The sequence below is a fragment of the Cricetulus griseus genome, assembly GCF_003668045.3.
Source record: "Cricetulus griseus strain 17A/GY chromosome 1 unlocalized genomic scaffold, alternate assembly CriGri-PICRH-1.0 chr1_0, whole genome shotgun sequence".
In the NCBI taxonomy this organism is placed as follows: domain Eukaryota; kingdom Metazoa; phylum Chordata; class Mammalia; order Rodentia; family Cricetidae; genus Cricetulus; species Cricetulus griseus.
This window is the reverse complement of record NW_023276806.1, coordinates 118,834,844-118,906,932: the sequence shown is the minus strand read 5'-3', so window position 1 is coordinate 118,906,932 and position 72,089 is coordinate 118,834,844.

Sequence of the window (72,089 nt, the reverse complement as noted above, 5' to 3'; positions counted from 1 at the left end):
TAATTTTCTGTTAAAGTCTAGAATGTAGAGTTATATTTGCATTTGGCATGTACCTACATAGAGGATCTTTCCTTTCACACTATCTATGAAGGCAGCAATATTATTCATTGGAGCTGTTTTTAATTGTCTTAAACCTTTAAACTCCTGTCCAAGATTGTTTCCAAAGATGATTTTCCTGTGTAATATGCATAATTAAAATCAATATGGCAATCAGGATGGTGGTGGCACACACATTTAATCTCAACACTCAGGAGGCAGAGACAGGTAGATAGATCTCTGTGAGTTTGAGGCCAGCCTGGTCTACAGAGTGAGTTCCAGGACAGCCACGACTGTTACACAGAGAAACCCTGTCTTCAAAAATAATCAATATGGCATAAACTTTTTCCTTTTTTTGAGACAGGGCCTCATGTAGCTCCGGTTGGCCTCAAATTCATTATATAGCCAAGGATACCTTGAACTTCTGATCTCTCTACTTCCATATTTTGAATACTGGAGTTACAAGTGTTTATTCTGTCCTGGGAATTGAACCCAGGGTGTATGTACATTACTGCGCTATGTACTCAGGTCCAATTTTTTGTCTTTATTTTTTTTCCCATCGAACTCAGTAAGGAAGTGAACTGAGTTGGATCTGCTTTATGAACTGAAGAAACAGATCTGGAGCATTTCTCATGTGCCAGGCAATGTATCGCTGAAGACAGGATGACGAGAAGCTCTTAGTCTCGAACTCTGGGCCTTGTTCCCCCCACCTCCTGATGGCTGGTAGACCAAAGCAGGAGGTGGCTCTAAGCAGACATCTGGCTGCTGACAGGAAGCCCGTCATTCAGCAGGGGTGCAGCTTGCTCATCAACAGCTTAGTGTTTTGGCATACGAACTAAATGATTTCTGCACTGAGCTCAAAGCCGCATGTTAGCTATTACCTGTTGATTGAAGACTCTCCCTGGTGCCACTGGTCACCTCCACTGGCTGGGGGATTTAGCTGTGGGTGAAATATGTCTCTCACTGAGTCTTCAGATTCATGGCAAATCCACTCAGATGTGTCAGAGACCTACTTTTTGGAAGGCCATCGTGGCCTGGAGATTGACAGCTCACTCATGTGCTTTGGTAGGGAATTCGTAGAGGAAAATTTCACAGAAGAGAGTAAGGGGTCACACATGTGACCACAGATGAGGGCAAAAGGCCCCGCATACACCAGTTCACCTTGGTTGCCATTGCTGCCGTTGTTTTGGACGGCATTTGGAATTAAGTGTCACCTCTGGTTTTTCACAGAAAAGCTTAAACACTGCCTTCCCTTATGAACTGAAGAAATGCCTCATCGGGAGTGAAGTTTTAGAGTGATAACTTTTGTATCAACAGGCAGCTGCCATTGGATTATTCATTTATATACCCTTGCTCACTTTCTGTAATTCCATCTCTTCAAAATATAGACCATTTTGTTCTTCTGAGGTGCATTTTTGGAGATGCATAAAAACTGCAAGGTCCCAGAATTCTTAAAAGAAAATAAACAACAAACAAAAACACCAGCTAGCTAAAGATGCCAGCTTCCCCCATGTAATGCTATGGTGTGTTTCCTGGTACCCTTTTATATCATTTGTAGCTTAGTTGATCAGTCAGAGGAGACTAGCGCTTGTGAGTCAGAAGTGACTCATTTTAGGGCTGGGGAGATACTCAGCAGGTGATAGCAAGACTGACAACCTGAGTGTGAGTCCCAGATCCACAGGTATCTATAATACTAAGTGCCCTTACCAGAAGATGAGAGATGGAGACAGTTTCCAGAAGCTCTTGGGCTGGCTTACCTGGTTGACACAATGGTAAAGAGACTTTTAAAACAAGGCTTAAAAAAAAAAGCAAGGAAGAAAGATGGTTCTCTGACCTCCACATGCACACCACTGTATCATGATATGTATATGCACGCATACCCTCCTCACTCCCACCCCTACCCCCTCATCACCACACTCATTATATTGTCTTTAACAACTGTCTATGGTAGTTGAAATAGGAAAATATTGTAATGGGGACAGATAGAAGTTTGCATCCCAGCAGAGTCTAGCAGTTCTGCAGCATTTGGAATCAACATGGCAGATTCTCGGGAGAAGGTCTTGTGGTCTAATTCCCTGTGTGTTTTAGAAAAGCAGCCTTTCCCAGGGGGTTGCTCTCAAGGCTGTGGGTTTGCAGCTGAGAAGGAACAGGAAGGCAAGGAAGGCATCGGGTGAAGGATAAGGATTGTTTTCCAGCCAGGCCTTGGCCAGCTGATACCTGGCCTGCAACAGGACTCTGCATATCTCACACTTTCCTGAAGGTTATCAATCCGTGTGGGGCCACATTTTTTTCTATTGCAACAGTCCTTTCCGTGTCCTTGTCCAGCTGCTGGCAAGACCTAGGACTGTGCAGTGGGCCATTGTCTGGCTCTGTGGGGAGTTGTCCAAATCTCCAACTCTTGGACATGGCTGAAACCATCACTTGCTTTGTGAAATGATAAATGTGATTTGGATAACATGTTCATGTACCAGCTTTCTAGAATAATTGGAACCTTCATGTAAATAGATTGTCTCATAATTTATCTAATTGCCTCTGTTATAAAGTACTTGAAAACACGAACAGGCCAGCTAATCCTTCAAATTCTGCTTTATAAGTTGATGATGTTGAACTCTGTGATGGCAAAGGCATTTTCCAATGTTCACTATGACCTGATGTGTGTTTAGAAGAAAGGTCTGCTCTGAAGGGGTCTGTAAGTTAGGCAGCAGTCCAGACTGACATATTATGAGTTCACATCAGGAAAAAAAATTCTCACGTGAAGTTCTATAGGGTGAAGAGAGGGTTCATTGGCCATTTGTTTTCACTCTGTGGGAAAGCTATTCATTTTTTTCCCTCTTTGAACAATATAAGGAAGCAACTTATCTTTTACAATTTTTGGATCTAGTTCATGGAGGGTGTCAGTATTGTCTGGAACCCTCTAAGGGGATGTGGGAGTCACAGATCCCACGGCTGGTTCCCAGCTTTTTAGTCCCTTATATGACCTTCAGAAATGCCACGGCCTCTTCTAAGGCTCAGTTTATCTGCCTGAGAAATCAGGCCCCTATTTCTTTATCTCTTGGAAAAAATGGATCCTTAGAGCCTGGAGGAAAGGGTTGCTGCAGCCAAAATGGCTAACCCAATGAGCCAGTTTGGGTGTAGGTTTGCAGGCTGAACCCAGTCACAGGGGTATCTCTTTTGCTTAGCTTCAGGTTACACATGAATAGCAAAGGACTTATCACAGACTTAACTCAGGGACTATGAAAATTCAACCCAAATAAGGTTGGCTTCCTATACCTAAGAACAGATTTTTCTGTCAGGTTTTAATAAATAAAATTTCTCGTGAGGCAAGTAATGGAGTGGAGGAAAATAAGCTACAGTTTGTCAGGCATGCCCAATTCTACATTTTTTGAGAGATGGAGGTGGATAACAAGGTTTCATGTAACCCAGGCTGGCCTTTGGATTCAAGCGGTTTATACACTGATGGGGAATGAACCCAGGGCCCTGAGTATTCCAGGCCATCCTAGGCAAAGACTCTAACCAAGTCCTCAGCCAATAGTTACTGACTTAAAGGTTGTCTTGAGGAATTGTAAAAGCAGACATGCCAAAGTTAACATGATTTTTTACTGGTGGCTCCCATAACACGAACTGGCAAAGTTCTATTATTGTGACACACTGAAACAACCCCCGTGTCCCTGAAAGACTCTCAAGTACAAAGCAGGTACACACTATTGCTACAGAGTCGGAAATAGCCAGTTGTCAGGCTCAGATCAAGCTCTGGAACCACACTCCACCAAACAGCATGTGAGAAAATAGTAATGAACCAGCCCGGTTTACATACCTGGAACACAGGATGGGCTCCCCTGCACGAGAGGTCTGTTTGGCTGGGATTACACCAGCAAACACCGATCTGAGTACGTGGATTTCCCAAGCAAACATGGAAATGAGAAATACTATGAAAAGCAACCTTCTCCATCTGGGTAGAAATGGCCGTTTTGGAGGTAGACTATGTGAGGAAATCAAGCCATCATTCAGGCATGTTAAAACGCCACTTGAGCTGCCTTTTTGTGAGGCGCAGGCGTGCTAAAGCCACGCGATTCATCATATTCAACTTCATTTGGTGGAAACATTACAAGGGAATAGGTTCTCCATCTCCCAGGAAGTGCCTCTGATCTTCATTTCCTCCTCCTCATCCAATCCCGCTGCTGCTTTATGTCTTTGTAGCCTGTACCCTCCATGCAGTGCATGGCTACATTTGGACTGGAGGCCCCCATCCTCTGAAAAATTTAGATGGCTATAGCAGTAATCAAAAATACCAATAAAGTGTCACCGGCCCTTGCTGGTGATGTGGGTGGCAGGTGAGTGAGATATAAAAATGAATCATGAGGCAAGGTGTGATTGCCGCTCAGGCGACCATTTCCAAATGTGAGCACACCCAGGTTGCATAAATGATTCGGAATATTCTCCGTTGAGGCCAAAAGGTTTGAAGATAACGGCGTCAACTCATCAAGCTCCAAGACCCCTGGGACCTGGGAGGTAGAAGAGTTGTTACTCAAGTGGTTTGTGTCCAAAACATTTATATCTGGGCACTGTGGGGTAAGCGGCACCTGCCGACAGGAAGTGCTTGGAGGAAAGTTGCTTTTCACACATATGCATCTCCAGGAGCCTGTATGTTTAGTACAGAACCCCACAGCCCTCTATCCTTAAAACCAGGCACTGTTGGAGGTGTAAAGAATGGGTAAGTGAATGAGTGTGACACCATTAATCTTGGTTTGTTTCAGCATTATATCTTAGGCAGTTGAAGGCAGAGAAGAAAAGAAAAAACCTTGCTCCTGGCTCATAACCTGGGTGTTAAAACTGATGTCTTTCCCATTAGGGCCTGTAAATTCATTAGCACATGGCAATTTATCCTCTTTTATTTATTCTCAATTATCCTATCATCCATTGGATCTGGATCTGATTACCCTTTTCCAGAGTCAAACATTATCTTGTAAATCATTTGCTTTAAGCCCTGAGCCTGCTATAGTGCAGGCAGGGATTTGCTTAGACAGGTAATAAATCAATTAGCATTAAACTTGTGGTGTCATCTGTTTCCTTCTGCTGCTTGGAAAAAGGAACACCTGAAAGATCCTGCTTAGGGTACATCCTGCTTCTGTGTCAAGTGTGAACAAAGCAGAGACATTTGCTCCTTTCCAAGGAAGAGAAAACTAAGGAAGCAAGCCACCAGGTCCCTGCGTGCCTCCCAGAGCTGGTGGCATTTAAGGCAAGTGGTCCTCCTCTGTCAGAGGAGACACTTTTAGTCATGATCAGGAACCATTTATTACTCAAGCAAGGATATCAGAGATTCTGTTCAAGGGGACAGTGTCATTTTATGTCCTCGTCATAATGACAGCACGGGGAGAGAACACAGGCCTTGGTTTTGTCTCCTGGTCTTTCATGAATATTCTCCCTCTAACACACATACCAACTGGCCTGAGGGGATCCGATAAGAGGAACTGAGTAGCCTTTAAGCTGTTCTCTCCTCCCCTTTACATTCCAAAGGGCAGCTCTTCTCCAGTAAGCCCTGGGCTAATTTACTTGAACATTTTATCTTTGTGTCCTGGATCTAGTTCTTAATCCTTTGGTTGAGCTTCTACACAGAGAGTGCAACCAAGCAATTGTGGTTAATAGCTACACCTGGGGAGTTGCTAGATGAAGGGAGAAGGGATCCTCTCTAGTATCTCAGCAACCAGTAGTGTCTTCTGGTGGATGCCCTATGTCTGCACTATAAACCCATAGAGGTCTTTGCCCTTCTGGTGGTGGATGAAAGTACCAGAAGTGACTTGAAAAGCACATGTCAGGCCGGGTCAGTGTTGCTGCTTTGGCTGTGGAGATTAGCCTGAGGAGACTAGGGGAATTGAAATGTAATAAGTGCTGACTAGTCCTGGCCTGGGTTGCTGGGACAGAATGCACTCTCAGGCCTTGGATGTACTTTCCAACAATCTCTGGGGGTGGTCTGCTCACATCAAACTCCTGCCTGCTTCAGTGTTTCTCCTGGTTTTACCCTTAGCTTTTCATATTGAAAATGTACTCCCAATGAGAAATGCAGATAGAGACCATGCTTCTAAGGGTTGGAGACTACTTTGTCTAATTTGCTGATATTGGTTAATTTTTCAATGACTTATGGTACATGGGATTTAACATGTAGCCTTGTGGTTCACAGAAGGGCTGGTGGGAAGCACTTCAAGCTTGGTGAAGCTCATTCCCCAGCAGGGATTTGAATCTTGGGTTGGGACTTATTAAAATGTAGGTACCACTCAGTCCTCTCTGGATGCAGCAATGTATCAACCTTGCTTTCTGAGCAGCTCCTTCGTGAAAAGGATTCTGGGAGTTCATGGCACTTTGATATTTTCTGTTCTCATGGAAAGATGGACTTCTCATCTATTTTCCTATTATAGCCATTTACAAATGCATCCTCTCAGTCAGGTACCAAACCCCTTAAAACCAGGCTGTGCCCAACTTGGTGTATATGTAATGATGAATTGCCTTGGTCTGTAACCAGGAGGTCTGGAATTTAAACCCTTTCCTGATGCATTGGGTGATATTGATGCATTCCACTGCAATCCTCCAGACCTCTCTGTCCTTCATGGTGGGACTTTGGTTTAGTATTGGCTTAAAAGCAAGAACATAAACCAGGTGAGAATGTGGACAAGGGAGAAAGCTCATGGGGCGTCTGAGTGCTTGTAGTCCCTTCAGAGTCCTAGCAGGTTTTTGTTTTTAAACTTTCCAGAGACTGAACTGATTTGATCTGATCTTATATGTTTGCAAGAAAAAACAAAGCAAAACAAAAACTTGTGTGTGTAAAACTGTCTCACTTTTAATTGATGAATGAAATGATAAATGCATTTCAAAGGAGAAGATACATGTTAATCATGAAATAAAAGATGTTGGCAGGCTAAAGACTACTCATGATCTGAGCAGTTATAGTCTGGGGCCTGGATAGGGCTGACAGGCTTCCTTCTGCACATGCACAGAAACTGTATCTACAAGTGGTCAAGCCAGTGGCGGGAATAGGCACAAGAGAAAGAACAAGCAGCTGTGGAAGTAGCTGTTGCCTCAGAGCTTGGTCAGTCCTGAGCGTCACACATAAAATGGTTGGTGGAAAGGGCTGTGTCTCCAGTTAGGACTGGTGACCTAAGGTCTCCAGACATTTGTTACTGGGTTTGTTCACATGTTCACTGTTCTTGAAAGTTGGCAGACACTCCTCTAGTTTTTGAGGTGGCAGTACTCACCTGTGAAGTGCTTGGGACCTATCAGACTGGTTCACTGAGAGATGTAATGGCTTGTAGGACAGTCAAAGGGGGTGATGGTTTACAAGCCACAAAGTAATTATCTTTGTTTTTAATTCTCTCTAAATTCCTTTGATGGGAGCCATTGGTTCAATTATTGAAGTCTTCTACTGCCTTAAGTGGCCTTCACAGCCCCTGGTAGAGGCTATTACATTTCCCCAGATGTGCTTCAGTACAAATGAGATACATACAGTTTTAGCAAGGGTATGGATTCTTTTTGTGGGGGATGGGTGGGACAGCATCTTTGTATAACTTTTATTTGGTTGTAGAAGGAAACTCAAGGCCATACAAGACTATTTTAAGAGCTGTATCTTCAGCAATTGTTCACAATAGCTCCAAACCTTTCCATTGTTTCCTCATATTCAGCTGTTGTTTTCCCTCTTGGGTTCTCTGGAACTAACCTTAAAATGACAGTTAACTCATGAATTTTTTCCCCTCATCATTCTTCAGTGGTACAATTGTTCTATTCACATCAGGACCATGTGTCATGTCCTGGATTTTATGTCCTGGAAAACGTGTAACAAGTCAAACTTGGTCAGACATGATCATGCCACATGGATATGGCTGACTATAAAAAAGGACAAATGGCTGAGGCTTTGATGTGAGGGCAAAACTGGGGTTCCTGGCAAGCATTAAATATGTATAAAGCACCTTTGGTACTCACTGGGGACTGCATCTGCATCAGTCATGCCAGGCCTTATAATTAGTTATGGGGACTTACTATTATTTGAGTTTTTGCCATGCTATTTTTGCCTAAGAGGGTCCATTATTTTAAATGTGTAATAAGAAGGAAAAAATATTGTGTGGAAAAGTAGTAGCTTTTCCAAGCCCTAAATTTCAGAATAATAATTTATGTGACAGACACAGTCTCGAAGGGTTTCTGAATTTCTCAACTGATCACATTTTAAAGGAATGTGTTATGCTGAGATAATGACAATGAACTTTACTTTGAGATAGTAAAAACATTCTGAGTTGAGGTAGTATCTTAAAGATTCTGCCTACATCAGCAATAACAACACAAAAACACAAACAAAATGAGGGTCTTCTGGCTTTGGGTGAAACCACTAACTTTTGCTTATTAGCAGAAATGGTCTTGTTAGCACTCAGGTCTTTGAAAAAAATATAATTAAGGGCTTCCTTTTCTGAAAGTTCCTGCTCCATAACAACCCCAAGTTTCTATGAACTCTAAAGGGTGAGGAAAAGGAGAAGAAAAAACGCCCCCAAAGCTTAATAAAAGTTCCCAGAAAAACCATTAGGGATTTCAATTATGAGGTTGTTCTCAAGGCTCTTGTAAAGGTTATTTGTTGAACAATTTCTCTCTAGCAGTATATGACAGATTACTTGCTTGGCACCAGAAATGATGCACAAGCTCTTTAATTAGAATATAGCACTCGATATCTTAAAGACCTTCTAACATTTTTTTAGTTAATATTATTCCTCATGATCCTTCCCAAGGAAATGAGGGCTTGTTTGCAGAGTTGAAGTGGCTGGTGGAACATAGCGGGCAGGGACTCCAGGCCGGGTGGGGATATCCAGAAGCTATACAAAGAAAGGAAAGCCCTGACCCCAGCAAGTTTTGCCTGTGAAGGCGACTCTGATAACAGACTTTTTTTTTTTTATTATCCATTGCTTTTAGCCTTATTTACCATCAGGCTCTCTTGCCACAAGCATGCTTTTTAGTCCTGACAGTCCTGAATTATGGCCAGTGAGGGATCCTATCTCATTAACTGAAATGGGAGAATAAAACATCAAACAATCATAAAAATAATTTGGCACTGTGAAACCACTTAGGAGCAGCTGTCAAACAGGTTGGAAGATAAACTTCTAAATAAAAAGAATAGAGAGAGCTGCAGTGTCCTGCCATATGTTTCCATGGGTTAGAGACTCCTTAATAATATGAAGTGCTCGTGATTATGCAGAATAGGGCAGTCACTCCATATATGATATTGATTATGCCTTAACCCCAATTTAGTAAAGACTCACTCCTCCTTTTCCTAATCAGATATTGCAGAAGCAGTTTTCTGAAAGAAAAAAAAAGTCCCTAATGCCAAGCCATATTTTATCTGGAAGCTGTGGCAGGAGATAGGGCTTTGTCTTGCCTGTCATCGTGGCATGGAGCCCAGTTTTAGGACAGAGAGGCCCCTCTGGGGCTCTTCTCCAGCAGTTTCCATCCAGTGATTCAAAAACATACATCTTTATCAAGCTGCTGATGTCAGACAACATTAGATAATTAATAGGCCATTTGTCAGCCTGCACAAAACATGTTAAAATCCCAAATACAATCAGGATAAATATAGTTGCTTGCTCTCTGAAGGCTTTTTGTTCTGTCATGTAGCCATTGCAGGCAGATATTTGCTATTAAATGAGACTCATTATTAATCACATCTAATGTTAATTAATTAACCGCCTCTGTGTATTGAGGGCTCTCCGTGACTTTCAATTGCTTTCAGAAGCTAATTGGTAACTTAGCAGTTACATCTTAGTTACTATTTCTCATTCTCCTTGTGTCAGGATATTATAGTGAAATGTGTGTGTTTGCATTTGAGAAAAGCCCATGGAAAAGCCAGCTTAGTTAGGCAGCATAACTATGTAAGAAATGATTAGGACAATGAGAACCACGTAATCATACACGTGCTTTTGCTTGTCTGGCTTATTAAAAATAATTTTATATTTAAACATTCCTTTCCAATCTTACAGGAGTGAAATATTTAACCATAATTATCATTATATATTTATTTATTTGTGCTATTTGTGTTGGTGACTGCATGATGCCACAGTGTGTGTGTGTGTGTGTGTGTGTGTGTGTGTGTGTGTGTGTGTGTGTGTGTGTGCGCGTGTGTAGATCAAGGGACAACTTTCAGGAGTCAGTCCTCTTTCCCTTGTGGGTGTTGGGGGATCCAACTCAGGTGACCAGGTTTGGTGGTAGGGCCGGTACCGACTGAGCCATCTTGCTGGCCCTCAAATCCAGCTTTTAGAAAGTTATTAGAATAAGGATCCTGCTCAAACTTAGGCAAACAAAATCCTTGATTATGCACTCTTACGTTGCTCAGATTTGTGGAAAGAATGTGTCATCAGTTAGTGGCCAGTTCTAGGTCCCGGAGGGAACCTGTCCATACTGAATTTTGCTTGATACCAACTGTGAGCTGCCAGGACACAGGGACTAGACACTCAAAAAAATATCTGTTTTGCATCAAGCACCAGATCTCTTACATGGTAGACATGCAAAATATAAATGTCTTCTACATCCTGCACTGTTCATTAAGTGACACTATCAAAGAGAAATAATAACTACAACACTGGTCCACTGTGGTTCTATAAGGCATGTTCGCCAATACCTTTCTCATATGCTATTTTTTAAATTGGTGGAATGTCTGTTCCTGCATGTGAGGAGAAGGTCTGTGTTTCTTGGGTCAGTGAAAGCTTGTCTTTAGAAACTGAAACTCTCCTCTCTTTGGAGGAGAGAAGTGTTCTTCTGGTGATTTAAGGATGTGGGTGACATGTGGCCACCAAAGCATCTGGCATTGATCTGCTATTATTGGAAGGTTTGGTTTATTCCATGATTTTATTGAGGAAGAATATATGTATATAACATATTTGCATTCATGTATAATACACTATTATATACATTGTTGAAGACTTAGAAGGAGTTACATTAAAGTTTTGTCATATTAACAGAGAGGCAGATGGCAGATATAGGGAAAAAATAATCCTCCCTGATCATTCTTCAGATTGCAATGTCAGTTTTCTTCCGCATCGACTGTGAAAACGTATCAATAGTTGGAATTTTTCATTGCATTTAGTTATTAATATTTCAACCATATTTTGCACTCACTATTTAATGTAGAAGCAAAAACCACAGTAGCAGTCAGTGATAGCACACACTGATGCCATCTCATATCCAGTGCATGGAATATGTTTGATGATAACTGTTCACAGAGATCTAGATGTTCTCCTTCACTGTTGCGAACCGTGTAGATGGAGGAGGAGGAGGAACTAGGAAACATGTCACAGTTGACAGCATACGTGGCAGAGAACCGTGGGGAAACTGTGTGGTGATAGATAAGCAAGCATGAAGCAGTCACTAAATATTTTTGCCTATGTCCTTCCACCTCTGTGGAATCCCTCGAAGTCTACCCAAAGTTAAAATGATTAGGATTTTGCCGCTGTCTACCTATTCATGTTTACATGTTTACAAGTACAGTTCCTTTTATGTGCATTTAAGACAATGTTTTCATTTGGGGTTGTGTGTGTGTGTGTGTGTGTGTGTGTGTGTGTGTGTGTGTGTGAGAGAGAGAGAGAGAGAGAGAGAGAGAGAGAGAGAGAGAGAGAGAGAGAGAGAGAGAGAGAGAGAGAAACAGGTGAGGGGAGGGAGTCTACTGTGTAGCCCTGGATGGTCTTCCATTTTCTCCTACCTCAGGCTCCTTTGGTGAGATGACTGTGCTACAGAGAATCATTTTAGGAACTCAGAGGTTTTGTATTTGTGAGATGCCTCAGTATGTCAATGGGGGAGGAGAGGAAGAGGGGTGAGGGAGAGGTAGGGGGAATCTTATCTTACAAAAGACCTGCAGGGCTAGGTAGGTTGTTTCATCCACACTGAAGGGCAATGTAGGTGGAGGAGGATAACACGTTTTAGAATGTCCTTCGGTTAACAGAAATCTAGATTAGAACGGAGCCTTGCCTAACCCAAGTGCTGGAACCACTGTGGAATGGAAACCAGAGTAAGTAGAAATATCCTGCATCTCAGGTGCCAAACTGAATGCATGCAGGTCAGTTTGCCTTTCACAGTCAGTCCCCACTGTGAGCTTGTGAAGGATCAATCCCCTTACACACACACACACACACACACACACACACACACACACACACACACACACACACACACACACTTGCCTATTATGTGATGATCCCAGCTCAGAACCTTGTTCCAGGCCTTTTCCTCCTTTCAGACAATCTCTAAAGTACCTGAGTGAGCAAGTGGGTTGGAGGCCATGGGGAAGGAAGGCAGACCATCACAGGGTCTGTGCCTGCCACACTTCCTCTAAAATGAGCAAAGGAAGCTCTTTCAAGGGAACGCGGTGTGACTATTCCAACTGTTTCTCCACTGACTCCTTTTTTTTTGTCATCCCCCCCTCCTGTTTTGTCCTGAAGATGTAAGCTGCTGTTGTCTAGAGGGGGAGGAAAAGCTTTCCCCTCGAGATGCTAATTTCAAGGCTGAGTAGTTTCCAGTCACCAGCCTTGCTGGAAGGATCTTTCAAGATTTGCCTGGAGGCAGCCAGGGCCCATTTGTCTCACCTGCGAGGAACACAGTTTTAGGAGACTGGATTTGCTTAGCACCTTAGGTTTTGGGCTTCTGAAGGTCATTTGTTAATTGCTGTGGTAATTGCCTTTCTACGGTAAGTATTTAAAGCATTTAATTATGAACATCTCAAGTTTTTTATTCAAGTGGTCAAATAACTTTATGTTAGTGTTGTGAGCATAATACACTATTAAGGCATAGTGTCTGCTCTGGAGTACCTGATAACTATAAAAATCAAGATACGTAACAGAAAAAAAATGGAGACTATAATACTGTTTTAGTGGGAAATATTCTTTATTCCCAAGACACAGCAAGAAGCTGCTCTCATCCAAATTATGAGCTGTGAAACCCTGCTTCAGACATAAAAGAAAGCAAAATTGTTGAAATGTTATTGGGACATAACTTTCCTCCCCAGAGTAAGTTCTTTGTTGTGGAGAATAGGGGGAAAGCAGTAGCAATATTTTTATAGAGAAATGAGAAAATTGGAGAGAAAACACTGCTCCTGTCTATACCCTCTCGGCAAACTCTTTGGTCTCCAGTTTATCTGCCACCATTAAGGAAAGCAGGGATTTCAGGGTACTACAGCTGGGGGTTTGCTCTATTCTGGCTTTGTCTGGTGGCATCACACCCAATATTTATTTCTATACTCTCTCAGACATGTGTGCGTGCTGTTCAATAATTAGATATTCAGTGTGGCTTAAAGCTCCCTCCCTCCCAAATTATGAAGCTATTTCAAAACAAGAAATAATGCTGAGAGAAAATTTGTATTAGGTTGATTGATTATCTTATTTTAATCCATATTAAAGCTTTAAGTCTCTAGGCGTGGCCCTTTACTTCTAACACCTCATAAATTATAGCTATAATGAAGCAGTCATTTATCGTGGGCTGATGATAAATGGCTTGCCCTAGGAGGAACTAAAGAATAGGCAAGTAGATCATTTTCATATTTGGTGAAAACAATATTAAGTACCCAGACCTCAGTGATTGCCCTAATAAATGAATAATCTGAGGTGAGGGGCTTGGCAGTCAGTGTAAAAAATAACCTGAGCTTTCCCTGTCATTTGTCAGGCTTTGCTATGACAGCATGCATTATGGGTAAATGAGCAATCAGCAAGAACTATGTTATGGCTGGGATGTTTTTGAGAAATTTATCATATGCATTGCTTGGTACCTTAAGACCTTAAGGCTTAATGGCTATAGTGCATGACTGCGAGTGAGCACAGTTCCTATTTACCATGGTATGCTTCATTTATGCTCCATCTCTCACCTTAAAGAAAGTAAGGACCACTCTTGAATGAGCCGTGTTAGCCTTTGCTTTAAAAACTTAGGCTCATGATGCTCTGTCTGGTTGCTGATGGACACTCTTCCTGGTAGATTGGTTGAGGGATATTTTAATGATCTTAATGCAAATGAAATTCAGGGCAGAGGTGTATCAGCATGTAGGTTGCTGGAGCCCAGTTCCAGCATACTTGGAGGAAAATATATTATGGAAAGTGGCATTGCCTCCTTATAATACTCTTCAATATTTGATGGTATTTAAGAGTTGAATGAGTATTTCACCCTCTGCAATTCACCCAAACAGTTGATCTTTTTGATTTATGGCTGAGTGGGAAATGAGCAGGAGTAGCTGAGCTGTGTGTGCCTAGTTGGAATTATGCAATATGTTATGATAGTATCTGACTCATTATGGTTGTCTGCCATATGTAGTTAAAAATGAAATGAGGATCCCAAACTCTCTTTCTTGGCCAGAGATCTCTCTTCTACACTCTTGCCGCATCTCTGAAAACCCTATTCGAAGAGACATTTGATCAAGGACCATGTGGCTTTTGCAGTGACTTCTGTTTCCATTATACCCAAAATTTGTGGACCACTTTCAAGTTAAATAAACGTCAGATTCACATTCTGGCATGACACCTAGTTGGATGAATTTCCACATGAATTACTCTGAGCATCATTTTCCTCACATAAAATACTACCCGGAAGGGTTGCTGTAATGATGGATTAAATGAGATAATGTGTGGGAGATACTTAGCATGTGATAGATGGTTTAGTAACACAAAGTTTAGATTTTCATTGTGGTCAGGGACCTCAAAGGCATTCTCAAATGCTCACAACATTGGTGGCATTTTAAGCACTAGAGTACCAGGCCCATTTGCTAGGCATATTAGATCAAGGTACTAGGAAGCTAATATAATAAAATAAAAGCACTTGCTACATTTGTTCTGGAGGTCAGGTTCTGAGGATGACCTAAGAATCTTCTTATCATCAGTCACTGTTATTATTGCAACATCTCCTGAATTCTTCTCTTTCATAACTCTCATCCATAGTACTTCTTCATTTTTCCAAATGTGTGACTTATAGTTGCCCTTCACTATACAGAGCTCGCCACCAGTCCTTCAGTATGTGAGATGTAGACAAATTTTTTTCTTTGCCTAGAATGAACTTCCCACTTAGATATCTTTGTTTGACCAAATCCTGTTAGAAGATTTGTAGCCTACTCTGCATTCTAGATAGGTTCTATTTCTGTACTCTACTTTTTTTCAGAGTACATTGTGTGTTTTTACTCACATGTTGTATTGTGCCGAATAGGAAATAACCAACCAGGAGTTACCATCTGTCTGTGTGCTGTTTCCAATGGTAGGTTTCTTGATGATGGCTCCATAATCTATTCCATGCTTTAATCTGGAAATTAGCAGAGTAATAACTTCATAAAGATGCTGTATGAAGAGACAATCAAGAATGCATATACATTCAGGGGTGTGCATGTTGGAACTGTGAAAGGAAGGACAGGTTGAGAGATGACACATGGGACAAAGGTCTCACACATAGGATTAGCAAATGAGGAAGATAAGATCAAGATTTTTGAAAGCGTCCGAGGATTTGAAATAAACTGGGTGTTGGCAAATGACAAGCACAGGTGTGGTCTGCTTATCTTCAAATACTTGGATCTTGAAGTCAGAGAAGTTCTCAGTGGGGAGCTTGTCTGTGAGGGGCTGCAGGGCAGCAGGGGCTGCAGCAACCAACTACTTCCAGTGATCTTTATGTGCAGATTGTCCCAACTACACAATATTCATCTAGTCTCCTCCCAGATTAATCAGAAATTCCTTTTTAGGATTAGCTTGTGTTGCTTATTTGTTTTGATTCTTTACACTTCTTTCTTTTTTTGCCCAGCCCCAGTAACCACTGCCTCTATAATCCTTTCATACAAGATTCCTTAATGTGAAACTCATGAAGTTCCCTTGTTGGTTGGGAAGAGGTTGTTGGGGATCAGGCATGTAGTTCAGTTGAGAATGTGCTTGCTTAGCATGCCTGAAATCCTGGGCTCAATTTCTATCACCAAATTGGGTGTAGTAGTGCATGTAATCTCAGCACACTGAACACCGTTCCATCTCCCATAGGTCTTTCTATTTGCTTAAGGCAGAGCTCTTTGGTTTGGTGACATAGGCAGTCCCTTATCAGTATATGTCAGTGAATGTGTAGCAGGCTTGCATTGGTTCAGTGTACTTTAAATGAGAACAAACTGAAATATTTGCCACAAATACCAAAGTATTGTTCTGAGGTAGAGTTCATTGTTGTGCGAGTTTTCATTGACTATGAAATTTTATTGCAGTGAGCTTGCTGGTCAGGTGACAGTACATCAGAGATGAAGGCTCTGCTTAAGGTATGCCTCTCCTGGACAGCTAGCTTACTTCGAGGCCAGGCTATTCCAGCACCTGGCTGGAAAATGGCTGAACACATGTCTGCTTGGCCCCTCAGAGCTCTCACAGTCATACTAGCTCCCATTTCAGTATAACTTCCAGCCTTCTAGGTTCCTGGAAATCACTTCAACACCTAGAACATAGCAGTTCCCCTGTAAGGCCCACTTGCCCATGCCCCTTTAATAGGATGAACATTTCTCAATAGTCCTGGCATTTGGTCTCAGTAGACCATCAGCATGAACTTTTTTTTGTACATGTGCAGAAGTGACTCCTTGAACTTTACATCTGCAGTGAGCTGTAGAGCTGACAGGGAAGGGTAGGTATGTTTCATTGCTTCTCCACTGGTCCCCAGGACCACTCTGTATGAGGAAGTTCCCAACAGAAGTTACCAAGGTTAGGTGGTTTCTCCCCTAAATCATGATCAGCCCTAGCAGATCCCTTTACAAGTATGAGAACTAAACAGTGACAGAATACTCCAAACACAACCAGTGTTTTCAACAGCAAATGATCTGGGGAGTTGCTAATGAGCTTTGGTCTCTCTGCCATGCTTTATACCCTCTGGTTCTCTGCTGGGAACCAGTTCACAAGTCTGCATTAACAAATCAAGGCATCCTCCATGAAACCTTCCTGAGCCTGCCTGGGACCAGCTTCTTCTTTCTTGATTCCCTGCTTACTGCATCAGTCATCATTTTAGCAAGATGGCTTCTTAGCAGGGTGTGAGCTATGGAGGGTCTAGGATAATCTGAAAATGGTTATTCTTTTATTACATAATACCTGTTATATTGAAAGGAATGTATAAGATGTTTATTTCACATACATGCCACCAATGAGCCCCCTACCTGAATTGAGAAATGGAATATAAACCAATTGTTATCCTCTCCCATGTGTATTTTTCTTGTGTCATTCCTCTAGGGGAACCTCTCCTGCAAAATTTTATTTTTACTGCTTCACTGCTTTAAAAAAAGGCTTAATTATTAATCTAATGATTTTTAAAATAATATGTTATTTATTTTTCTCATTTTTCAATTAAGAATTTCCTGGATCTTTCATGTCTTGGTGCAACATTTTGCACTTTGAATTATACATTCTCACTGTTCTATAATATTTCATTCTGTGATTATACCCATTTTCTTACTCATCCTGTTGTGAATAGGCCTGAGGGTTTGTAGTTTTTCATATAAGGAACTGTCTAAATGATGTCTTCTAGAATGTATGTACAAACGTCTCTAAAGTATGTATTTAGGAGTAGAATGAGTAGAATTGCTATGCCAGGGATATAGCACAAGATAATAGAATAGTATGCTAAGTAATTGTTAATTCCTGTGTGTATCAGCAATGTGCATGAGCTTCTGCAGTATTTACAGGTTTACTCCCCTTCTATCTGTAGTATTAGAAGGTACAAGTACAGGTACAGGTCATATCTCATTAGACCTGTGCATTAGTCAGCTCCATATCACTGCAATAAAATACCTATGAGTGTTAACTTTGTACAAGGAAAGTCTTATCTAGCCCACAGTTTGGAGGTAAAATCTAAGATCAGTTGCCCCCACTGGTTGGTCTCTGATGAGGGTATCAGATGGTGGAGGTAGAAGCATCTGTCTGATGAAGGGGTTACATTATGAGTCAGGAGAGAGAAAGAGAGAGAGAGAAAGAGAGAGACAGAATACTATTGTTCTAGATTGTTCCACATGCCTCAGGGGGCTCCCCTCAATAACCTAAGGACCCTGCACAGCCAACAGATCTGATCACTACTCAGCTCCTGTACATTGGGAGCTGAGCCTTCAATGTGTGGCTGTTAGGAGACACAAGATTTCACTAGTGTTTCACTCCCGACTGAAGGGCCTAGACTTCCTGTTACTTGGGTATTTCCTAGTTGGTGAAATCCTGTTCCTGTCTATGACTGTTTTCATGTCTTTCTTTCCTTTTGTCTTATTTACTTTAGAGGTTCTTTTTATATTTTGGATACTAATTCTTAGTTAATTGCTATTTTCCTACTATATATTTTGAGTTTGTAGCTTCCTCTCTCTTTCCTTCCTTTGTGTTATCTTTAAATGAACAGACAGTCTTATTTTAATGCAATGTATTTTATCAGTCTTTGCTTTTATGGCTAGTAATTTATATGTCTTGTTTGAGATATTTTTAATTTATGTTTTAATCTCTGCTCCCAGCACCCAACCTAGATTCATAATCACAATAAATTTTGGTTTAAAAATTGAATTGGCAAATAATATGAAGAGGGATTAATAAGAAATTGTTGTATTTGCAAGCACATGCAGTTTTTAATTAAAGACTCTTGCACGTTGGAACAAGAAACCTAGATAATACCTGAAGCATTTCCTCATCTGCTGCTTATGGCCAGCCCCGAGGGAGGGCTGGCGTCCCATCCACACCCCCTTGCTGTTTCTGTGTGTCACTGTGACTTACGGATGCTTTTCCTGAGCTTTCATGGCCTGAGCATGGGGCAGGTCAGAAGTGTGAAGAATTATGAACCCAGGATCAGCTAGCTTTCCATGAATAGTGGGCTGATAGGACTGGTAGCAAGCCCCTCAGTCCTCCTCAGATGTGCTGGTCAACACTGCTTCACAGAGCTCCCCTGTGGTGCCATGATGGATGGCACACCCTTCTGCTGACTTCTAGCCCTTCTGTCTTGCTCCATTCCATTTTTATCCATACTTCCTGGGACCATCTTAGAAATAAACTATTTGCCCCTGAATTTTCTCAGCATCTACTAATGTAATTAAAATGTCTGTATACCACTTTTTTTCAGTTACAAACTTTAATACTTGTGATTTAGGATAAGGAAATGCATCTCTAGGAAAGCAAAACAACAAAATACTATTTTTGATATGCTATTGGACTGGTGTCATGATGTATATAGTTGAGGTAGAGGGATTAGACAGTGCATATGAGAACTCTCATAATAAAAGGTATACAGTTTTAGAGTTAAGCATTTCGTTTCTAGAACTAGTCTACTGGAGTCAGAGTCATGAATTTTCTACCACTTATTAATTCACCCAACACCTCTAGATCAGCTTTTCCTATCTAAAAATGGGGATAATGTAATGAAGATTAAATGACTTCATGTCAGCAACAAGCTAAAAGCTACTATCTGGCTCATGGTACAGACCCTCTAAAGCCAGGAACCAGCTCATTGCTTACCTTCCTGTCTCCAGTGGATGGGTAACCTTCCGTAGAGGCATTTCAGGACCATGGCCTGCTTATGCATTCCTTGTCTCTGTGTATGATGTCTATCTTTCTTGGCTCTGCAAAAGACCTAACAGGCCTCCCTAATCCTTCAACAGTAATACTTTCAGTGGTTTTGGGGGAAAGGTTCCAATATCAATCAGTTTTGAACTTCATTATGAGATTGTAAGGGATCTCCATTAGTGCCCTAGGAGGCATAATATCAAAGGAGAGCAGATTTCTGTACAAATCTATCTTGTGTTTTCCTTGAACTTGTGTGTACCTTTGCTGTTATTTGCTGGGAGTTACAGGCAGGAGAAGTATATAAAAATGTTTTTGTTCCCAGGAATAACCATTCAGAAACCTCAGTTCTGTTAAAGGGAGGGAACTGTAACTTAAATCTGTGCAGTTACTAGAGAAGATCCTTCCACAAGCATTTGCTGACTAAATCTGATTCTCTGTTCATGGATCTGAGGTGCATTTTGTAGAATTTTTTCATCCAGTGACTAACTGCAAAGATCATGACCTTTAGCAGCATGGCTTTATGTATGGACACCAGGCTTGCTTGAGTCCTAATTTTATAGATTAATTCTGGATAGCTGGTGTGGTTCTTATAGAAGAATGCATGAATGCATGTGAGACATTGTGTAGCTTCACGACCACTGAAATGCGTTGTCTGGGTCTTAACTAGATTGGAGGTGGTGAGGAACATTCTTTCACAGTATGGACGTCAGTTTCCTCTTCTGAGAGACAGAGAAGTAATGACATGTGACTCATACAGCTGTGTAAATGATAGAAATGTTAGAAAAAATCCTAAGTTATTATTAAGATCTTGTTTCACTCACTGAACTCTCTCTCTCTGTCTTTCTCTCTCTCTCTGTCTTTCTCTCTCTCTGTCTCTCTCTCTCTCTCTCTCTCTCTCTCTCTCTCTCTCTCTCTCTCTGTGTGTGTGTGTGTGTGTGTGTTTCTGTCTGTCTGTCTCTCATTCTCTGTGTGCATTACTAGGGACTGAACCCTCACACATACCAGGGAAAATGCTTCTTTCTTATTTTGAGTTACATACCCGGCCCACTGTGGGACTTTGAAGCGTTTATCATCTTTTTATTAGCACAAAATAATGATAATATTTTTCTTTTTCTTTTATCTTCTCAGTGGCTACAGGAAGGCGATGATGATCCTTATAAATAGTTTAAAATGAGTAATCAAAACTTTTCTTATGTACTTCCAATTTAAGTTTTTCAGTTGAATTTGTTTGAGCTCTTTAGTAGAAACATAAAAGTTCATTGAAATAAAGAATTTTTGAAAATTCTTAATATTTCTAACCTACAGTCATGTGCTTTTGATGTTGTTTTTCTACCTTGGCCAATCTTAGACATGATTATTGTATCTCAGTTCTGGGTTAGTCACTGCAGTAGATACTGGAAGTGTTTGGGAAAGAGATTTTTTTTTTTCACATATGGCAGGTGACATGCTATCAATATCAAAAGATAGAACTATATTTCGCCTATCCTTTTGACTTACCCTAGCCACATCAAAGAACCGGGAATGTAGAAACACTATTTAGCCAAAATGTGCTGGTTTTGCTTTTTTTTAATCGTAAGGGCAAAACCAATTGAAAAATATGAACACAAGGCAATATTTGTCCCTGGGCTTCAGAAACAAAGGCACACATACCGATTAGGGGATGTGGGTCTTCTCACCAAGCTCTGAATTAGCCAGTGCTAGTCTGCTCCTTTTGTCAACATATTGCAAAAGATAATTGAAATTCCAGCAAGTGCCTCTGTTATTAACACTGGAGCTTATACTTTTATACTCGTGTAAACATCTTGACGAATATAGCTAGATACATTGAAGACTGATTAAGTGTGGTAACCTGCTGTAGTGCTTATTAACATTACTGTTTTGCTGTGTTACTGGAGCATTGTATCTTCGTGAATTAATGTTCATAACCGGGCTTCACAGCTATTGTCTGCTTGTTTCTACCCTGATTTATGTGGCGGGCCCATTGAATGCAATTCATGTTGAGTTTTTTTTTTTTTTTTTAATTAAATACAGTTCAACAGAAACATAGGTCCTCCAGAATAAACTTCGAATTAAGGAATTAAAGATACAAAAGACCACAGGGTTTGGGCTCTCTAATTGCCCATAGAAGAAAATAGGTACTTTAAAGGCAAATGTGGCTTTGCTGGAAGATAAATAGACACATAATCCGGAGGCCAGTTGCTGGCAGAATTTCTTAGTTTGATGTGACTCTCTCTTTGACAGTTCTCCTAAGGTAGGTTATTTTGGAGAAAACATATGTTTCCATTTTCTCTCCCTCTGCTTCCCTTTGAGTCCCCAGGCTCCACTAGGGTCACAGAAACATTAAGGCTTTTGTCACTGTGATTAATAGCTCTTAAGATCATCTTTAATTCACTCACTAATGACTGAGGGTCTTTCTGCTCTCCAAGTGATCGGGTGATATATGAGCCGAGAGTACACCTTGTGGCAGAGGTGAAAATCATTCAGGCAATGCAAATATTGTCACGGGGACAAATGTTTTCCCTGTTAATAAAAATTAATGAATTCTACCCAGGAGCTAGTTAAGGAAGCAGCGGCAAAAGCAAGCCAAACACAAATAACTTCTCACTGTTAAGAGCCACTTACGCATCCTTTCTCCATGTGGGAAAATGAACCCCCAGTACTACACATCTCCACTCTTCCAGAGGAGATGTGACAATGAAGGGTCTAATTTCAGTATGAAAATCCAGCATGCTATTCCGATTTAATTTTTTTTGCATTCTTGAATCTTTTAAAATTGTGAATGTTGGCGTCTTACTGTTGTTTAAACCTTGCTTAAACTATAGGCTTCTAGCCCTCTATTCGCCTAATGAACACATTCTTCCCTTCATGGCCTAGTTAAGGCCAAGAATTATAATGGTCAGGGTTTATAACTATAAAATGATGTAATGAAGTTTAAATTTGAAAAACTCCTGGTAACACATCATAAAAGACTGATGAAACAGACTGGAGATTAGTAAGTGGTTTGAATAGTTTTGAGAACACGGAAAACACATTGTTAACTCCATTGTATTTATTGAATTCTTTAAAAATGAAAACATTGTCTCTCTTAAAAGTGTGTCCCATGCTGTTAAGTTGTCCCATCGCACACCTACCTGCACCCCTGGCTTGTTGTACAAGACAGTATGTGTACAGTGTCCTGCAGCTGTTCTGGCTTGTGTGTGGTAGCAGGGCAAAGTCTGTCATCGTTTAGTTACATTCTAATATTTCATGCTTCTTTCTTCTAATGACCAAAATCCACAGTCTCCATGGAGTAGATGTTTCTGAACTAGTTCTCACTCCTTCTTTATCATTTATATCTTAGAACAAGAAAACTGCAAACTTTTAAAACACATTACTTTACCTCGCCACAGGGCTTATCTACAAAGGAACATATTACTAAGGGGAAGAAAGCTCCACTGGTTACTATTGTTTCTGGTAGGCACCCAAGGACAGTAGCTAATTTGTTCTTCATCGATGCCAAGGACAAAAAAAAAAAAAGAAAAAAACCTGACTGAATTATGCATTTATATCTCCTTGCTTCTAAAGTGTTCCTATTTCACCCAGTATGTTCAAATGAACACACCCAAAAATTGGCTGTATATATTTTTAAACATGTTTTTAATTGAAATAGAATTACGCCAGTCTCTCCTTTCCCCTCCAGCTCATCCCAACTATCCTTTCTCCATCCCCTCTCATCCCCCCAAAGCTGATAGTCTGTTTTCTCTGATTATTATAATTGTTACTTACACACACTCACACACGTACAATGTATGTATGTGTGCACAAATATTCATAAATCTAACCTACTGAGTTCATTTTTGTTGCTTGTATGTATATAATCTCAAGGCTCACTACTCTGCATTGGACAACCAATAAGAGGGCTCATCCTTGGGAAGGGCTAATTTTCCTTCTTTCAGCAGTCATTAGTTACTTGTAGTTTTTGTCCAAGAGTGTGACCCTGTGAGAACTTATTATGTATTTTTTACAACTAACTAAATTAAAAATATATATTAAAGAATGTATGATTTCTAAATAAGTTGAAATTTAAAACTATTGAAGGGATCAAACTTATTTATCTGATAAATTTTGAAATTAGAGAGGACAATGGTTATAATTGAAGAGGATCCTATCACTTATGTTATTGTTTTCCTCAATCTGTTTGTTTATAGACCCCCAAGTCTCTAGACTGATAATTCTTCAAGTAGAGTCCTTAGATTTCCTGCATTTGAAATTCTTGGTAGGTCTTTCTTGCCCCACAGCCACAGTAAACCCAGAGAGTCAGGCCTGAAGTACTTGCATTTTTAATAAGCCCCTGAGATGACCCATATGCAAAAGTTAAGAACTGTCTATGCTTCTGGGAGAAATTGCAACATGACAACACTGGTTGTAATATCTAGGCTCTTTTTTGTTGCTCACATAAAATGAAGTTTCTGTGCTTGGGTTTCACTATTTCTATAAACTTTTATATCTTACCCTTGATTCTATAGGGAAAGACTGAGTTTACACAGCTTCAGTACACAGCAGTGGGGAAAGGGTTTGGGCAAGTGCAGACAGCAAGGAAATCAAATATGAGCTTTTTTTTTTTTTTATCCAGAGAAGTTCTAATCACATAGTAAACAGTTAGAATTTACACGGGTTTTATGTAATTAATCCTGAGAACCACTATTTAGTTGCAGCTGGAGCGGAATCTTGGCACAGAGTAGAACAATCCAATATAGCCCTTAACCTTTCCCCCTTCAGCTGTGCTAGTGAGCCGGTGTGTGTTTCTTTAAAAAGGTGTTGCATATCTCTAATTGCTGTTTGTAGTCTTTGATATGAGGGTCACCTTACTGTGCACACATTTTAGAATTCAATAGTAAGGGAAAATGAACAAAATAGCCCCCTAGCCTCACATGGTTTATCCATGTGAAGTTCTACGATACAAAGCTTTTCTATGATCCTTAGTGAGGGGTGCAAGGCTTTGATGTTTGCTCTACTGCTTCCTAAACTTCTCCCCTTGCTTATGCTTCTTTGCTGATGAATATTATGAAATAGTTCATTGACATCAGCCAAGGCCAAGGGGACAGACAAAGGAGGGACATCAGTACCAGAGTCACCTTTTTTTGTACTGAAGTGACAGAAGCAAACACCATCTACAGCAGGATTCAGAATACTGCCTGCCTGCACCTTAGTCCACCTTCAGTTCGCAAACATAGGTTAAATGAAGATAATGCATAAAAATGCAATTAGAAAGCCTTACCTAAAAAACAAAATCACTGACTTCATTCTTATGGTACCAGATTGTCTACATTTTCCACATGGCATAACTGAATTGCAGGTGGTCCTTCCCATGGAACCTGCCCTCTCTTTTCCCTCCCTTCTCCAACTTGTGCTGCCTTGTCCCTTCATGGTAGTTTTGAGGTCTGTATAACCCTTACAGCTATTTGAATGTGCAAGTATTAATTTATATTAATTAACCAGGATAATATGAGAAAATCTCCAAACGTGTTCCTGGCCTATGTACCTAGTAGTGTTTACCTGGACAAACACCAAAATTAGTTGATGAGATTGTGAGTGTCCTCAAGTGGGTGAATCATGAAATCTAAGGATTACAAATGTGGAGAGTCAACCTGAGCTCGAATTTTGAAATAGACAGATTTTTTTTTTTTTTAAATTTAGTACTGTTTGACTGACAAGAGTTAGATAGATGTTTGTGTCTTCTCTGTGGATGTTGGAACATGTTATTTCTGGAAGGCATTGGCAATATTCTACACAGGAAGCTAGTGGCTGTGTCCTTTTTTATAGTTGTCAGGACTTTCATACAGGATCTTTCCACCTCTTAGGAACCATGGGAAGTTGCTGGCCTCTCTGCTATAAGCCTGGGTTTTCAAGACTGACAGGTCCCTGCTACCCGTCCTGACCTCCCCCATTGAAGAGAGACCATACATTCAGAATCTCCTGTCTAAGGACATTGGGCTTGTCTCACTCTGCTGGTAGCCCCTTGACGCAGACCAGCTCTACTTCTTTCAGAGGACAAATCTTTTTATTAGCAAAACAGGATGGGCTAGGTCTGTCTTTATAGGCCATTCGCTTGAGCATAATTTAACATGACTCATTTCCCTTTATACGTAAAGACAGTGGTTGCAACAGACAAGGGAAAAATCGAGCCCAAAAAATGTTATTGGAAACTGGTACTTGAGAATGTATAAAATTCTACTGGAGCCAAGGGATTTATCCAGAATGACTGGCCATTCTTCGCTTGGGTGTCTAAATAGGCCTTGGGATACCGTTTTTGGCCTGCCTTTGAACCCGGTGTAATAAAGAAGGAAATGAAAGCAAAGGTAAACTTAAAGTATTGTTTTACTCTAAATGCTTTCAGTAAAGGGTCTTGTTATCTAATGATTGGTACGAGATGGCTGGCGTAAATCGCACAGTCTGTTCTTTGCACTCCTGGCTCAAGAAGGCAAAGGCAAAGGAAATCAATTGGACCTAGCAGGTAACAAATGACCAGTCTTAGGTGAACAGAGCAGGTGGGAAAAGAGCCTCTTGCACAGAGACCACTAGGAAGCAGGGCAGGAAGGACTTTGCATATCTTATTCAAAATCCAGAGTAGTTATGCAAAGGAGCTAATTAGATCATCATGGCAGACAAAATTGCTTTTATCTGTTCCCATTATAGGTCCACCCAGGAACTCTGGCTCTATTTGAGGCTTTTAGTAAATATTTATGTGATACTTGAAAAAAATTACAGGCTTTGAAAAATAAATTAAAGCAGTATTTATCAATTCAGTGCTGTATCAGCCAGTCAACTGCAATTTGGTTCATCCAGATTTGTGTTTGAATATTATTGAATATAGGGTATGTGGACATTTTAATTTTTGATATAACACAGGGTACAGCTTCCAAATTAAGTGGCTAGGACAGGCAAAAGTCTTAAAATGGCTCTGATGAAGGCTCACATTTTATAGCTATATAACATTTTCTGCCAGAGGCACCCGGAATATTGGAAATGAGGATTTATTGAAAAACAAATTACTTTTAGCCAGTTCTATGAATGGAGATGGTGCAACATCAGTTCACTTGCTGCTCTTATTGCCTTAAACTCATGGCTTTCTGAGCTTACTCAAAGTTTACTTTTTTTCTTTTATAATTAGAAGCCATTCTCAAATCTCCAAAGCTCAAGTCTACTTTCATTCTAAAATTCTGAGCTGTAAGAGAGCTCATAGCATGCTTCCCAACCTAGAGATGGCCCCTGGCTACTTCCCTTCCCAGAATTCCTAGCGTGTGTGTGTGTGTGTGTGTGTGTGTGTGTGTGTGTGTGTGTGTGTGTGTGTGTACTTAAGTTTTATAGATGCCACATTTTTAAATGTTATGTATGTTCATGTATACATACAGAATTAAATTTTTTCATTATATATTGATTATACATGGTATTACCTTATATAGAGTCTTTTTATATGAGTAAATATTATATATTGAACATATCCTTCCATACCCACTCCTCTTGCCCACCCCTCATTAGACCCTTTTGTCTACCTAGGCACCTTCTCTTCTGCTTTCATGTCATATGTACATACATACATTATTTTATGTGTCCATATAAAGTCTAGAATCCACAAATGAGAGAAAACCATGTAATATTTGTCTGGCTTAATTTGCTTAATCTGCATTCATTTTTCTAAAAATACATATACATATATATATATATATATATATATATATATATATATATGCTCATTTCCCCCCACTGTCCCATATTTGCTAACCTCTGCTGGTTCCATGACGTGGCTGTTGGAACTAGACTAGAATGCATACTGCCTTCTTGATCTGTGCAACAATCTGCAAATGTTCAGCAGTGTTGGTGTTACTGACCTCCTTCAGATCAGTAATGGCACACGAACTCTGACACATCAGTGCCAGACATGCTCTGCGTTACCCAACTGTAAGGCATGGAAGGACTCAGAATGCAAATCTTTCAATTCCAGTAAGCCCACTACTGCACACTGCTACTAGAGTTGTATGATTTAAGGTTTGTCTAGAGTTGAATTTCAAGATATTTCCTCCTCATAAATTTGCTGTTTTGTCTGATAGGAAACATGTTATCCATCCATCACCCTTGCAGCATTCAAACAACAAATATTTGTTGACTGTGTGCTATGTGCCAGCCAGTCTGCTGGCCTCTGGATTTGTGATGAGGAATAAGATAGACACATTTCCCCTGGAAATACAGCTCATATATAAAGTTGTATTCTCTGCTCAGACCAAATTCAGATCACTGTGGCTTATTATTTTTAACTGTAAAATTATTTTAATTGAAAAAGTGAATCTCTTTTTCCCTACTCATTAAGACAGACAGACTGTTGAACAAAGTGTTTGATAGAAAGCTTGATTGAACTGTCCAGGAGTTTAGGACCTTGGAGCTGAAAGAACAGGAACAGCTTATATAACTGCTGTGTGTAGTGACTCACACCTTTAATCCCCCACTCAGGAGAAAGAGGCAGTCAGAGCTCCAAGAGTTCAAGGCAAGCCTGATCTACATAGTGAGCTCCAGGACAGCCAGGGCTACATAGTGAAGGCCTGCCTCAAAACAAAACAAAAAGCCTTATACATTGCAATCTGATTAGACGCTTGGATTTTTCATTTTGGGTATTCTAAGGTACTCTATTCCTTTTCAGCAGTTGGAGCTGGTGTTCAGAATTCTCAGGGGTCAGTTTGCTGATGGAACCTTTCGGAGGTGTCTGAAATTAATGTGCCCTCCCTGCTATTCCTGTGACTCTTGCCCAATACAAAATGTGAATCCTCTGGCTTTGCTTTACAGTCACCTGGCACCTGTCTCTATCGCTACAGTCTAGATGAGGAGTGCCTCGAAGAGATGGTCTCCCTTTCACCTTTTTACTCTGTTTTTCTCTCCATCCTGTAAGGGTTCTGGCAGAGGGCTATCAGATAGTAGCAGAGGAGAGGTGTAAACACAGGGCTTCTGCCTTTGATTCCAGTGCCTTCCAACACAAAGTCTCCCTCTCCTTTAGTCTGCTGGTCTGAAATTATATACAAGCCTTAAGAAACTTGCTTGTGAAAACACTATTCAAATCCATTACAGATACAAAAAGGACAACACAGTGGCTGTCACTTTATCAAATTACTCTTCTCCGGCAAATTTTTTTCTAACAAACTAATTTACAAATCTAAAAAATTTGCTGGACATTTTTTTTAGATTTGTAAATTAGTTTGTTAAGGCAACTGTAACAAAATATCATAGACTACATGGATTAAACAACAAAAAATTATTTTGTGGGGCCAGAGAGATGGCCCAGTAGTTAAGAACATACACTGTTTTTGCAGAGGATCCCAGCCTGATTCCAGGATCCACAACAGGCAGCCCACAACAATATATAATACCAGTTTCTGAGAATCAGACATTCTTTTCTGGACTTATGGACACACACACACACACACACACACACACACACACACACACTCGCACACAAATAAAATATTAATACAGAAATGGATTTAGTCACAAATCTAGAGATTAGAAGTCTAAGACCAAAGGACAGTTTACTTTCTTCAAGGACCTGCTTCCTTGGCCTGCAGATGACTGACTTGTGGCTGTGTCCTTACATAGCCTTCCGTTTGTATACACATGTTGTCTGTGCTCTCTTTTTCCTCTTTCTACTCTGGTTTATAGGGTCTCACTATATAGCTCAGGTTTGCTTCAAACCTATGATCCTGCTTTTCCCTCTTCAGGGCCTGTGATTACAGATATGTACCACCATGTTTGGCTTGTAACCTCCTCTTCATATGAAGGTCACCAGCTCTACTTTAATGACCCTAATGGAATAGTCACATTCTGAGGTAGAGATACTGAGAGTTGGACTTCATTAAAAGAATTTTAAGGAGACACGGTTCTTCCCATAAACATTTAACTTACCACATCAATTTCATTATTATCTTTCTCCTTTAGTTAGAAGTAGCAATCTTTCAAACATACGCATTTGAAAATGTATTAGTTATTATATCTATCCCTTGAATTCCTCTCTGTGGTGGGATGCTCTATTTTGACAGATATTATTTTCCTGTCTTATCTCTTTTTTTATGACATTGGTATGAATAACTTGTACCTAGGCATATCCTCACATTTCAACTGAGATGTCTGTAAGCTTAACCATGTTAAGTTCACTTTGGTCACTTCAAGATTGTCTAATTCCAAACAGACAGGATTCCTCTGTATTGTTCTGTATCAATAATTGGGACAATTTCTTTTGAATAGCTAAGGAGGTTTCTTTTTATTTGTATAACAACATACAGGAGTAAACCAATTTGTACAACAGTGTGGAGAAAATGTATGTCACCATTAGCTACTCAGACTCAGCTAACAGAAATGAAGAACTTTTAGCTCAATCAAAACACAAGGCTGAAACACAGAACTGAAACAAACCACAGAACTGAAATGATCAAAACTGAGTGAGGGAAACACAGCTGAGTATTTCACAGTGAATACAAATGGTCATATTTGCGTTACACATCATGATTTTAATTTTTAAATCTTAAAAGTATATAAACATATATTTCTGTGATATGAAGAATGTGAATCCTGAGAAAAAATTTAAATACAGAATGTCTTTTATTTTTTGGGTTCTCATTTTTTTTATTATTTTTAATGAAAGAGGTTCATCATACTTTGGCGAGTTCTCCATCGTGTGTGTGTGTGTGTGTGTGTGTGTGTGTGTGTGTGTGTGTGTGTGATATCAAACAAATGTGGCGGGTAAGTATGGCTCTCTTTGGTTCTGTGCCTTGTGTGTAAACCATGGGTTGATTAAACTTATGGGATGGTCACACAGACTTAATTTATATAAGCACAGTGTCTGATACCTCATTGGAATTCATCATTTTCTTTGTTAGATCCATTACTAACTGAACAGCCAATGACACCAACATTTTATAGCTTTGCATTTTGGAAGAGGTGTTCTTGAGACTACAGCACAATCTTCTGTGTGCACAGAGCAATTAATCTCCTATTAACTGTAATTACACTTCTAGCCCTTTAACTTCGGTAATTGCTAAACTTGTGATGCTGTAAATGGGCTCTTACATGGTTCATGCTATTAGCGCAGAAAACTGTTCATCGACTTCAAATCAGATATATTTCCAAAGGCATAAAGCACTTTTCAGCATGAGTGGTCTGGAAAGGATGGAGGGCAAACACTAATTTACCATCATGTTTGGAAGCTCCAGGCCTCTGCTCTGCACATAGACATATCATTTACCAGCCTCCCAGTGCAGTGTCCAAGCACTAGAGTTTCTTTCTCTGTGTTTGAGCATCTGACATCTTGAAGTAATGATAAAAGTTTTAACCCAGGCTATGCCGGAAAGCAGTAAAGGACTTTTATACCTAGATATTCCCCCTAGGGTTCCCCACTCAGAAGAATCTCAGGAAAATGACGAAGGATTCCTATTTTAAAAAATGTTAAACTCCTATAGTAGATTCCCCCCTCATGTATTTTAGAAAAATCTGTGTTTCAATGGATGGCGCAAACAGCTTGAAAATTTAATTTTTATATTAGCAGAACTATGTGGGGGAGGTTTACTAGATAATGACTACCATTTTTATTAACAATTTAAGCAATTCTATCAAAACTTTGACTGCATCATTAATTGTTGATGTTAAACTATAAAACACAGCAATGAAAAATATCATGCATATTCTTTCAGAGAGAATAATTTTCAACATTTTTAGGAACTTATCTTTTTTATGTTACTAAATGGGCATTGCTTTGTCATTCGTTTTGGAAAGCTGTTTCCTCTCACTAGGTTGCTGATATTTTCTCATAGCTGAGGATTTATTCCTCAGCATGTAACTATATTCAGTTCCATCTGTGTATTTTCTCCAAAATTGTATTACTCAGATTTTTAAAAATTTATTTATTTATTCATTTGTGTGTGTGTGTGTGTGTGTGTGTGTGTGTGTGTGTGTGTGTGTGTGTAGACATGTGCATGTAGAGGTCAGAGGGCATCTGGAGTTGGTTGGTTTTCTCCTTCCACCTAATGGGTACGGGGGTTCAGACTTGAGATCACAAGGCTTAGCAGCAGCCTCCTTTACCTGCTGAGTCATCACATATGCTCTGTCCCTCAGTGTTTGGCCAAAGTGCTGTCCCCTTTCCCAAGTCTCAGTTGGTTCAGTTGTAAAGTGAGCATGCTCAGAACTTACCTCATGGGGCCACTCGAAGGCACAGCTTCCAGTTGGGCCCTGACTGTACATGGGGATCATGCATTGAATGCAGAATTGTGAAAATTTTGGCAACTGAAAGAGGTTTCTGAATGTGTGACTAAAACCTCATTCAAAATAAAATGAACAATGAATATGTTGTATCTCTGGCAATTTTCGCCTGGTTACATTCTGCAGCTTGACCACAGCCTTGGTTTGGAGGCACAAGGTGTGAGCGCTCCTGCATTCACTGTGCCTGCCCTTGTGGCACACAACGCTGCCCAAAGCAACTTGGCTCAGGCTCAGATGAGGTGTGCTTTCAGTCATGAGGCTGTTGTTATAGATGCACAGTTCCTATTCCTCTAGAAGCACAATGATTTAATTATAGGAAATAAAGACAGTTAATATTTCTCTACTGTCATTCCTTGGCATGTAAGTTTCAGATTAATATAGCTTTTGATTGGATCAGTTTTAACAATTGCTGTTTCCATTGCTGATTTGAGTCCCATAAAAAAATTTCCTGGGTTTGAGATTAAGGATTATAATAGAACTTAACAATAATTTCTGAAGTGGGCCTAAACACACTTTTGTCATTTTATACAACATATTTATGCAAGATGGCACTTTTGAAAAAAAAATGAAGATGTTCCATCAGTTCAACATTCAGCTGAGGCTTAAATCTTTATGCAAGATAAACCAGCATATTTTCTTATTAGTGTGTCATTTTGCTCTAGTCTTTATAAGGGATAAAAATATGCATGTATATACTAAAGGTCATTTAAAATTATGATTTGTTACCAGTTCATACTTGACTTGCTATACTTATTCTGTACCCCTCTATATTGGGGTTGTGTAAAAGCGTCTTGGATGGAAAGGGGGATGTAAATGGAAGATGCACAAGGAGCTGGCTCTAAGGAAAGTCACCAGACAGCATCCGACTCATAGTCAATGTTCAGTTTCTTTAGCAGGTACATTTTCTTACAGATTTCTAGGAACAGAATTTCAGAATTAAAGTTTACAATCTTGTTAGGTCTTTTGACTCACAGTAATAACTCTGGCCATATCTGGGCAGTTTGTTTCAGAACAACACATTAAACATAGACCATGTGGATGACAAGTTAGATTTTATCATAGCTTTGTTTTCTAGTAGACAAAGGCCAGAAATGCACATTGCTCCTCTTGATTGTCCACAAGTCTGGTGTTGCTGACGTCATCTGTGAAGTGCAGAACAAGGAGAAAGTACTGTGAGCTCTGAGAGTTGGAGTTTTATTCTGCAAGCTTGTAAATCCTCATTGATTCTGACTGGTTATCCAGGTCTGCACATGTGCCAGCAGATGAAGACTACGTTTTAATTTTCTTCCTTTTCCTCAGTTTAGTATGAGGCATCTGGGTCTGGCTTTTCTTACTGCAGTGAGGCTGAATATATGGGTGTTCCCATCATATTCCACTTTTCCTTTAGTGAATCTGAAACTCTTCCAAAGTCAGAAGGAAGAACAACGAAAACCCCCACAAAAACTAATCCTGAAAGAAATCACTTGTTTGACTGTAATAATCTACAGAAACTGGTTAAAGCATTAAACAAAAAATAAATGAATCCAATAGAGCTACTTTGTCAGGAAAGGAGAAGGTAAAATGCCCTTGGAATGTATAGGATATTTTCTGGTACAAGGGGGTTTCTGAGTCATGGTTCATTTACAATGTCTGTTTCCTCACTCAGGGAAAGGTTCTAATAGATTCAAGGAGACTCCGAGCCTTGCAAATGTCTTGCTCAAATAAAGGCGGCTCTGTGAGCAAAGAGATCTGTTCTGTTTATGGAGAAAACTTGCCAGTCATGTCTCACATTGTGTACCCTGCAGAACAACCGTCGTCTTTCACACCACAGTGATGATGGAGGTTTGCACAATTGAGACTCCGAGGTCTCTGATCAGAGGGGTCACGAGCCGTGACTTTTTAGACTAACTAGAGATGGACTGCCAACTTGTTCTGGAAGCTGTGGCAGACGTAGAGAAACTGCTAGCCAGAGCAGGACGATTTTGAAAGCCATCCTGAAGTTTTACTTCCATAAAGTCTGGTGTGGGCTTCAGCTGTGCCGCTGGCTTTTAGCTCCGAACCAGAGCATCATGGTCCTTGCACGGGAGGAATTTGACGAAACCTCAGCAGTCTTGAAGGTGCTTGTCTGAGTTTTCAGGGTCAGACTAAGAAACGGAGTTCTTGAGCCAGTCCTGCAGGCGGTGGTCCCTCAGAACAGTGAGTTTTTCTTTATTTCAGTTGGAATAGCCACAGGGCTGTTGCCAAGATGATGGAATGCCATGGCCTTGAGGGAAACTAATCATTTGACTATGAATCTGAGCAGCAGGGACAGGGTATGTCTTTTGGCTTGCTTGCACCTTAGACTGAATCTCTGGGACCACTGGAAACCAAATAAATATCATCTGCCAGTATCAGGAAGCACTGGTATCCTTCATGATATCCTGCCTTGGTTTAGGTTAAACACTAAACAATGCTTCTTTGACCACTGGTGATGGTTTAATCATTGATTCTGTATCAGCAGCCAGAGGAGGCAGGTTGAATGGGCCTTAGGAGAAAGGCACCTTTGAATTTTCTTGGATTGTGCTAGTGAGCTTAGACAAATCATGAACATCTTTGCATTTCCTCTTCCTTATCTGTATCAAGATGATGTGATGGAAACCTCACGGTCCAGTTTTGTCTCTAAGCTTAGAGTCTAAGGAAACATCTTGGGAGCAATGCTTTAAAATGCTCATCGCTAAAGATCTTTAGAAGGAATATGATCCTATGATAGATCTGTCATTAGCTTGAACTTTCCTTTCCTCTGTGTCTTTTGTGTGTGTGTGTGTGTGAACATGTGTGCACATATATAAATGTGTGTGTGTGTGTGTGTGTGTGTGTGTGTGTGTGTGTGTGTGTGTGTAGAAGCTGGAGGTCAACATTGGGTATCTTCCTCATTTACTCTCCACATTAGCTTTTGAGACAGGGTCTCTCATGGAATCTGGAGCTTGCTGAGTTGGCTAGACTAATTGGCCACCAGCCCCAGCAATCCTTCTGTCCTTCCAGCCCCAACACTTAGGTTATAAGCACCTGCCAGTGTACCTAGCCTTTTCACATGGGTGCTTGAGCACCAAGTACTTAACCAACTGAACCATTTCCCAAGTCTCTTTTCTAGTATTTCCTCATCTCCCCACACAGGAAGAAATCTTTCAGCTCACAGACACAGGAGGTCTGCCAGGAATCCTGTGCAGTTTCTCCCTCATATGTCCAGAAAATTTGAAGTAGAGAAAAGATGGCAACAAATTCAGAGCTCGAGGCAACACCTCTTTTCCGGAAATCCTGAGAGCTCCCATGGCTTCTGGAAGGAGATGCTCAGCTTCCTTTTCCTTTCCTGTATCCTCCCTGGAAAGTCTTCCCGGAGGTCACTTCTACCTTTTCTGAATCAATGGCTGCAGTATGATTCCAAGTGAGCCTTATTCCCTGAAGTGCAATCCCTGGACTAGCAGTTCCAGAGTCCCCCAGGAGCTCTTGGGAAATGCAGAATCTCAGGCTCCATTTGGATCTGGAATCAGAACTTTCATCTGAATAAGATCTGGGATGATTCCTGAGCCCAATACAGCTTGATAAACAGATACAGACTTATGGTCCCAGTTCAAGTCTTTCTGGTTTCCACAACATGTGTGTAATTAATAATCTAAAACACAATATTTAAAATTTTCTCTGTGACAATGACAGCTAAATTATCTTCTTTAATGTCTTTTTTTGGTAGCAAAAGCTGCCCCAACTTGCTCTGTAATCAGAAACCAGCTACTTTGAGTTTCTGAGCCTTCTGGTCTCCACCTTCAATTGCTGGGATTGCAGGTGTGCACAACTATGCTTGGTTAAATGATGCAGGCTTCATGCATGCCAGGCAAGCAGTCTACCAACTACCTACCTCTCTAGCCTTCTGGGTTCTTTGTAGTTAATTACCTAGTTTTGTTCTGTGTGTTTTATTCTTCTTTTCGAAAAGACATAACTTTTTATGTATCATGGCAGATCTGTGCCAGGGTTGAGAATCTTGTCTACCTATTTAGACTCACATCTCAGTCTTTTGAAAAGTTGCTCACTTAAAAGTTTCTAAGACTTTTTAAGTGTAAGCAATGACATTTTCCAGTTCATACAGAGAGGAATTATAAACATACATATGAATGCAGACAAATTAAATAACAATGCAATCAGCCACCAGTTTTCTAACTGGAAGGATAGAATATCCTTGCTGCTTAGCTGGGCTTGGAAACAGGGTAGATCAAGTGCAGCTTCAGGAAAGCATGAAAGGGAGCAAGGAGGACAGAAGAGAACCAGAGGAGCAAACATGGTCCCACCAACCTAATGCACCAGAGAAGTGACAAGGATTGGATTTGTGGGCATTTGCAATCGGGCACTGAGCACAGATCAGCTAGCAGAGGATATTCACAGTGAACTTGCTAGGGGAGGATGCAGGAAGGCCCCCCTGAACAGCTCAGCAATCACTACAATCCCTGATGAGGCCTGGTGCAGCTATGTTCTCTCTTGATGACTGTGCTCACAAAGGCGGACAGAGAGGGTGCTAGATTTTTACACAGTAAATGATGGACACTTGAAAGCCATCAGAGCATGACAGTTTTCATCCTCAGAGCTAGAAGCCTCTCTTGGTTTCATGGTCTTGACAGACAAAAGGCCTCTTCTTGTTAGACCATGTCCCACCTCTGAGAGTTCTCCAAAGACCTTTCCAGCAGGACTGGAGTTTGTCATGATTGTAGTGACATCATGGGAGCTGGAGTTATAAGAAAAATATTGTATGCTGCCTTCATTGCCAAAGCTGCCTTCTGTATTATTTTATGGAATGTTAAAAACCTTTGTAGGAGAAATATGTTCAATGGAACATTTGAAAACAGTCCTTATTTTATCTTGGGGGTTCAGCTACATGTACCTATTTTATATCTCCCCCCAGTGAGAGCATCTTCACAGCTCTTTCTAAGGAGAGTGGTTTTAATTTGTGCTTTGATAGTTCTATCCATGGATGTAATGTACACTTATTATCTCCCACATTTTCTTATCTTTCTCCCACCATCCAAGCCCCCCAAACCAGTCCTATTCCAGGATTTATGACTCTTGGTTTTGTTTTGTGATACATTTAACTTATCCAGGGCCCTTCTGTGTGATCATTGGATAGGAAGCGTCCTCTGTTTCATAGTGGGATCACCAGTGGTTATAAAACTCAAGGCAATGACTGTCTCCTCCTTGAACCCATTATTGGCAAATAGTCCACCAGTGAAAGGTAGGGCCCCTGCACCCCTCATCCATCTGTGCCTGACTGTGGGTGGGTTCATTATTGTGTAGAACAGTGTAGACCATTCACAGCTGCTGTGGGTTGTGTCTGGGATGACTATGTCTTTTCCAGAAGGTGGTATTTAATAGTCCTTCTCCCAGTCTTCAGATTCTTAACTTTTCCCCACCTCTTCTTGGGCAATGTCCCCTGAACCTTAGAAAGGATGGTATAAGTGTCTTGTTTGGGGCTGAGCATGTCACCATTACTTTTTCTAGGCATTCACTTGGGTAGCTATGACTCTGTAATTGCCATCATTCATTGGAAAGAGGGGCTTCTCTGAATAAGACTCAGAGTAGCATTGTCTGCAGTAATATCACATTTGACAAAGTGATCAGCCATCCCATGTTAGAATTCTGCTCTTGGGAATACATAGCTTGTAAGGGTGAGAATTCTTCATTTGCTATATAAATTAGAAATCGAGTTTCTCATCAAGTCCACTCTTTGAGGATGATTCATAGTTGAATGAAATGAATGGGGGCTCTTTCTACCTTTCCATTCCCTACAATTGTTTCTGGGGCGGTAGGAACCACCATGCTCCGGTCATACACTAGTATCCACAAGCAACTAAAATTGCTGTTTGTTCAGTCACTGAGCCAGGAAGAAAGCACCTGGTGCGCTATCTTCTGCTACGCCATTTCCCAGTTTCCTCTTTAATTTAGATTCAGGGCTTCTTCAGAGAATACACAGTGCAAATTACCATAGTGGCTTAAAATGCATGGGCACTTGCTGTGGGTAACTGGCTTGCCAGGCTAAGGTTCTTTCTAGAATGCCATTCTCAGTGAGCCAGGAACATTGCTAGACTTGCAGTATTGACTGGGGGATAAAGTTATGAACTTGGGACATGGAAGCTCTATGATTTGTCGCTAGCAGTTTGGATATTAACTATAAGAGGGGAATTAAATCTGATGACTGTTTGGGCCACATTTAGCTCTTATTTCTGCAAAGATGTGTTGAGATAAAAGAGATAAGACCCCTCCTCGTGTGCCTTCCAGAAAGAAGGGGCTATGACTGGCAAAAAGACCTGTTCCTCTGTTGATGGGAAGGATGCTAGTGGCCTCTCCATGGTTTAATGTATTCTTAAACACTGTGCTGATGTTTCTGAGTTACAGTTGTGAGTATGCACTTTGGGTTTTAAGCTGGAATCCTCAAAGTTACCCTCCAGTAATGCAACAGGAAAACACCCCAAGGGTGATATCCATTGACTAGTGTCTGTTTTCCTAACAAAATCACAGTTCTTCACAGAAAACACAGGCTCCATGCACTTAGCCTTTACATTCTGCTTGTGAATGTTTGACAAGTGGCAGGGTTAAAGTAGGTATCAGAAATAGGAATGCTCAGAATGAAATGCCTTTGCCAGTTACCAGATGCAAACTCAGATGGTGTCTATTCTCACAGATGAGCTCACATAGAGCTTTTCGGGTCTCTGCCTTTGACTCTTCTCTCCCGCTTTAGAGAACTCTGCTGCCAGCAGCCCCACAGCGTTTCCCTGCAGGATAAGCATGAACTCTCAGTATCTTTGTTCCCACTCAGATTAACAGCCTGTTCCCCGGAACCCATCATCTCTCCTTCCACTGACTCAGAAACAATTTTTCTGTGTTGTCCCTAACTTTTTCTTATTGGCCCTATGGCTTCATTAAAACTCTAAATTTCTTTTAGATTTTAGTTTTTACTGTTTATGTGCATCTATCTGTCTGTGTGAATGTGTGTGGACCCATGTGCTGGTGCCTTTGGAGGCCAGAAGAGGGCGTTGCATCTCTTTGAGCTGGAGTTGCAGGTGTTTTCAGGCCTCCTGATATGGATGCTGGCACCCAATCTCCAGTCCTTGATATAAATAAAACACAAAAGTACTCAATAGCAGATAATATTTTGGAAGCTGAATTCTAATGGTCACTGAACAGAGCAGTTTAAAGTTTTAAAGAGAAAATCTTTGACCCAAATAAAGAGGTTGTTCCAATCCTTTGAAATTCCCATGGTTGATTGGCAGTCAAATGAAGATTAGTGGCACCCCATATACTTTGGTTACCTCACATTGTTGAGTTCATAATGTCCCTAATGCTCATCACACTGGCTCAAACTTTCTTTTTGTCTTTCTGCTAAAGTCAAACATTATCACAATTAATATTTTAAAGGGGAATTTTTACTGGGAATCAATGAGACATTTTGGCATTGACCTTCATTTTCTTTGGAAGATGTTTATTTTTCTTGTCAGCTGCAGGGGAAGAAACGTGCTGTGAAAACCTATAGACCCCAGCTGTCAAGAGCATTTGTCTGGGATTATTTTGATGGTATGCTGGTGATTTTACCAAAGGCATGTCCCACAAGTGAAGCTATAGACATGGGGTCTCATCTTCCTCTGTGTGTGTGTGTGTGTGTGTGTGTGTGTGTGTGTGTGTGTGTGTGTGTGTAGAATAGTCAAAGTGAAGCAAATAGCAAAAAATAATAAAAATTCACCTGCAGATTTTCATTAAGATAAATGATTGTGGAAGGTGTTGATGGCCCATCTGGCCCTGCTACTTCTGGGCTCATTGGCATTTCCACAAAGGGCATTGTTCCTACATCAGAAATACCATCTGCAATGACAATTTGCAGACTGTGGACCCCTGCTCTGGTGCAGATGTCAGACCATTAGCCAAATACCTCATCCTCAATGGCATGGGATAGAAGTATAGTACAGGATTATCTCTGAGTTTAACCTGCAAACTGAATCCAGAGAGAGATGTTCATCCCAGGAGGATGGTTCTATCCCATGAAATGTCTAACAGAGAGCATAGCAGTATCATTTAGAAACAATCTTGATTGTGGCTAGGACCTGAATTCCTTGGAGACCAGTGTCTTTACTTTTGGAACTATGACCATCTTTTTCTTAATATTAGAAAGCAAAGAGTTTTGGCAAACTTCTTCTGGTGCCAGTGACTTTAGGAAACTTTAGTGATTTCACCTTGAAGCTGTAAGGGAACTGTTCATACGGCTCTGAAGAAATGGAAATGAAGATATTTCTGTGTGTACACATATACACATAAACTATGTGTGCATTTAGGTTGCCAAATTCAGCAGAGGAGAATGGGTGGGAACGAGACTCAGAGTTCATTTTTTGCACTGATTTGAGCTAAATGGAATAGTACGGATTTCATGACTGTAGATTACAGGTAAGTCTTCTTCAATTTTCTCAGTAATTGGACAATTCTGTGGGTAAATTAAAATAATAACTGTGTTTCTTTTGTTATCCTTAAATATCTCTTTCAGTTCACTGTAAACATTTAAATACTTTTAACCATTAAGAAAGAAAGGGAGACCATATTTAAGATGGAGCATTGGACAGGATGTTTGTGTCTAGTTCATGCAGTGCTCTTTACCCCTGGATAGTGACCCAACAGAGTTAACCCTTTAGACACTGAGAAGACATGCCAAATGGCATCTCTTATTTGTCATGCAGTTTTCTACTCTTCTGTCACAGTAGATGCTAGCCACACTCAATTTTTAAAAACCCTGGAGTTTCCAGTCTCTAGGGGAAGGTTCAAAACTGTTAAATCAGCATACAAATGACACAGTGACTAAGGATGGGTCTGTTAACCTATCAAAGACAGTGTTGATGGGATTCTAAAATAAAAGTTTGTTTTATTTTGTTCCACCACACTACCACCCAGGAAGGGGTAACTGGTGGGCTGCAATGTTTGATATTTAAAAAGCTTCTGGAGGAAGAGCCCAGTCCCTTCTAATCTTCTCAGCCATCATTGGGAATAAAGGCAGCAAATGTCATCCAAGTAAAGGGTGGGGTTGGCATAATTGTTTTTCCCCAGCTCTTTCCTTGGGTCATTTTTGTGCTGTACCCGCTGGGATTTGTCTGACTCATTTATGGAAGATCAAGATGTCTTTTGAGAGCTGACTTGGTCTTTTAAGGTACCTCTGTTTCTAGATTCTTAGGAAAATTAACCTTCATATATCACTTTTATAGCCATGTTATCAGTGAACAAGAAAAGGAAACTGGTAGAATTTGGCTGAATCCACACACACCCAACAAGGGAGACAAGGTGGAGGGGCTGTTTAGGGAAGTCCATATGGGTTGGCTTGTCTGACTTCAGGTTATTTTCTTTTATGCAGTTTCAGAACCATAGCCATCATGCCATGGAATGAACATCAAGGGAATTCTCAGCTAACGCACATGGTGCTTGCTATGGTCAGTGAGGAAATGCTTCAGTACTGCCAAAGATGTGGGAGGAGGGGGCAAAGGCTGGAAAAGTCAAGCTTCTAAGGCAGGGTTTGGAAAGAACATGTCTTCAAATAAGGTGATTGAATGGTCCCATCCCTGAGTGAAGAACCATAGGCAATTAATGACTGCTGAAGGAGAATCAGTCTTCCTCAAGGATGGGTCCTCTAATTGGTTGTCCAATACCAAGTGGTCAGCCCTATAAAAAAAAGACAAGCAATACCAAACAGACTCAGCCGGTGTTTATATATTTATTTGTAAATATATGTAATATATATGTAACAATACTAATTAAAGCATAAATTTGAGAGTGATCAGGGAATTGTGGGGGCAATGGATTTGGAAGGGGTTGGAGGGACTGGGAAATGACTTACTTAAAAATAAAATTAATTAAGTACAGTAAATTGAGTGAAAAATAAGATGTGGGGAGAGTGGGGGAGATGGAGAGATGGCTCAGTGGTTGAGAGTGTTTGGTGCTCTTCCAAAGGACCTCAGTTTGGTCTCCTGTACCCATCTGTGTCAGGAGGCTCATAGCGTACCTGCCACTCAAGCTCCAGGGGCTCCAATGTCCTTTTTTTGGCTTCCAAGAATATTCCAGAATATGTGACACACACACACACACACACACACACACAGAGAGAGAGAGAGAGAGAGAGAGAGAGAGAGAGAGAGAGAGAGAGATGTACATAAAAATGCAAATAAAAATCTTAAAAATAATAAGAGAAGACACCACACAGACCTGCCTAGCCATTTTAAAGCAGGTAAAATCTTGGTCTACAGGCATCATGAGTATGTACTTCAAAATATACTCATCTTGAAGAGCTCTCCCAGTGGGTCAGAGCACTTGATGCACAAGCATGAGGATCAGAGATAGGATCCCAGTTCTGATGTGTGAAACTGGGTGTGAGTGTCTATCATCCAGGTACCCTGGAGGGAAGAGACAAGAGCATCACTGGGGCTTCTTGGCTGAACCTAGCTTGAGGTTCATGAGAGACCCTGACTCAAAGGAAGAAGGTGGAAAGTGATAGAGTAGGAGACTTGTCTTCCTCTTCTGGTCTTGGCATGCATGAACAGGCATGCACATATACAACACAATGCAGCACAGCACACACACTAAAATATGTGTATTCTAGATAGTGTGTGTGTGTGTGTGTGTGTGTGTGTGTGTGTGTGTGTGTGTGTGTGTGTGTGTGCCTATAAGAGTTTTATGTACAACATTTGTGGGAGGTGCTCACAGAGGACAGAAGAAGGTATTAGATCCTTGGAACTAGAGTTGCAGGAAGCTGTGAGTTATCTAATGCAGGCACTAAGAACTGAGTCCAGGTCTTCTGGTAGAGAAGTAAGATCTCTCAATCTCTGAGCTGTCGATCCTAAATTTATTTCAAAGTTGACACGTATAAATAAAACTTAGATGTATTTATGGAGCACCATGTGTTATTTTGATACATGTGTATATCATGTGTTGTTGAAGTCCCATTAAACACACTGTCTTTTCAAACATTTGTTACTTCTTTATGGTAAAAATATTCAAAACCGTCTCTTCCAGCTCTGAAACATTCAGGATCTTATGACTTCTGACCACTCTGTGATGAAATCCTCACTCCTCTCTAACTCAGTCCCCAATGGCTGCCATTTCTCTATCCCCAATATTGCTTCCTCTCCTTTCCAGCCTCTCCATTCTGATCTCAACTTTTATGAGGTTGAGTGATATGAGTGGGATCATATAATAATTGTCTTTCTGTGCCTGGCTAGTTTCATTTAACATAGTCATCTCCATTTTTATTGGTGTTGAAACATATGGTGTGATTTAATCCTTTGTTTTAACTGAATAATATTCTGCTATATAAATGTGCCACGTTTGCTTTACCCACTCATCAATTGATGGAATGTTAGTCATTGCTACTTCTTTCTTATGTAAACAGTGCTGCAATAAACAAGAGGGGGGAGATTTCTCTGAGTTCATTTTCTTTGGATTTTTACCAGGTAGTGGGATTGCTGGATCATCTTTAAAAGTTTCTGAGAAACCTCTATAATGGATGTTCAATTAATTTTCAAAACAGCCGTCCACAAGCAAGTGATAGCTATTTGTAGTTTATTTTTTCCTATCCCTGAAAATTAGTGCTTTAGTAATTTTTCATATACTGTTTGGCCAATTGTATGTCATCTTTTGAAAACATACCTTTTATATTTATTTCTTATTTTTCAACTGGATTATTTGCTGTTTTTTCTTTTTCTTCATTCACTGTTGAAGTTTTTGAATTCTGCATCCACTGAGAATTTTAAGTTCTTGTCAAATGTGTGTTGACACACACTTCTTCCTATGCTGTAGACTATCTTTCTACTGTGGCTGTTGTTTACTGCAGTGCAGAATCTTTTTAGTTTGATGTCATCCTATAGTTCTGGGTTTGCATTTGTTCTTTTCTTTCTTCCTTTCTTTCTTAACAAATAGTCTTTGCCCACTTCAACAGTTTATAGTTTTCCTCCTATATTTTTCTTCTAATAGTATTCTCTCATACCTAGGTATTTAATCAATTTTGAGTTGACTTTTGTAACCAGAGAGGAATGGGTTTGACTTCATTCATCTGCATGGGCTGCCAAGTGTTTTCAGAACCACGGACTGAAGCCTGACTTTTCTCTGCTTTGTGTTGTAACCATGTTTGTCAAAAGGCTTTCGGATTCTCCAGCCTGTTTCATGGGCCTGTGTCTGGGTGTATGCCAATCCCTGATGTTTTGATAGTTATACTTTTGGAGTATATTTTGAAGTTGAGCAACATGATCCCTGCTTGTTTTGCTCTTGTTGCTCAAGATGGCTTTGGCTATTTTTGTATGTGTTCGTTTCCCTATGAATTAGTTTGTTTTTTAAAATCTGCTAAGCATGTCATTTGTAGTATTGGATAGATAGTTCAGTAGGTAGATAGTAGTAGTAGTAGTAGTAATAGTAGTAGTAGTAGTAGTAGTAGATAGTACTTACTGTATTTGCAGAGGCCCTGCATTCAGTTTCTAGCAAACACATTGGCTGAATCAAAGCATTTGTAACTTTAGCTCCAGAGCATCTGAAAACACCTCTTCTTCATATATGAGCTCATATATTAATAATCACACAGACAAACACACTTAATAAACAATAAAATAAATCTTTAAAAAAATAATTTCATTTCAGAAAGGTAGATAACACATTATCATTTGTAAACATGTGCTAGAATAAAATGTAAGACATCGAAAAAATTTTCATTTGTTGCAAAAAATTATATCAACAACTATTCCAAACATACTATGAAAACCTGTAGACTTACTAAGTGACTTTATCCAAGAGCATTAATGACTCTCCTCTGGAGAAGTGGAAAACACAAAGTGAAGTAAAACAGTCATTCCTGAATTCTGGAAGGACTGTATAGTTGGGAATTGAAGCTATTGTCCTTATCAATTAGTACATGAGACAATTTGTAGTTATTGGTCCCCCACCAAAAGGAGCTGAAGATGCCTTATAGCTTGGTCCTCAGGTGGAGGAAAAATTATTTCTCTGACATTACCCAGAAGTTAATTGTGATACAGAAAGTTTACGTGACTCGGTGCCACATAGGTGGCTTATAGGAAGCATAGCCTTCCAATCTGGAGCATCTTGTGCCCTTCTGAGACACACTGAAATGATGCTGTCAGTGTCTTATATATTCTCTGTGGGTATCACATTTCCTAAAGCTTGGTGGGGTAGGTTGTGGAAGTACCATGGGAGGTCTGAAGAAACTGGGATGCCAACACATGACAGTAACTATCCTTCTGCTTCAGGTCTGCTGAAGATACATTACTGTGTTATTTCTCTGAATTATCACAACCTCTCCTTTTGAAAAGAATTAACCTCCTGTTTTTATAGGTTAATAGAAAGCTGAGCTCCATCTTGCCCCTCTGGCTAAATTACTGGTCTGAGATTAAGGGTGAATGGTCAACAGCGATAAAAAACAAACAAACAAAAAAACCCTAGAAGATCTGATTACATCTGAAGCTCCTGATCTTGAAATAAAATTACTTCTGAAGTCTTCATGAGAAGGCAACATAATGATAGATGTGCTTGATATTTATGTGTACACATGTGTGAAAGCATGTGTACAAATGCACATGTGGTCAGATGATGACATCCAGTGTCCTTGGTAGCTCTCCAGTTTAGTTTTGAGGCAAGGTCTCTCACTGAAACTGGAGCTCACTTATTTAGCTGGACTGGCTGTTTGGGAAGCCCTGCAGCCTCCTGTCTTTGCCACCTACATTTGGGATTACGTGTGCATATGCATCTGGCTGTCCTGTGGACTGGGGATCTGAACTCAGGACCTTAAGTTTATGTAGCAAGTGCTTACAAACTGAACCATTTCCCCAGTTCTTTTTGACATTTTGGAAGTGACCATTGTTTTCTTGGAGAAGACTCTTAAGAGCACATCTAAGAGACAGCAAATCACTAACACACTCTCAAGTTCTTGCTGTACTTGTTGGGACAAGTATTAGTCCTTACTTATCTGGTGTGAGGCATAGAGGCAGTAGGAAGGGTTGTCTCTCTCTGGGTTGCTATTTAGTCTGGTTGTTTCCATCTCACATGTTGATTGATTACTGTGCCTATCACGTGCTGACATATTTCGCTTGCTGTGCTGATTATACATTGGGAGTGCTAATTCTTTTATTGGGTTAGAGTTTAAAGGTGCTCATCCATCAGCAAAACATCTCCCATTTCATGGCAGGCTTGCCCTTGTCTCGGAGCTGTCATTTTTTATACTGTTCTCAGAGGGCTTTCCTCTTATTTCTGGTCCTAGTTCAATGGCAAAAATCTTGAAGGATTTTTCTTCTGTAGTGGGCTATTTTGTTCTGTTTTTGGAGACAGACTCTGCCCTTTGAAGATATGCAGAATGTTGGCATTTCACAGGCTGACTGGAGCAATGGAAATCACACTGTACTCTGGTCTTTGATTTTCACAACTGAGTTGGAGCAGATCTCCAAATCTTGGAATTTTCCCAAACACAGTCAACTTCTGAGGCCAATGAATGAGTGGATGAAGCTTAAATTTGCATATCAGTGTCATAGCTTTATAGCTGACCATTCAGAAATGATATCTGTGAAGAACAGCATGAAGAGCAGTGGTTTGATTAGATCTGGTTCACAATAACAAGACCGTGTAATGTCCTGATATAGAATGTAGATGCAGATAAACATTCTGTACAGGTGTGTGTGTGTGTGTGTGTGTGTGTGTGTGTGTGTTTCCTATCTTGATTTTGAACCAGAATCATACCTAGATATAATCTCAAAAGTCATAATTTTGGTTTTTATCTAATGAAGTACTTTGTAATTATTTGAGGTATTAAATAGAATGCTCCTCCTGAGAACACTGTTAACTTATCAAAATTCTATTTTCTTGTCATTTTTGTTTAGTTACTTTTTTTTTTGCATGTTCCACTTAGAAGTTATTTGAAGTGAGAAAAAGCAAGTGTTGTGGCAACAACAGAACATAAAAGCTATCTTTGTGAACCAGTAATTTAAGCAATGATGGCTAATCTTTGCTTTAATTTTTTATGAGGTTTGAACAAGCTGTTTTTTTTTTTTTTTAAATTTTCATTTGAGAGCTGCAGATGGACTGGTATAAGAAGTGTCTAGATTTGGAAGGACCAGGCTTCTAGAAGTAGGGGAGGCAAACCTATATTCAGGAGTCTTCCATTGCCACGTGGGAATTATTGGCAAACTTTAAGAATTTATTGGTCTATTGGCAATTTGGTTGTTGCAAATGATAGGAAGTGATGGGACTCAGAATAACTTTGAAATAGGTTTATGTGGAAACACTACATCTGGGCCCCAGCAAAATGGGTTCATTTCAGTGGGATATATAATTTCTCTGAGTTTTGGAACTTTTTATTTATTTTTTTTCCTTTTTTTATCTGTCAAAGGGACTATTACTTATTTGTATGTAGGTTTAGTGGAGAGTAAATACAATGATGTCAATTGCACAGAATCATGTCAGCTCAGCATGTTGTCATTACTCAGTAAGAGTTAAAACTACAATGCTTCCATCTCCGAATTGACTCTCTCCTGTCACAGAATGAAGTAAAATGCCATCTCTGGCCATCTGTGGTGGATTTCCTGGCATCTGTGTGCACACAGTGCTATGCTGACTCTGGTAGAGAGGAGCCATGTTCTTGTGGCTTTTTCTAGGAATTAACTTCCACAATCACACCAAGATTGATGAATTCCTGGAATATGGGTTGGAAGGGACCCTGGGGCTCTGCATTCAGTAATTCTACAGGTGAGGAAACTGCTTCCTAGAGAGATAAAAAGACAAGGGCAAACTCTCCTGGTTAATTAGCAATAGTGCCAGGAAAAAGGAGCTGCTTTTCTAAAAGCTTCCTCTGTTGCTCTCAGTTATCACCTCTGGCTGGGAAAGAGATTCTATTGACTATTTTAAAGGCTGCTTGTCAGAGGGTAAACTGTTTTGAAGTTGTCTTTAAAGGTGCATGGCTATCAGAAAGAGCATCTCAGTGTACTTGTGAGGCAGAATGAAGGAGAAGAGGAGATGGAAGTATGTCTGGAATGTTGAATGGCTAAGGCAGTCTTCGAAAGCTAATCTGGAAGTCCCCAAGTTTTGAAAAAGTCAGCTTACATTTTTTATTCATATGCAAAGTCATTTCATATAAACAATTTCCTTACTGTGCTGACTTTTGATGACCTTTTGGTTTCATTTTCACATACCACTCTGATGTAGACAGTTTGGAGTAATTTCTGAGCCATATCACCAATCTTTTCCTCATATCTGTACAATTCTGAAGAACTCAATGGGGATTTGGGGGTGTAAGGGTAGATCAGTACACACATATTAGAAACTGCCTGTGGCAGGTATCGTGGACAGCAAGTGCATAGCCGTATTTCTGATGTGGTGAACTGGGTGGAGTTACTGGCTGCTATGGTACCATTCTCCCTGTACTGATCTGAAAAAGTGTGAGAGGCCGAACCCTTAGTCTATAAAACCTTGAGTGAGTTTCCTACTGAGCAAGCTACAAACTTAACAACTCAAACACACACACACACACACACTGAATAACTCTAAGTCCCCAACTCACTAAAAGAAACAGCAACACTCCCTTGTAATAGCCTCTATTTTTATAAAAGAAAATTTGCTGTGCTGTCTATGTTCATTTGTGATACTCTATATATATTAAGCATGATTTTTATTGAAATACCTTCTCCTAATACAGCTATGGGTTAAAAAAGACAGTGTATATGTGTCACTAATGTTTGTGTACATTATTCTCTCTCTCTCTCTCTCTCTCTCTCTCTCTCTCTCTCTGTGTGTGTGTGTGTGTGTGTGTGTTTTCCTCTCCCCCTCTCTCTCTCTGTGTATGCAAAAGAGAGAGAGAGAATAGACAAGAAAATGATTTGATCATGTAGTCTGATGGAGCAGGAGAACATTGGAGAAGTTGTGACCCACAAGTGTTCATAAACTGTTATCTTGCCCAGAGAGAAGCCAGAGTGGTCATGGCACCGTGATATGATTCTGAGTGCTCATTAAAAATGTATTCAAAGCTAAATCATATCACCAAACAATGAGTATGAAGGCCTGGATCTGTGTGTCACTGAGAGGAGCCATATCAGGCCCATTGCTTTATTTAGTGATGTCTGTGTCAAGCAGACAGGGGGAATGGGAGGCTTTTGTGAAGGCCTGGGCTGCTTCTGGGGGCTCGATTAAAATAATCAGAGACCTTGGGAATTCACACGGTTTTGGTGGCGCTGTGATTCATCATCATCCATCATACTTGTGGCTGGGGAGCCAAATACCAGGCTGGCGGGGTGGCCAGAGCCCTTCTCTGCATGGAGCTCTCTGGTCTGTAGGGCAGAGCTCCAGGAAGCCTGGCAGCCAAAGGGTAGAGGAGGCTGCTGGGGGACTAACTCAGGAATCAGCCTTCCCTGGGGGTGAGGGGGGTTGGTAGGCTTCCTTTTCTAGTGGTCTCTTTAGGCAAAATTCCAGGGACAGAAACGCACTTTGAAAGTGGTTCAAGATTGTTTGCTTTGCACATGCCCAACTTGGTTCCCATTTTGCTTCTTTTGCTTCCAGTTTATTCCTAATTAATTCCGAGCTGGCTTATTTCTATTTGTGGGTGAACTTTAATAATGTTTGAGTTCTGGCTTTTTGGATACTTTGAGGTTTGGTCTTTCTTCTCTTTGCATATTTCTAATTGTGGAAGGGAGTAGCTTTTGTCATTCCAATAAGGCAAGCCCCGAGTGCACCAAAGTGTGTGCATGTGTGTGCAAATGCATGTGTGTGCAAATTTGGCTTGGAGACAACAAATAAAATCCTCAATACATGCTTGTAATTAGCAGCTTATTTGAAGTCTCTCTACACCTAAGGGAAAAGATATTCATGGTATTTCCATTTATTTGATATTTCGATTCCTGAGGTACAGCTGTGTAGAAAAGCACTTGCTGATTTTAGAGTCAGTTTTCCCAAGTCCCTTGAAGACAAGGTCTCTCCGCTTGGACTGGTTTCATCCCTTGGTTCCCAGGCAAGGAAATTTGGCAGCCAAGTATGTAAACTTTTACCCATCTTCCAATTTGATTTTTCTTAGGAAACCAGGGACAGAGTCAAATCTGTATATACAAGTTTTCACAAGTATCTGTGACCAAGTTGTATGATATTTATCAGCTAAAGAAATGAATTTACTGAACATTTGCTTTTTGTATCCTTGAGAGGGCTAATTCAATTATTAGATATCAAAAGCCAAAATTATGAGGAACATTTTACTTAGTCAGTGTTAATCACTCAGCCTATGTGAATTAGTATGAGACCCTTGCTGTCTTATTTTTATTTTGTTCTCAGTTCATTTTATTTGCTATTTACCTTGGTGGCTAGCCAGTAGTAAACACCCATCTGCCTGGAAGGGGCTTTATTATCAATCTCCTTTGGATGATGCAAGTCCATAAAATATTTAAGTGCTTTATAGTTAATTCTCTTTCCTTTTATATTCTTAAAATAAAAACCCAAAGCATATGGCTAGATTTATATCAAAATCCGACAGGATTTTCTTTGTGTGTATATGAGAAAACATGACTCACAAAAGAGGAAGTTAAAGGCTATGTCCACACTCTGTGTTGCTGTCCTTTTGGTATCAACTGGATTTGTTGCAGCGACAAGATGGGAACATTGTATAAAAATTAACATAATCATAAATAATGCTGAGAAGTATTACATAAAACTCAAGTCTTACTCTATCCCTGTTCTCTCAGTCCTCCAAATCCACAATAATATAAAATAGATAACTCTGGGGAAGGGAGCACACAACTGAGGGACAAGTCAGTGGTGAGTGTCGGGGAGCCTGTGGGCTTTGGAGACTTGGGTTCTGGGGGCTGTAGTTTTCTAAGATTCCCTGCATCTTCACTTCATAAGTTGTTTGAATTATCTTAATAAGTGATTACCATAGTAATTATATTATATTAATGTAAACAATGACATTATATAGTAATCTATATTATTGCTGAAAATACTGTTAATTACGTTGTTATTGAATTTTATTAATTTTACATCATTATTAATATTATTGCTGAAATCTTTCCCTCAAAGTTACATATTGAATTTCACTGCATACGGTTTTATCAAATCTACCACATAAAGGGCCTTTCTCTAGGAATTCTGCCTCACTGAGCATGGTGCAAGGGTTGATGTGTGTTTCCCTAGCGCTGTGTACAAACACTACCTGAGCTGGGATTGGCAAAGGAAAATAAGGGCTATTGGTAGTGAAAAGGGTAATGAATGCAATGGAGCTCTGAGGCACAGACCCTCTTTAGGAGCATGCAGACAGAGCAAATGCAATGGGGCTGAAGCATGGACACTCCTCAGGAACATGTAGACAGAGTGAATGCAATAGGGCTGTGAGGCACAGACACTCCTTAGGAGCATGTAGGCAGAGAGCATGCAATGGGGCAGAGGCACGGACACTCCTTCATAGCATGCAGACACAGTGAATTTCCATGGGCGCCTTCCTTGCTAGTAGGGCATGTAAGAAGATTTCTTCCTTTGATTCTAGTCTGATAATCTGGTCTTCCTTTAAGCCTGCAGTCACCCAGCTCTCTCTTGTAGCTTCCCAACTGCCCAACTGCCCAACTGCCCAGGTTACCAACCTCAGTTTTTACTCCTCACTGTTCCTACATATGAGAATAGTTACCCAACCCAGTCCTGGTTCCCTGGAGTGGCCAACTTTGTTTATTAATAATAGTCTTTCTACTCTATCCCTACCCTCCCTGCCGTGGTCAGTGGTGTACTATGTGATGTTTGTATGTCTTCTCGGCTAGGACGTTACTTTTTGCATCCAGGAAGGGGGCCAGTCACTTTGATTTCTAGTGGTCGCACTCCATGCCTGTGTGGCCTCTAGATCTTCAAATACCTATTAAAAAGATTAAGTGGCTAATGGCCAGAAATTTGGGAGATTGTTCCGTGTCAACCCAAAGGAACGATGTAAAGTTGGGTGACTTTAAGGATGATAGTGGGTTGGATAAGGATGTTTATTTATGCCTATGAAGACCCAGCTCAAGCCAGACCCTTCCTTTACCGCTTCCACAAGGGCTGAGAGAATGCGCAGCGCATGTGTACATCACGTGATGTCTGGACTTTGGCAGAGCAGAGATGTCAGTGCTGATGGTGGCCAGATCCCAGCACTTAACGGCAGACCCCGTAGGTTATTAAAGCTGAGACCCTATCTAGGGAGATTAGCTGCGGGAAGTGCTTTAACCACGGAGCGAACAGGCAGCCACTTGATTAGTGCCTCAGACGTGCTATGGCCTTGTGGTGTTGGGTTTCCATCTAACCATTACGTGGATATTTGAGAACTGGAGCTTCAGTTCTAGCCTGACCTTGCATTTGATTTCTGAATCTAAACATCAGTGTGTCTTTGCTTGCTTCTCTAAGACTGGGGCTCCCTGCAGAGAGTTTTGTGTCCCTGATTTTGGATGTTTAGAAGAGAGGTTGTGAGTCAGTCCATATGGTGTTTGTTTGGATGGGGAATCTGAAATGGCTTCTTATAGTAGGAGAACACAGTAGCAAATATATCTTTACAGTAATGTGTTTTAAATCAAAGTTGCTCCTTATTTTCCCCTGTGTTTGAATGTGACATTCTTGATTATTCCAGACCCACCTGCCTGAGAACACAGGAATCGAAAACAGGAGTCACTCTCAAATTTCACCTCTATTTAATCCATCACAGAAACGAACTGCCTTTTCACTGTGGGATGGATATATATATATATATATATATATATATATATATATATATATATATATCCCACACATGAACATTTAAACAAAGTGACACAGATCATCAGCAGATCAACCCAGAATGACGGCTCAATCAAACAAATGTATGTGGAGAATTTCCACCGGGCAGCCCTCACAGCAGCCAAGCCAAATTTGTTTAGTATACATGAGTTAGCTGCATAAGAACATTCTCTATGCTGTGTGCCAGACGATGGCTTTTCTAGGTAAACATCCATTTAGCAGCATATATCCATCCATGAAAGTGCTGGCATGATTTTGATCTATTCTCTGGGACCCCAGAAATGATGATTTCATTCCACTGGCAGCCAAGTACCAACCCACACACAAACCATTTAGGCTTAAAAAGAAAAAAAAAAGAGGGGGGTATACATTTATTTCAAAATGTAATATAACCATCCAAAAGGTAGGAGAGACTCTATAAAATCGACAGGCCATTTCACTTTTCTGACAAGCTATAAAGTATGCATCATTAAAATGTATGTCAAATACAGCAGGAAGAAAAAGATCTCAGTTGTTCTTGGTATTTGCAGTAGAATGTGGAGTAGTAGAATGTGTGGCTTCGGTTTAAACTTTGAGACATTCCTTTGTTTGCTAGGGGGCTGGGGGTTCTTTTGTTAAACTGGAATTTCAGAATCAGATCCCAACTAGTTGGGGACATTTGGATTCTTCAGAAATAGGCACTTTTATTACCTGCCCTACCTGTTCTTCTGTGAGAACAATTTACTTATCTTTTTATAAGTGTCACTTGAGTTATAAAAGACTCTACAGACCACAGTATTTAAGGCCAGGACAAAAGAGCAAGACACTTACTTTAGAAAAAAAGAAAGAGGATTTGGGCAGATGGCTCAGTGGGTAAAATGTTTGCTATGCAAGCAAAGTGACTTGAGTTCAACCCCAGTACCTATATCAAGAACTAAAGAGTAGCTAACTAGACATGGCAGCATGTACCTGTAAGCCCAGCCCTGGGTGGGCAGAAACAGGCACACAAGACCTCCAGATACAGTGAAAGGCCCTCCTAACAAGACAAGGTGGAGAAGAAATCTGATGCCGACCTTGGTCCACATACACCTGCATGTGAGCACTGTCACACACATATGTGTACACAAACATACAACATTAAAATGAAAATCAGAAAGGAAAACAGCACTGTGCCTACTCTTGACGTCTTTGTGAAATCCAGTTTATATTGTATAGGGTTCCTCTCAGTACTCTGATTAGTTAACAAAAAACTTACTTCTTACACTTTGAACTAGGAATTCTCCGATGGGGGATATTTTCTAGTGGAATGCTCAAAAGCTGCCTTTTTATTCACCAAGGCATAATTTTCTGAATCTAATGCAAGAGAACATGGTTTCTAACCCTGAACTCTTAAGAGGAGTCTTTGGTAGCCTTGGACAAGTTTCCTGAACAGAGAACAGCTAACAGGCCTAGAGGTGGCAATGGCTTTTGAAATCTCCTAAGATTCAGAGCTAGATGAGGCACAAAGTATATCTCAAATGTTAAACAGCTCAGAATTAGCACTTCTTGAAAGTTAATTTGATTTGAATGTAAGCATTTGCTGTGTTCATAGCTCTGGATGGAGGATATGAAGGGACATGAGACAGAGATAGACCCTGTCCTTGATAGCTGGAAATGGAAATACCAAAATGAAGAGACAGTCATGGAGAGCTCACTCCATGAGACTGGAGCACTAGGCCCTAAGGGGATATCTGTATCAAAGCCCTACCCACCAGGCTCAGAGGAGGGGACAGAGAAAGATTGTAAGAGCCAAAGGGAGCAGATGACCCCAAGGAAATGGTGTCTCCCCCACACAGAAGGAATAGTGTACATATGAGCTCGCAGAAGCTGTGGTAGCATGCACATGGCCTGAGCAGGCTCAAGGCAGACAAAATTCCAGCGTTGAGAAGTGGGCACAAAGTCCCTCCGCTAACCAAGCAATTGCTCAACTCAATGGATATTCAGAGAGGGAAATTCAGTTTTCTCTGATGGAGTGATACTGGGTTTTATTATCAGCCACACTCTAAGACAGGCCTCTTTCTCGGGACCAACATGAACAGATTCTATGCTGTCTTTTTTTCTGTGTGTGTGTGTGTGTGTGTGTGTGTGTGTGTGTGTGTGTGTGTTTCTTTTGTTATGGTTTGGTGTTTTTTTCTGTCTTTTGGTTTGTGGTGGTTTTCTAAAACTTTACTTATTATTATGTATTATTCTCATCATTAGGTGAAGTACGTAAAGTTGGGTGGACAGGACAATGGGAAAGATCCAGGAGGACTTTGGGAAGGGGAAAGAATATGATCAAAATATAAAGCATAAAAATTGAAAAAGGAAAACCCAGAGCTTGCTTGAACAGCTCCATGCTGTAATTCTTAAATGCTGCTACTGTGAGTCTTTCAGTGCCTCAAAATTTCACCCAGCCCCACATTCCGAGCCACTTCTTCCCTGAGCAACCAGGGCTACCTCAGGCATTCTGTTCACGTGTTGACTTGCTTTTTCCTTTCTACCCTCCAGCTGGTAAGGTCAGGAGAGCAGGAACGCTTCCAGCATGCTTGTTGTTCTGCCTCTAGTGTACAGAACTTCAGCGGTCCCTCACTAGGGAACGGTCAAATGGGGAATGAGTGAAGGGCATTCTAGATTTGAAGGCCATCTCAAAGCAACACAGAGAAGTCAAAGTCGGCAGGAGGTTCGTGGACATGGTCTGGATTCTTCTAGCTTGGTTATAGTTATATGATAAAAGCACAAGATGGGCAGAGAAATTATGGCCACTGAGAAGAAAAAATAGGTTACGGGAAAGAAGGGGACAGTTTTGTTGTTAAGAATTGTCATCCCCTTTTATTAATTTATTCTCTCATATATTACATCCTGACCACAGTTTCTCCTCCCCTCTCCCCTTCCTCTCCTAACCCCCCTCCTCCATCCCTCCTCCTCAGTTTCCCTTCAGAAAAGGGCAGGTCTTCCATCGATATCAACCACTCATGGCATAGCAAGTTGCAATGAGACTTGGCACATACCCCATATTAAGGCTGGATGAGGTAGCCCAGAATTAGGAGCAGGGTCCCCAAAGCCAGAAAAAGAGTCACACACAACTCCTGTTCCCCAAAACACCAAGCTACACAACTATAACATATTTGCCGAAGACCTAGGTTAGACATATGCGGGCTCCCTGATTGTAGTGCACTCGGGTCTGTTGGTTCTGTGGGTTGTCTTGAAGAATTGTAATTCTTTGACATCATTACAAACATGAGTGCCAGCCTTCAGGACACAGAAAGAAGCTTTTTAGTGGCCCAGTATACACTTTGCAGCACACACTGATGCATGAAAAGTTATTATGACATGATGTGTTTTTCAATGCCTTTGTCCAGAGTTCTAAAATGAGATATATGGACAACTTCAAATTTTATTACTTTCTAGTATTTTAGTACTGTATTTTTAATTTGATTATTTGTCTACCACAAAATGTATGTGCATGGCAATATTTAAAAGCATAGAGGAAACACGAACAGTGGTGTATAGAGAGTCTGAGTGACTTGTTTGCAACAGAATAAACTTGGCACAAGTAAGGATTTGCTGTAAACAAAAGACTTTGTTTAAATGTAATAAAAAACAGGGACAATAGCCTGCCATGTTCCCACATGTATTTAAGTACTCCCACAATGTAAATTTCACACAGTCCCATGAATACTATTTATCAAAGCAGCTAGCAGGTATTGGGATGAACCAGAAACCTTCAGCGTGTTGATTGATCACTCTTTTCGAGCAGTTCACTGGGATTACACAGCCACTCCAAAATCAACAGCCTGGAAGAACACGATAGGCTTTGAACAATGGCTGGAATGTTAGGTTAGCAACTGCCCAAGGTTAGTAAATACATCAATTAATATTCATAAGACGTCTCAAGGCTTGACCTGGTAAGAGTACAGACCTGTTCAGGACAGCTCAATTCCTTCTTCCTCGAAGGAACACTGGCTTCTCTCAACAGATTAGCGACGAGATTCTAAACTCTACATGTACTGAAAATAACCCTTTTGGGGATGTCATCATGGCTGTGTTACAAACACACAGTCGGGAATAGCTTTTCCTACCCACCCCAGACCTACCAAGCATTACGAAGTTCACTGATTGTGCCACAATTGTCATGGTGCCTTACAAGCTCTCTAGTCTTGTATCTGCCAGGTGTTTCAAGGCACATGTTGTCTCTGGAATGATGGAATGGAATTTCTACAAGATGGGGAAAGAAGCAAATTCAGACCATGGCATCTGCCTTTTTCATGCTGAACTGAATTCATGGAATAGATTTGCTTTGCTTACCATCAAAAAAAAAAAATGTTCCTTGTTGTTCCTTGGTCAATGATGCCCTTTTCAAATATGAACCTCCCTCTAGGCGTGTTTAGCCAAGTCTGCTTCTTAAATCATCACCAAGGGTCTAGCTGTGCAGTGTTTTCAAATTACCTCATCTTTCTGCACCATGTCAATAACCACATTGATCCTTCTTTGTATTTCATTTCAATAAGTGTCTATGAAAAGATATATTGACCAGGAGTGGAGGAGAATGAACTGTTCACAGCATTTCATCACCTTTTGTTATGGGAATACAGATAGACCTAAATGACAAGGACCTTTTTGAGCTATCACTTAAGACTCCATGACAGAGAGCATTTTATAATAATAATAATGAAAATGACTTGCCGTACTTGTGTTTTATCTGAAAAGCTCATGAGAAGTGAAGATATGATTTATTTTGATTCTTATCCGACAACTTAGTGTCAGATGTATTTTTAAAAAGTTAATGTTGACCTATAGAAAGGACATATAAACTGCATCTTAATTTAAAATGTTCTAGTAGCCACATTAAAGAAGATAAAAAGAAAAAGGTAAACTGGATTTCATTATGTTCTTAAATCCAGTATTTCCAAAATTACATCTTTTATCAATAAAATTATCATCTAGGTATTTTACATTTTACTTGGATTAAGGATTTTAAAACCTGGAGTATAATAAAATTTTAAACTTTCAGCACATCTTAGTTTGGAGTTGCCATACTTCCAGTGGTCACTTGTCACATGCCACTAGTGGCTACCATATTGGATAATACCAGACATAGATGAAAACAATTATAGGATTTTTCTATGGTCATAAAATTTACTAGCTAGACAGGATCTCAAGGATCTTCTGTCTTCAGCAGGATCTGAGGTTTATAGACCATCTGAATTTATCATGAGATTATGAGTTCAGACTCTTGCAAAGGGAGCCATAGACATTCTAAAGAAAGATTTCATTGTATAAAATTTCTTCATTGCTCATTCCAGTAGTAGGATATATAAGCAGAGAGAGAGAGAGAGAGAGAGAGAGAGAGAGAGAGAGAGAGAGAGAGAATATGAGATGGTCTCCCATGATTTAGTCCCAGGCTGACAAGGCTGACTTAAAGTCTTTGTGTTTCCACTCCCTTGAGTGCTGGGATTATGGATGCTATGTTTATGCAGTGCTGAGGATGGAATTTAGGGTTTCATGCATGCTAGGTATATACTCTACCAATGGAACTGCAGCTCCAGTCCCCAGGTTTGTGTTTTCAAAATTACAATCCATGTAAACTTTGAATGCTCTGCCGGCTTTGATGATAGCTGATCCAGTGTCTATATTCCTTGTGACTCATTTCTGTGCCATTCCTGAATTTATTCTTTAACTTAACAGATATTTATTGAGCATGTATTCTGTTTCAGATGTCATTCTTGTCCGTACTGCATAGGCATCAGTGAAGAAGACAAAGTCCCTTCCCTTGTGGAAGTTACAGTCTCCACCCTACAGGGCATTGCTGCTTCACAGCAGATGCTGCAATACCATCAGTAGAGCACATTTAAGATTGACTTACCATTCTCCATTTTCAGGGGACTAATTTAAATGTTGGAAGAAATGATAGAATTGTGGGCCATCCATATAATGACTTGTTTATTTTATTGGTTTTATAACAAATATAGTTGAAAAGGTTGCACTATGAGGAGAGCGCAGAACAAATTCTGAACAGATTGAGCTCAGTTAAGTCCATGTTAGTATCCTGAATATGAGAGAGAGAGAGAGAGAGAGAGAGAGAGAGAGAGAGAGAGAGTGAAACACAGGGAATCTTTAAGTACAAGTATATATAGATTTGGGGCAAACCCTCACTTGCATCAGCAAGGGTACTTTTACATATTATTAAACAGACTGCTAACAAATTTGCTTGATAATTTATGGAATTTAATGTTAGAACTTCCCAATTCAGAGAAGGAAAATGGTGCCACTTAATGCATTCAATAGAATTGTCTTGTTTTAGCTAAAATTTCTGAGTAAGTAAAGTCACTGACAGTTGTTTGCTTTGGCTAAAAGCTTGGCTAGATCTTGGGGACTCTTCGTTGAGTCAGGCACCCATAATCTGCCCTCAGGGACATAGGGCCTGTTGAAGGTTCAGTGGATGTATGTTATAGTAGTCATCCTCTATCAGCTCCCTTAAATTTGGGGTGTGCTGATTTTGTGTGTTTGTGTGTGTGTGTGTGTGTGTGTGTGAGAGAGAGAGAGAGAGAGAGAGAGAGAGAGAGAGAGAGAGAGAGAGAGAGAGAGACTCATGAACATTTGTGCACGATTTTGTCAGTGTAGTGCATTTTCCAGGTTGTCTCATATAGAAGGTTGTTTCTCAGAGGGATTTATAATGTGCTCATTTTCCACCTACAAAAAGTCAGCTCAGCTGGTTTCCCTTCAGCCAAGGTTTTTCATTTGACCCTTTAAGCTATCGAAACTTTGAAGAAAAATGCAGATGTGCCCTACTATTTGAAATGGTGTAGAGATCCGGGAGGATTAATTTAAAAATTCATAAATCCTGTGTACTATGCAAATTAATGACCTCTGACCTTTGTTCCAGGTGACTTATTTTGACTTAGCTATGTCCAAATAAATGTGTTTATATAAGAGAGTTCAGTGCTACCCAAACCTGACATATTAAGCATCTCCTATGGCTCATAATGTGTACCAGAGATGAGGACCACCCTCTGTTTTCTCATTATGCCAAATAATAGAAAGTGGAAATCACGCTAATCCTTCCCTCTGTGTCTGCCGTACCCCTGCAAGTATGATAAACTCAATCCAATTAAAAGTCATTACCTCTCCAAGGCTTGGCCACAGTCTATAACCCTTTGTCTCACGGTCCTCCTGATTATCTGTCTTCATCATAAATAGAATACTTAGCCATCGTTGGCTTTAGTTTTCCATTAATAAAATGGAAGATCACTCATGGACTGATGGGTACAATCTTTGTTTGCTCTACCACTCCTTGGACTTTTTTTAGTGAAGGTTCACAGATGCTCATTCTGCCTGGACATTCTCCTTACCTCCTTATCAAATAGTGTAAGTTATTTCCAACCATCAATTTAACTTGATTATTCTTTGGGACTCCCCAGTTCCTGCCCCACAGAGCTTTGCATTTATAAGTCTTGTTGACTGAATGACTGATATTTTGTTACATCTTGGACTTATGTGGGATCGCAGTTGCTGAGACTTAATAGTGATGACAAGTATTTAAAAAAATTGAGTGAGGGAGACCTAATATAACAGCAAAAAATTGGGACAAGCTTAATCACTGTGTAATTCTGCACACTTCAGGTATTACTCCTCATAGAGTTACATTGCAGAATTTTTCTATTGAATAGTCTTGACTCACCCAGATTTACATAGACTAATCACTAGTGTATCTCAGTCAGCAGTGTCTCAGGTGCTTCCAGGAGAGAACTCATACTTGTCTGTCTTCATAAGAGGTAGATTCCACAATGTTAGGAAAAATAGATGTGGCTTCTGTACATCGTTTCACTCATGTTGCCCATCTCAGCTCTGAATTGTTGAGTTCAAAGGATCCTCGTATCTTTCTCTCTCTGATGCTGTAACAATATGGGTGTGTGATGTGTCCTTGTACTTGGCTCAGAAATGGGTGTTTGGATCTGTTATCTTCAATAATTAGTGTGATGCCAGATTTTATTTAATCTAGTTGTCATAGCCATGTCCTATTGAAACAAAAATCTTACCAAAGACTATTTATTAGACTAAGTCCTTTAAAATGATCGTTTTATCCCATAAAAAATAACAAAAGCACTCAGATGTGTGTTTCTACTTAGTCGTACTTGAGTCTGACTTGTAGGCAACTGTGGATAGTACTTGGGTGAAACCCCTTCATCTGGTGGCAATATGGGATATCAGTAAGCAGCAGAACTGCCATTTTTCTGCTATTGTATTGGATGGATGCAGCATCCTAGCTAGCCTCTTCTCTCAGTGCATCACCTCTTCTGAGGCCAATCAAACCCACAGCTGGTCTATTTGGAGCAGCTTCTAATTGCAGCTGGAAGATGATGTCATAGTTTGGGCTATAGACAGCAGTTGGGAGGTACACTGATACTGTCAGGCAGACCCATGGAATTTGATGAAGAACATAATCCTTATGAATGAAGTAATGCTCCTCAGTTATATCACAGAGACACCTCCTTATCTGATCAGTTTTCTCTTGGCTCATCCTGTAACAGAAAAGTGAGTGTACCACTTGAGAACCTGCTGGGACTTCCATTTTCTGAGTTATCTGTAGCCTCAGGAAGAGCAAATAATTCCTATGTTCATCTTTACAAGAACTTGGTGATATTCTAAAATATACATGAACAAAAATTGCATATCTACCAATAATTAAAAATGAGAAATCTATTCTTAAACCAAAGCAGTGAGCTGGAGCTGGTGCATAGCATTTTTTCTTAGGACCTGTGGGGGGTTGGAGAAGACTCCTAAAGACAAAGTCCCTTGATAATTCCCTCTGTAATAAAATAACAGTACTTGCCTCTAACCTACACAAACCCTCCCATAAACTTTGTCATTGCTAGGTTACTTCCAATGACTACTGAAATGCCACAGCTATTTAAATACTGTTGTTACACTAAATTGCTTAAGAACAATGACAGGAAGAGAAAGTGTGTGAGTTCAGTAGAGACATTTCCATATGTGTGAATATCTTCCATCTGTTGTTGCCTGAGTCTATGGATAGCAGGAGTTTGTAGACACAAAAGGCCAATGGCATATGGCTTTCATCAGTCGAAGGCTGGGGTTGCCCAACTGCATAGGAACTTACAAGCATGCCTTGTTACTTTCTTCACTGTTCTGAACCTCAGCTAAGTCCTCTTCTGCTGCACTGCCAAATACCTTCTACCATCCCTGTTCTTGCTATTCAATGGTGGAAGAAGCTCTGTTGTGTTCAGTTCCATATCTATCCTAGCAACTTTGTAATGCTTCAGCCACAATGTGATACTGAAAGAAATATTTTCAAATGGACACATGAGTAATCCTGAATGATAGCATCTTTGACAACAATTACAACCTTGACAGTTGTTCATCTGATTCTCCTTTAAATGCTAGAAAGGGATTTAAACCTGGACCCCTTTGCAGTCTTTCCACCAAATTTTAATTTGAATGTGCAGCGGAAGTGTTCAAATAACACTGGTAATCCTTGGAACATCTGTTTAAACCTTCACTTTTCATAGTATGGAGCCCACCAAAGATTTTGAAAGTCAAATGTATATTTATTCCATGGAGGAAACTTTATCAACCACTGCAAAAGTTTACTGGCACTAGCTTGTGATATAATGGGCAGTTTAAATCCTGCTAACTGCAAATAATTTTTCAACAGTGTTTATGATTGTGGTAGAGTTTAGTGAGGCAGAAGTACAGATAGCATAAATATTTCAACAAAAACCTATTGTGCCAGGGCTATAAATAAATTAGACCCAGTTTGTAAATAAATTTAGTTTTGCAAACATTTATAATCTTCTCTTTCTGTAAAATATAGTAATTTATTCAGAAGAGGCCCTGGATGCCTTTCTTAAGAAGTCAGTTGTCATTAGAACATGCTGCCTGGTGCCCGTCAACTGTCTTAGACTGTGTGACTCAACCAGGCAGGAAGGATACTATACAGACCACCTAATGCTACTAGTTATTACACATGTTGATAATGACAATTCCCAGGCTCCAGGCACAGTTTGGTAGTCTATGAAGTTGTCATATTATATCATTCCCTTAAATACCTAGCTTGTGTTACCACTTAACAATGTTGAAATTACCCCGTCCCAATCATAAGTGCAGCTGATATATATATATAATATATATATATATATATATATATATATATACGCATACACAAACACATCTGTTCACATTTTTCTGAAAACAATTTTTTCAAAGTGTATAATGTTTTCTCAAATTAAACAAAACGTTTTCCTTTATGTTTTCAGTGACATTCCATCCCTCGCTGCCCCCCACTTTTGAATGACTTCACATTTCATGTGAGGTGGTGCTGGGAAACTCAATCTGGCACCCTTTAGAGCAGAGAGTGGGGTGGCAGATTGCACTCTTGGCAACATCTAGACTTATTTAGACCAAAGCAGTTGTATTTGCAATGGGGCAGAGTCTGAGCCGAAATGAGCTGAATGGAGGAAATTTCTCCATCATGTAGCTTTATGACACAAATCGCTGTTGTCTTTTTATTAACAAACCTGTGACAACAAGGACCATGTCCCATTAAAAAAAAGTACCCTATGTTTGAGAGTCTAACAACATTTCATTCTTCGGGTTCTCTGCTCCTCTTTAAGCCAATAGTGCAGTTATGTGAGTGTTTAATTGCTCACATTCCTCTTTATCAGCAAGCCACAACTCCCTCTTCTGCCCAACATGCTTAATTATTTTCTTTATGCAGGACTCTTGGCTGGAAGAAAGTTCTGTTTCTTAGCAGTGGGGAAGGTCTTCATTGAGTTTACTGTGGAATGGACCTGAACTCACACACACTCTCTCCTTCCTCTCATCTCAGACAAAGCAGCTTGGCTCCCCAGATACATCTCTTGAATTCCTCTACTTCCTAATCTTCATTTTCTGCTGGCAGTTTTGACTCTCTTCTCCCAGGAAATAGAAGAATTCATGTCCTTGCTAGGGAATGCATGACTGGACTTTACCCATCCATTCTTAGTTCCTGAGGTTTGAGCTCTCTTTGAGACAAAAAGGCTCTTCTGCCAATAGCCACCAAACCACACTTAGGTAACCCTAATAAACAGGCTGGAGTGCTCAGGTCACATGCAGAAGGGAAGCAGAACTGTGGTGAGAGAGACCAATCGCTCCCCATCAGCACAGGCACATTAATGCTCTCTCATGTCTCAGCCACCTTTATACACTCTTTGGAAAGAAGCAAATCAGATCACTCCCTAGCACGCTCTCCTCTGAAACCACCATCAACAACATAAACAAATTAGCCATAGTAAACCACACATTCTGCCCACAGAGAAACCACAGCCCTCACCAGAGGGCAGTGTACTTAATGTGAGAACAACAGCCCAGCTTTATAAGCCTCCACTGGGAATAAATTCCAGTTTCACTGGTTAGAGTCGGGCTGGGGAGCCAGAGTACATTTTCTCCTAGGTTACAGGTTGCGGGAGATCCAATCAATTTTCAAAATGTCTTTTCCAGGAAATACATTTTCTAAGTTTTTGGCGTGCCAAACTTTGAGCATTCTCCGTTTTTCATTATTGCTTGAGTGGAAGGGACCTGGACATGAACTTGCCCAACACACTTATTGCATGAGATTAGAAAGAGTCTGTAACGAGCTGCAACTCTCTGGCTCTTCTCTTGGGTGACTCCAGAGTTCAGAAGTGTTACCAGGTGGAGACCTCTATGCAACTGCCTCTTTCACTGTGGCTTTCCCAAGCTTTATGGTCCTCCATCTTGACCCCTGGGGAGTTGTGAAATATTCTCTATACCTTCCTCATGCTGATATACTTCCTTTCTTGACAATGGCTAGTCCTAAACCATCATGTCCAGCCCTAAACCAATGTGTTCCGTCATCAGTAAATTCCTGCCTGTGATAGTGTTTTCTTAAATACCTGTTTAAACAGTGATTTAGATAAGAGTGTCCCATTTGTGTGCAGCAGGAAATGCCTGCCTTCTTTTAGATATGCTGGCAAATAATTGCTGTAGATAGGGCTTGCATACTGAAAGGCTGTACTCTGCTCATTGCAGATGCCTAAGAAGCAACCTGCCAGTAGGTTGTGATAGAAATATGGGACATTTCTATTTTACTTTTAATGAATCTGAAGGAAAGTCACTTTGGGGATATAAAAGGCTAATGAAAAAATCCATCATGTCAGAGGTCACCAAAAATCTCTTAAAATATTTGTATTGATAAAAGAGAGTTCAGGCAAATGACTGTACTGTGGCACGTAACAAGTCTAGTCTTACCTGATCTTCCAGTAGGGATTGGTGACTAGGCTCCCTAATAACAGACTATGTCAAACGTTAAACTGTTCGTGCTTTCTCTCAGAGCACTACCCACAGGACTTTAGTGTCTCTATTTTGGTTGTCTTGGAGTCTGTAAATAGATGTCAAAAGGCTTTACTTGTACCTCAACTATGAATTTCTTTCCATAACCATTTGAAAAATGCTCAGCACCATTTCTGAAGAGAAACGTCTGGAAGCAGCTAAGCTCATCTCATAATAGTGTAGGAGCTACCCGGTTAATTCTTCAAAGTATATTGCTCGGTGAAATGTCTAAGGAATTCCTAAGATGGTGGGGAAACTCCTAACCAGATTTACAAGCCACAGGAAAGGCAAGAGCTATGCTATAATATGAGAAAAATATACATTTGCTCTGTGTAAGTCCTTTGTTCTCAATCCCTCTGATGCTCATGGCCATCTCCTTTGCTGCCTCTCCTAACCGTCTTTCATGCTGGATCTTTTTTGACAGCAGACTGATGAAGTACTTTTAGGGAATACTGTGGGGTAGCAAGGCCTACAGGGAAGAGCTGAAACAGGTCAGAACAAGGAGGCTAGCAGAAATATTGAGAGTGCAAAGGAGCTGAGAAGACCATTAAGAAACTTCCACACACCAAGCAGTGTGGGCAGGCTATGTCACAATATACCATAGAGACCCAGATGGTACAAATACGGACCATTGTTTAAACACACCGTTGAAGAGTGTCTTCTTTTCACCCTTTTCTGGGAGCATGATGCTTTGAAGCCTGTCCACCAGTGACCTCTCTAGGACAGTGACCTCTGGGACAATGGCCTTTCTACGAGGCACCTCTTTTTCAGACTTGTGCTGCCAGATTCTAGTAGAATCCTTTGTAGCTCATTGTCAGCTTCTTGGAAATCTATTCCCTCACTTTCATACTTTCCTTTTCTCATTTCATTGGGATGTTAAATTTCATTTCTTGGGGACATTTTCAAAGTGTTTCAATGGTCAGCTCATCGCCTCCTCCTTTGCTCCATTTGTGCCTGTGGCATTGCTTGGGCTCCTCCCTTTCTCTAACAACCAGCATATGTTCAATAGCCTTGTCACTGGTGGAGAGGAACTGGCCCCTGATGTCCTTTGCTTTCTCATAAACAAGCCTCTGCCACCACTCTGGAATTGTGCGGAGAAGGGAGGAAGACCATGTCCTGTTTTAATTTGCAAAGGATATTCCCCTGGCCACTGGTGAGCATGCATGGACTCATAGGCTCATGTCCATATACCCACGTCCTCCCTTGAGGTCCTTGATGGGGTCCTTGGTGGGGCTCTGAGGTTTGGCCAAGCCATCTCTCCTGAATCTGGTTGCACATCCTCTGAACTTGGCCACGTGTAATCCTTCCTGTCCTGGGCGCACATCCTCTGGGCTCAGCCACGTGTAATCCTTCCTGTCTGCCTGTGAGTTGGGCACAAAGTACCGGCGCTTGGGCCCACCCTCTTCTTTAGTAGCAATTAACCTTTACTACACAGTTTCCTTTGAAGTTTGCTCATGTTTTTATTACAAAACTGCAATGAGGAACATAATGGGGGGAAATGTCTAAATTTCTGAGTTACCTAATCTGTTCAATTCCCTAGTTGGGCTCCTCTTGGCAGCTGCTTCATGCAGCTATGATCTCAACCAGTCTGCCTGAGATCTCAAATCATGTTTCTGTCTCAGCCTATTTTTAAGATTAGGGAGCTGCTAAGCAACACACACACACACACACACACACACACACACACACACACACACACACACCACTCATACACTAGCAAATGCACATGGATATGTATATTGTGGGCAAGTTTGTACGGCCAAGTCAACATGATTTATTGTTTGATTATTCCACTTTACAGCTAAACTAGAGCTATGTGCTTTAAATATAGCATTAACATTGCATTAGTTGCTGAACTCTTTCTATCAATGAACTGATGTGGTGAGCACAAAGGAAACCCATTTCCACTACCATCAGTGAGGACAACATGGAGTGATAAGCATTTCAATGGCCATTTAATGCAATGGGTGAAACTCAGGGGCTTGAATGGCAACTGCCTAGAAGATTTTCAGTTAAACTAAGCAAAGAAGCCAAAAGAAACAAATGGTGACTTATGTAAATCCCACAAAAAGAGAAAGCGTTTTAGGCCAGACTTGCAAATAAGGGCCAAAGAATTATGAGTGAAATGGCATTTTTTTTTCCTAGCTGGCCGTCCACAGGAGCTCACATAAATGAAATTATTTTTCCTCTGCTTTTCACTCAGTAGTAAATCACTAGTAATCCAAGGCTGGAGGAAAAGCAACTATGAAACTCAAAGAAAATATGAGAGAATGTCCCACCCATGTCAGAATAGGTGAGGACTTTCTAAGAAAATGTAAAAACACAAAGACAATGTGAACTTAGATCCACTAAAGTAAAAAAAAGTTACTTTACTATATCAAATGGAAAATTATAGAGAAAGTGAATAAAAGCACATCCAAAGGCTAATTTGTCTGTCACTAATAAGATAGATTTGAAGCCCATTTAAAAATGAAAGCAATGCATAATTTGTAATGGAAGAAATATGAGTAACTGATAAAATATTTAGTCTTAGTAATCACTAATGTATAAATCAAATAATTTTCCTACTGATAAAAATGAAAAACAGTACCTGAGTATGGTTGGTAGAAGTATAAATTGATAAATGTATTTGAAAATGAAACTGCCAATTCTCACTAGATTTTATTTAGTTTTTAATGGGATCCCATCTAAGGAAATTTATATGGGTGAATAAAATCTGTATGTAAAGGGTACTTATTTTGTTGATACTTTGCTACCAAAAAACCCAAAACCAATATGAATACTACAGAAACAGTTCACTTGCTATGGATTCCTATAATGGAAGTATTTGCAGCAATTACATGTAAGTTTAGAGAATAGGAAAAAAGAGAAATTGTTCACAATAAACTATCAAACAAAAAAGATGAACAACAAATTATTTACACAAGACCCATACTTTTGATGAGACAAACTTCTAGACATATCCTTAAAGAAACTAAAAAGCAAGTGGCCTATGAATGAAAGACAAGACTGGGTTTGAACAGTTGCTAACTATAGACATCCTATTTAGTGCTGTTTACTATCAGATTTTACATTTGAATAATGGAAATTTATTTTTCTCATCATTTCCCCCCCACTGGATTGTAGTGAGTATCAAAACAAGAAAGCATGGATTCAGCAATGGATGCTATTATCATCGGTATTGTGTTTTCAATTTCCCCCTTGGATTTTGATATTTTCTAAATGAAACTGTTCCCTACTGGAAACCTGGATAGTTAGTTAAACAACCACAGAAATACACAGAATCTAATTGAAGTGTGGGTTGTTGCTTGTCTCTACGGATATTAGAATACTTAAAATTTGAATTGAAGAGTTTGATTTCCAGTAGTACTTCCCAAATAATTTGCCTTAAATCCAACAACAAGCTTTTCCCCTGTCCTCACTGAGTTAATGACACAACCAAAGGATGCATGAAGCAAATTACAGTTGGAGGCAGCTCAGCTCCAAGAAGTTACAAGGGTTATTTATCTTTATGGGCTCACTGATGTATGCCATACTCCCTACCTGATACTTACCTATTGTAAATGTGCCCAATCTGTCAGAGCAATATCCAGGAAATCTTTAATTGACTACAGCTATAGCCCAGGGAATAGACCTACCAATTTCCCCCCAATAACAGAGATTTAATGGAGATAGAATAATGGAGGTTGTTTTTCATTTAGATGGAATGTTTTAGCAGCTTTTGGGAGAGTTATTGAGTAATGCCCATAAAGGTGTTAGTTTATTCTCACTTATGCAAATATTCAATATGGAGTGATAAACTGCATTCATGCTAAAAATTTTATAAATGCTAGATTGTGTTGAAACATGATTGTATGCTTTGATAAGTAAAAGTCAGCAGTTTTATATTTCCATTTTTGTCATCCCAGCCCTTTTTATATTTAATTCAAATGACATTAGCTGGATGGTGGCTGGAAGACAAATTGCCTAGGCCTTTGTTAAAGCCTGCATATGGATAACTACAACTGGATCTTTTTCCTATAGTTGCTTGATTGCTGATAGCTGTTCTTTAGGCTTAATCAGAATTTTTTAAATTACCTTGTTAGCAGGATTGTATTTTAGCTTTAAATTTTAATTCTGATGTGGAGCCAGCAGGGCACATGCTCATCTTGCTGGAGCTGCACCCTCTGTTTAGACTCTGCACTGGGAGAGTTTGTGAATAACGGGGAGATGATAGAATTTGCTATGACAGTGGAAAGGCAGACATAATTGTCTCAGTTTTTCTCTGGGATCTGAGACCCCTTTGCTGGACTTGACAGTATGACTGATTAACTTAGGGAGAAAATAGAGGAAACTTCACTGGCCTCTTGTAGAGAATTGCTTTTTTAGGTGCCTTTTTATTTTCTACTCCTTAGATGGGGAAGTTTATAAATTCTATGATGTCATTCATTTTGTAGCATTCCTCAAAGAAAATGAAATCCTCACAATGAGCAATGACCCCTTTGAGGATTTATATTGTAATGTTCCATTTAGGGCATTTGAGCCCTACAGTTCTAGAGAGATAGCATTGATTGTAATTAATTTAATTACTTAATTCTTTATTTATTTGGTAATGCTCTATAGCCTAGGTTTGTCTCAAACTGCTGACCTTACAGAATCTTCCTGTCTCTAGTCCTGCAAGGAGCTGGCACATAGCCCTCATTACCAAGTCTGGTGTAGAAATGGTTTCTGGATGATTTTTCTATATCCAACCTGCTAACAAATATTTTGATGAAACATAAAATTAGATGAAATTTTCAGTGCATTCATATCCTGATGATATCTCTTTGGGTGTTGTTAAAATAGTTTATTTTGATGCTAGTCATGAATGAAAAGTCTGGTGATCTACTGTGTTCCACTTTATTTCTTAAAGGTTTTAGGGATCAAAATGCTTTCCGATTTTTTTAGTAGGAACATATTGATTTGGTATAATGGGTCAATAAAATTATATGTAAGGTTAATAATCTATTTAACAAGGATTCATTAAACAGCCATGTGCGGGTCACTTGGAGAATTTCTATGAAGTGAGAATTCTAACACCTAACTTTCCTAGGGTCTATTTCCTTGCTGGTGATAAAACAGCAATACATCACACATTAAACCCCAACTACAATGTATGTTATTTGATTGAAGAATTGATAGGCAAATTCTATAAGCTTAAAGAGGAAGGAGATACTTGTGTTGACTGAGATGGTCATGGAATGTGTTGAAACTCACGTTGGAATCTGACCTGGAAGGAAGAGTGGACGTTGGTTAGACTAGATGGTAGAGGTGGATAGCCAGGATGGAAGAACTGCTTGCCAAGTTTAGAAGGCAAAGATCAGTTTTCAGTTCAAGTATTCCTGTTGAGTATTGAGAATTAGAGGGGATGATTTAAAAAAAATGGAGAAAATTTTCCAAACAAAGAGTTTGTACTTTAGCTTGAGATGCTGAGAGCCACTGGAGTCTGCTGAGAAGGATGGAAGGTATGCTGGAAAGATGACTTTAGTTTTGAGGGCTGCAGTCAAGAGACTAGTGGTCTGGAGACCAGTGGAGCGCAAGCACTGTGATGAAATTCAGGTGTGAAAAGTGAATTGAAAGAATCAGATGAAATTAATTTATTTTGTGAATGAATAGGTTGTAAGGAAAGGAGCACAAACTCCATGTTACTTTTTAACTAATGTGGATAATTATGGGCAAGATAATATTCCTAATTAAACTGAGGAAGTGGACAAGGTGCTTAACTGCAGGGCAGTGACAATGGTCACAAATTTGGACATGCTGAACTTAATTGATAATGAACTTGCACAATGAGAACTATGTAACAAACAGAAGCAAGCTTGCACCCTGTAGTTCTGGAACATGGTTTGTATAAATGGCATTCTCTAAATGTTTGAATCAAAATCTTACCCTTCGTTAAAAGGTAGTTTTGCATGGATTGTCACTTTGTATCTTCTGAAACTGTAAGAAGCAGTACCCAATACTCATGGACAGTTGCTCATGAGTGGTGTGAATTTCTGTAATGAATCAGGGAAGAAGTTGGGGTAGAATGTGTCTTTTACCTTGTAGCATAATAACCCATCTTAGGAGACATAGTAATACATACAACTGCAGGATTGGGAGGCGAGTAAAGGTCACTAATCTGTGACTGGAGTTCTCCCATATCACTAATAACTCATGATTACTCAGGCTAGAAATGCTATGAGAGGGTTCATAAGCCACCCAGTCTGCCTTCTGGTGGTTCTGACCAGAATCAGTCTCCTTATCATTTCAGGCCTTTTGTTATTACTTCTGTCCTTGAAGCCCTTATGAATCAAACCAATGAGAGATGACTGTCAGTTCATAACCATAGCAGAAACAAATGCATGCCTATTTGTTTAAGGACCATGGAAATTCCCTTCAGTTTGTAGGAAATTCTACTTAGCCATTGTTCTTTTCATTCACCTACATAGCCCCCAAAATCCCCACATATATTTCATGATGACTGTAGGGTCTCACGGCACACTCAGGGACTTTGGTGCAGGGTTGTGCTGTTGTGTCTCTGTTGCCTCTGTGACCACTTCTGAATTCTTGCAGCCTCTCCAGGAGTCTTCTCTACCCTGAGGCAGTTGAATCCCTCTCACTTTCTGGTTTGAAGAATTTTTTTTTTCTCTTTTTGGTACACCTAGGTTATCTTCCTATCTCTTCACTTCTGAAGATTGGTTATTTCTGTTTTATGTATGTGAATGGTTGCCTGCATTAATGTATGTGCACCATGTGCTTGTCTGGTGTCTGTGGAGGTCAGAAGAGGGTGTCAGATTTCCTGGAACTGTAGTTACAAGTGGTTATAATCTGTCACCACATAGGTGCTGGGAACCAAACCCAGTCCTCTGCAAGAGCAGCAAGTACTCTTAGCCATTGAGCAAGCTAACCAGACCCCAACTCTACCTAAATTTAAAAAGGAATTTATCGTTTAGTGCTTTTGAGTTTTTGCAGAATAAGCTACTGAAGCAAGGAAATACCAAGGGCTTGGTGATTTGTTTGAAACAGGAAGGAGAAAAATAAAACAAACAACAACAGAGGAATAGCAAGAACAAACTAATATTTGCAGCAATAATCTGGCTGCACAGATTTAAGCCTTGTTATACATGACAGCCTTTTGAGTCCTTGATGTCCTGTTGCATTCATTTTAATGTT